Source organism: Diadema antillarum, unplaced genomic scaffold, assembly GCF_040938485.1.
Source record: "Diadema antillarum isolate AM-2024a unplaced genomic scaffold, OU_Dant_1.0 seq00001838_RagTag, whole genome shotgun sequence".
NCBI lineage: Eukaryota > Metazoa > Echinodermata > Echinoidea > Diadematoida > Diadematidae > Diadema > Diadema antillarum.
In genome coordinates, this window is record NW_027272511.1 from 7,601 (window position 1) to 76,357 (window position 68,757).

At 36.7% G+C, this 68,757-nt stretch overlaps 1 long non-coding RNA gene across 4 annotated transcripts; it reads right to left on the minus strand.

The window, feature by feature from the left end:
- Positions 1–21,042: 21,042 nt before the first annotated feature.
- LOC139712664 (uncharacterized) lies at positions 21,043–42,484 on the minus strand. Of its 4 annotated transcripts, none has more exons than XR_011709583.1 (7): positions 42,336–42,484; positions 40,987–41,031; positions 38,915–39,025; positions 38,113–38,246; positions 37,000–37,072; positions 25,104–25,127; positions 21,043–24,375 (listed from the first exon to the last, which is right to left on the minus strand). It is a non-coding gene; the product is annotated as an uncharacterized lncRNA (long non-coding RNA). The 4 variants fall into 4 exon arrangements; XR_011709580.1 differs by having other exon boundaries at positions 21,043–24,372; positions 37,008–37,072; positions 42,336–42,483; XR_011709581.1 differs by having other exon boundaries at positions 37,008–37,072; positions 42,336–42,483.
- Positions 42,485–68,757: the final 26,273 nt, after the last annotated feature.

A 68,757-nucleotide genomic window follows, 5' to 3' on the forward strand; every position in this document is an offset into this window, starting at 1 on the left:
ATTACAATGTTTTGATTGGATAACGGTATCACCTCGTAAAAATGGATTAAAAGTGATCTTGTCAAATTTGACCAGTTTACGTGTTATCTCTATGGGAGTGCAGTTTTTCTGGAAATGAAAATTGACATGACTATCTTTATCGAGCACTAGCTCACTTAAGCTTCGGTAAATTTCTCCCAGATTTTAATATGTTGTAGCTGAGACTTTACGCTGCCGTAAGTGTGCCCTTTGTTTTTTCATACGATGTCAGAATCACGTCAAAAAATTGGGTTGAAATTCAGGCTTATCTTCGATGTATTGAGATATTTCTTTCTTTCTGCAACTTTCTTTGCAATAACTCAAGAAAAACGGCCTCTACCACTTCTATATTTTGCACATGTTTAGTTCATGTCACGTGAATTATTTCATAAAATAACAACTACTTGATCGGACACCATCTTGGGTATGTAAATTAGGGTCAAAGGTCATAAGTGTTTCACCCTGTATCTTAGTGAATACATGTCCTATCTTTCCCATATTTTGCATACGCAAAGACCATGTTACAAGGATCATTTCACAAAATAACTACTTTTTACTCAGATGCCATCTTGTCTGTACAAATTGAGGTCAAAGGTCATATGTACTTCTTTTTGTATCTTCGTTATGACGTGTTATCTCTATGGGAGGGAATTTTCTTTAATGTGAAAATTGACATGATTGTCTTTATCGAGCACTAGCTCACTTACCCTTCGGTGAATTTCTCCCAGATTTTAATATGTTGTAGCTGAGACTTTGCGCTATCGTTTTGTTTCCTTTGTTTTTTCATACGATGTCGGAATGACGATAAAAAATTGGTTGAAATTAAAGCTTATCTTCTATGTATTGAGATATTTCTTTCTTTCTGCAACTTTCTTTGCAATAACTCAAGAAAAACACGCCCTATCACCCCCATATTTCGCACATGTTTAGTTCATGTCTCGTACATTATTTCATAAAATAACAACTACTAGATCGGACAACATCTTGGGTATGTAAATTAGGGTCAAAGGTCATAAATGTTTCATCTTGTATCTTAGTGAATACCTGTTCTATCTTTCCCATATTTTTCACACGTATAGACGATGTCGCGAGAATCATTTCACAAAATAACCACTATTTCATCAGATGCAATCTTGGGAGTGCAAAGGTGGGTCAAAGGTCATATGTATTCATTGCTGTATCTTCGTTATTCAGTGTATACAGAATTTGGTACCAAAGATGGCAGATATGACTCCCTTTTCTAAATGAGAATGCAAACATCACACGGCCAATGTCTCTAAACAGAGATGAAACTTGTATGTTCATGCCTATTGCGATCAGGACTCGAATCATTGATAACTAGAGATTGTAATTTGTCATCACTGACAAATTAAGGTGATCCGATTTTTTTTTTCAATGATTCGAGTCCTGATCGCAATAGGCATGACCATACAGGTTTCGTCTGTTGTTAAAAACGTTGGCCGTGTGATGTTTGAATTCTCGTTTAGAAAAGGGAGTCATATCTGCCATCTTTGGTACCAAATTCTGTATAGACTGAATAACGAAGATACAGCAACGAATACATATGACCTTTGACCCACCTTTACACTCCCAAGATGGCATCTGAGGAAAAAGTGGTTATTTTGTGAAATGATTCTTGCGACATCGCCTATATACGTGTGCAAAATATGGCAAAGATAGGACATGTATTCACCAAGATACAAAATGCAACATTTATGACCTTTGACCCTTATTTACATACCCACGATATTGTCCAATCAAGTAGTTGTTATTTCATGAAATAATGTTCGTGACATGAACTAAACATGTGCAAAATATGGTGGTGATAGGGTATGTTTTTCTTGAGTTATCGCACATAAAGTTGCAAAAAGAAAGAAATATTTCAATACATCGAAGATAAACTTTAATTTCAACCAAGTTTTTTTTTACGTGATCCCGATATCGTATGAAAAAACGAAGGGCACACTTACGATAGCCAAAAGACTCAGTTACAACCTGTTAACATCTGGGAGAAATTCACCGAAGGGTAAGTGAGCTAGTGCTCGATAAAGACTATCATGTCAATTTTCACATTTAAAAAATTCCGTCCCATAGAGATAACACGTCATAACGAAGATACAGAAAGAAGTACATATGACATTTGACCCCAATTTGCACAGACAAGATGGCATCTGAGCAAAAAGTGGTTATTTTGTGAAATGATCCTTGTAACATGGCTTTTACGTGTGCAAAATATGGGAAAGATAGGACATGTATTCACCAAGATACAGGATGAAACATCTATGACCTTTGACCCTAATTTACATACCCAAGATGACGTCTGATCAAGTAGTTGTTATTTTATGAAATAATGTACGTGACATGAACTACACATGTGCAAAATGTGGGATCAATAGCCATTGTTGTTGTACATCTATCGCACAGAAAGTAGTAAAAAGAAAGAAAAATAAAGAAAAAAATATGTTATTTTATAGAAATTTGAAGGAGAAGCATAAAAAAATCAGAAAAAGATAAAGTTATGAAGGGAGATTAAGACTAACTAAAGAAAAAGAAGAAAAAAAAGTATTTAAAAAATTAAAAAATATATTGGCAGGGGTGAGCCTCGAACCAGGGACCTTAGGATTACGAGTCGGATGCGCTATGCAATGACCTATTTCATGCTCCATAGGCCCTGTGTATTAAGCAAAATGACGCTGCATCGAAGCCACGTGCCATTTTTCAACCAAGTTTATCGACGTGATGACGACGTCGTATGAAAAAATGGAGGGCACACTTACGATAGCCCGAAGTCTCAGCTACAACATACTAAAATCTGGGGAAAATTCACCAAAGCATAAGTGAGCTAGTACTCGACAAAGATAGTCATGTCAATTTTCACTGCCAGAAAAACTGCTCTCCCATAAAGATAACACGTAAACTGGTCAAATTTGACAAGGTTACTTTCAATCCATTTGTACGAGGTGATGCCGTCATCCAACCAAAATTATGTTTTTATATTTATGAAAGAACATTTTATAAGCTACAATATATTGAAATTTGGGTGAAAATTGGCAAAGGATAAGTGAGATACGCTCGAGTAAACTTGAAATTTGATGACGTCATTTTGAAAATTTACTTTTTTTACTTTATTAAGAAATTTGATATCTTTTAATCATTTTGTCAACATCGCCAACCCATGACATGACATGTACAACTCATCAGCTTTCAGAATATGTCAAAAAAATGGGAGGTCACCGTCCATCCTGACGAGTAAAATCCGATTTAAAATTGGCGGTTTTTTGGCATAGTTGCACAGTGTATCCCCATTGACGCACGCGCGGAATTTTGAATTTGACGGGCCCGTATGATGTCATATTGAGTCGGATCGACTTGAAACTTGATAGAAATATTCCTTGACATTGTGGACATCCGATCCGTGTGAAAAAACTGAAAATTTCTATTGCATATGAGCTGTGCGTGCGTATATGCGCGCGCGCGTACGCGTCCGTCCGATTTTTTCAATTTTTCAAAAAATGCTCCAAATGGTCTGAAACGTGTGCAAAAAAAATTTGAGCTCGATTTGAGCATACAAATATTTCAACGCGCGCGTACGCGCGCGTTTTGAGATAAAAATGAATTTTGAGAATATGAATAGAATCCACTTAACTTGAAATATATGTGACGTAAATTTCATTGAAAAACTTCATTCCATTAATGAGATATGATTGAGAATGTGTTTTCATATAATGACGTCATAGTGACGTCACGGTCGACTGATCACTTTGATTTTAGTTCGATTGCCGTCTTTGGGACACGATACATACATGGTGTAAGTTTGAACTTGATAGGCATAGTACTTTCTGAGCTAACCTCTGCACAACTTTTGGGGAGAAATAAAGAAAGAAAGAAGAAGAAAGAATCCGTACAGATACAATAGGTGATCCGAGAGGATACTCGGATCACCTAAAAAAAATCGGATCACCTTAATTTGTCAGTGATGACAAATTACAATCTCTAGTTAGGTGATCCGAGTATCCTTCGGATCACCTTCTGTATCTGTACGGATTCTTTCTTCTTCTTTCTTTCTTTATTTCTCCGCAAAAGTTGTGCAGAGGTTAGCTCAGAAAGTCCGCTGCCTATCAATTTCAAAATTATACCATGTATGCATCATGTCCCAAAGACGACAAATCTAATGTATCATTGTGATCAGTGGACCGTGACGTCACTATGACGTCATTATATGAAAACACATTCTCAATCATATCTCATTAATGGAATGAAATTTTTCAATGAAATTTACGTCACATATATTTCAAATTATGCGCATTCTACTCATGTTCTCAAAATTCATATTTTCTCTTAAAACGTGCGCGTACGCGCGCGTTGAAATATTTGTATGCTCCAATCGAGCTCAAAATTTTTTTGCACACGTTTCAGACCATTTGGAGCATTTTTTGAAAAATTGAAAAAATCGGACGGACGCGTACGCGCGCGCGCATATACGCACGCACAGCTCATGTGCAATTGAAATTTCCAGTTTTTTCACTTTGATCGGATGTCTGAAATGTTAAGGAATATTTATACCAAGTTTCAAATCAATCCGACTCAATATGACGTCATACGGGCCCGTCAAAGTTGAAATTCCGCGCGCGCGTCAATGGCGATATACAGTGCAACTATGCCAAAAAACTGCCAATTTTAAATCCGATTTTACTCGTCAGGATGGACGGTGACCCCCCATTTTCTGTACATATTTTGAAAGCTGATGAGTTGTACATGTCATTTCATGGGGTGGCAATGCTGACAAAATGATTAAAAGATATCAAATTTCTTAATAAAGTAAAAAAAGTAAATTTTCAAAATGACGTCATCAAATTTCAAGTTCATTCGAGCATATCTCACTAGTCCTTAGTCAATTTTCACCCAGATTTCAGTATGATGTAGCTTATTTAATGTTCTTTCAAACATAGAATTACAATATTTTGATTGGATAACGGTATCACCTCGTAAAAATGGATTAAAAGTAATCTTGTCAAATTTGACCAGTTTACGTGTTATCTCTATGGGAGTGCAGTTTTTCTGGAAATGAAAATTGACATGACTATCTTTATCGAGCACTAGCTCACTTAAGCTTCGGTAAATTTCTCCCAGATTTTAATATGTTGTAGCTGAGACTTTACGCTACCGTAAGTGTGCCCTTCGTTTTTTCATACGATGTCAAAATCACGTCAAAAAATTGGGTTGAAATTCAGGCTTATCTTCGATGTATTGAGATATTTCTTTCTTTCTGCAACTTTCTTTGCAATAACTCAAGAAAAACGGCCTCTATCACTTCTATATTTTGCACATGTTTAGTTCATGTCACGTGAATTATTTCATAAAATAACAGCTACTTGATCGGACACCATCTTGGGTATGTAAATTAGGGTCAAAGGTCATAGGTGTTTCACCCTGTATCTTAGTGAATACATGTTTTATCTTTCCCATATTTTGCACACGCAAAGACCATGTTACAAGGATCATTTCACAAAATAATCACTTTTTACTCAGATGCCATCTTGTCTGTGCAAATTGAGGTCAAAGGTCATATGTACTTCTTTTTGTATCTTCGTTATGACGTGTTATCTCTATGGGAGGGAATTTTCTTTAATGTGAAAATTGACATGATTGTCTTTATCGAGCACTAGCTCACTTACCCTTCGGTGAATTTCTCCCAGATTTTAATATATTGTAGCTGAGACTTTGCGCTATCGTTTCATTTCCTTCGTTTTTTCATACGATGTCGGAATTACGATAAAAAATTGGTTGAAATTAAAGCTTATCTTCTATGTATTGAGATATTTCTTTCTTTCTGCAACTTTCTTTGCAATAACTCAAGAAAAACATGCCCTATCACCCCCATATTTTGCACATGTTTAGTTCATGTCTCGTACATTATTTCATAAAATAACAACTACTAGATCGGACAACATCTTGGGTATGTAAATTAGGGTCAAAGGTCATAAATGTTTCATCTTGTATCTTAGTGAATACCTGTCCTATCTTTCCCATATTTTCCACACGTATAGACGATGTCGCGAGAATCATTTCACAAAATAACCACTATTTCATCAGATGCAATCTTGGGAGTGCAAAGGTGGGTCAAAGGTCATATGTATTCATTGCTGTATCTTCGTTATTCAGTGTATACAGAATTTGGTACCAAAGATGGCAGATATGACTCCCTTTTCTAAATGAGAATGCAAACATCACACGGCCAATGTCTCTAAACACAGATGAAACTTGTATGGTCATGCCTATTGCGATCAGGACTCGAATCATTGATAAAAAAAAATCGGATCACCTTAATTTGTCAGTGATGACAAATTACAATCTCTAGTGTTAAACTTCCCGTTGTCACAAAAAAGTTCTTTCTCCTCAAATGTTGTGTAGAGGTTAGCTCAGAAAGTCCTCATCCTATCAATGTCAAAATTATACCATATATGTATCATGTCCCAAAGACGACAGATCTAATAAAATCATAGTGATCAGTCGAAAGTGACGTCACTATGACGTCATTATATGAAAACACATTCTCATTCATATCTCATTAATGGAATGGAATTTTTCTATGAAATTTACCTCACATATAGTTCGAATCAAGTTGATTCTACTCATGTTCTCAAAATTCATCTGTACTCTTCAAACGTGCGCGTACGCGCGCGTTCAAATATTTGTATGCTCCAATCGAGCTCAAAATTTTTTTGGACACGTTTCAGACCATTTGGAGCATTTTTTGAAAAATTGAAAAAATCGGACGGACGCGTACGCGTGCGCGCATATACGCACGCACAGCTAATATGCAATAGAAATTTCCCGTTTTTTCACTCAGATCGGATATCTGAAATGTCAAGGAATATTTCTACCAAGTTTCAAATCAATCCAACTCAATATGACGTCATGCGGGCCCGTCAAAGTTGAAATTCCGCGCGCGCGTCAATGGCGATATACAGTGCAACTATGCCAAAAAACCGCCAATTTTAAATCGGATTTTACTCGTCAGGATGGACGGTGATCCCCCATTTTCTTTACATATTCTGAAAGCTGATTAGTTGTACATGTCATTTCATGGGCTGGCAAAGCTAACAAAATGATTAAAAGATATCAAATTTCTTAATAAAGTAAAAAAAGTAAATTTTCAAAATGACGTCATCAAATTTCAAGTTTACTCGAGCGTATCTCACTTATCCTTTCCCAATTTTCACCCAAATTTCAATATGTTGTAGGTTATGGAATGCTCTTTCATTTATGTGATTACACAATTTTGATTCGATAACGACATTACCTCGAAAAAATGGATTGAAGGTAACCTTGTCAAATTTGACCAGTTTACGTGTAATCTCTATGGGAGTGCAATTTTTATGCAAATGAAAATTGACATGACTATCTTCATCGAGCACTAGCTCACTTATGCTTCGGTGAATTTCTCTAAGATTTTAATATGTTGTACCTGAGACGTAGGGCTATCGTAAGTGTGCCCTCTGTTTTTTCATACATTGTCGGGATCATGTGAAAAAACTTGGTTGAAATTAAAGTTTATCTTCGATGTATTGAAATATTTCTTTCTTTTTGCAACTTTATGTGCAATTAATCAAGAAAAACATACCCTATCACCACCATATTTTGAATATGTTTAGTTCATGTCACGAACATTATTTCATAAAATAACAAGTACTTGATCAGTCGCCATCTTGGGTATGTAAATTAGGGTCAAAGGTCATAGATGTTTCATCCTGTATCTTGGTGAATACAGGTCCTATCTTTCCCATATTTTGCACACGTAAAGACCATGTTACAGGGATTATTTCATAAAATAACCACTTTTTGCTCAGATGCCATCTTGTCTGTGCAAAGTGGGGTCAAAGGTCATATGTACTTCTTTTTCTATGTTCGCTATGACGTGTTATCTCTAAGGGAGGGAATTTTTTAGATGTGAAAATTGACATGACTCTCTTTATCGAGCACTATCTTACTTATGCTTCAGTGAATTTCTCTCAGATTTTAGTATGTTGTAGCTGAGACTTTGCAGTATCAGGACTCGAATCATTGACTAAAAAAAATCGGATCACCTTAATTTGTCAGTGATGACAAATTACAATCTCTAGTTTTCTTTATTTCTCCCCAAAAGTTGTGCAGAGGTTAGCTCAGAAAGTGCTATGCCTATCAAGTTCAAACTTATACCATGTATGTATCATGTCCCAAAGACGAGAAATCTAGTAAAATCATAGTGATCAGTCGACCGTGACGTCACTATGACGTCATTATATGAAAACACATTCTCAATCATATCTCATTAATGGAATGGAATTTTTCAATGAAATTCACGTCACATATATTTCAAGTCAAGTGCATTCTACTCATATTCTCAAAATTCATTTATATCGTAAAACGTGCGCGCACGCGCGCGTTGAAATATTTGTATGCTCCAATGGAGTTCAAAATTTTTTTGCACACGTTTCAGACCATTTGGAGCATTTTTTGAAAAATTGAAAAAAATGGACGGACGCGTACGCGCGCGCGCATATACGCACGCATAACTCATGTGCAATTGAAATTTCCAGTTTTTTCACTTTGATCGGATGTCTGAAATGTTAAGGAATATTTATACCAAGTTTCAAATCAATGCGACTCAATATGACGTCATGCGGGCCCGTCAAAGTTGAAATTCCGCGCGCGCGTCAATGGCGATATACAGTGCAACTATGCCAAAAAACTGCTAATTTTAAATTCGATTTTACTCGTCAGGATGGACGGTGACCCCCCATTTTCTGTACATATTTTGAAAGCTGATGAGTTGTACATGTCATTTCATGGGGTGGCAATGCTGACAAAATGATTAAAAGATAGCAAATTTCTTACTAAAGTAAAAAAAGTAAATTTTCAAAATGACGTCATCAAATTTCAAGTTCATTCGAGCGTATCTCACTAGTCCTTTGTCAATTTTCACCCAGATTTCAGTATGTTGTAGCTTTTTTAATGTTCTTTCAAACATAAAATTACAAAATTTTGATTGGATAATGGTATAACCTCGTAAAAATGGATTGAAAGTAACCTTGTCAAATTTGACCAGTTTACGTGTTATCTCTATGTGAGTGCAGTTTTTCTGGAAATGAAAATTGACATGACTATCTTTATCGAGCACTAGCTCACTTACCCTTCGGTAAATTTCTCCCAGATTTTGATATGTTGTAGCTGAGACTTTACGCTACCGTAAGTGTGCCCTTCGTTTTTTCATACGATATCGGGATCACGTCAAAAATTTTGGTTGAAATTCAGGCTTATCTTCGATGTATTGAGATATTTCTTTCTTTCTGCAACTTTCTTTGCAATAACTCAAGAAAAACACGCCCTATTACTTCCATGTTTTGCACATGTTTAGTTCATGTCACGTACATTATTTCATAAAATAACAACTACTTGATCGGACACCATCTTGGGTATGTAAATTAGGGTCAAAGGTCATAAGTGTTTCATCCTGTATCTTAGTGAATACATGTCCTATCTTTCCCACATTTTGCAAACGCAAAGACCATGTTACAAGGATCATTTCACAAAATAACCACTTTTTACTCAGATGCCATCTTGTCTGTGCAAATTGAGGTCAAATGTCATATGTACTTCTTTTTGTATCCTCGTTATGACGTGTTATCTCTATGGGAGGGAATTTTTTTTAAATGTGAAAATTGACATGATTGTCTTTATCGAGCACTAGCTCACTTACCCTTCGGTGAATTTCTCCCAGATTTTAATATGTTGTAGCTGAGACTTTGCGCTATCGTTAAATTTGATTTTGTTTTTTCATACGATGTCGGGATCACGATAAAAAACTTGGTTGAAATTAAAGCTTATCTTCTATGTATTGAGATATTTCTTTCTTTCTGCAACTTTCTTTGCAATAACTCAAGAAAAACACGCCCTATCACCTCCATATTCTGCACATGTTTAGTTCATGTCACGTACATTATTTCATAAAACTACAAAACTACTTGATCGGACAACATCTTTGGTATGTAAATTAGGGTCAAAGGTCATAAATGTTTCATCTTGTATCTTGGCGAATACCTGTCCTATCTTTCCCATATTTTGCACACGTATAGACGATGTCGCAAGAATCATTTCACAAAATAACCACTTTTTCCTCAGATGCCATCTTGGGAGTGTAAAGGTGGGTCAAAGGTCATATGTATTTGTTGTTGTATCTTCGTTATCTAGTGTATACGGAATTTGGTACCAAAGATGGCAGATATGACTCCCTTTTCTAAACGAGAATTCAAACATCACACGGCCAACGTGTTTAACAACAGACGAAACCTGTATGGTCATGCCTATTGCGATCAGGACTCGAATCATTGATGAAAAAAAAAATCGGATCACCTTAATTTGTCAGTAATGACAAATTACAATCTCTAGTTTCTCTCAGATTTTGATATGTTGTAGCTGAGACTTTGCAGTATCAGGACTCGAATCATTGATAAAAAAAATCGGATCACCTTAATTTGTCAGTGATGACAAATTACAATCTCTAGTTAGGTGATCCGAGTATCCTCTCGGATCACCTTCTGTATCTGTACTGATTCTTTATTAGGTGATCCGAGTATCCTCTCGGATCACCTATTGTTTCTGTACGGATTCTTTCTTTATTTCTATCTCCTCAAAAGTTGTGCAGAGGTTAGCTCAGAAAGTGCATTGCCTCTCAATGTCAGACTTATACCATATATGTATCATGTCGCAAAGACGACAGCGCAAGTAAAATCATAGTGATCAGTCGACCGTGACGTCACTATGACGTCATTATATGAAAACACATTTTCATGCATATCTCATTAATGGAATGGAATATTTCAATGAAATTTACGTCACATATATTTCAAGTCAAGCGCATTCTACTCATATTCTCAAAATTCATTTTTATCTCAAAACGCGCGCGTACGCGCGCGTTGAAATATTTGTATGCTCAAATCCAGCTCAAATTTTTTTTGCACACGTTTCAGACCATTTGGAGCATTTTTTGAAAAATTGTAAAAATTGGACGGACGCGTACGCGCGCGCACATATACGCACGCACAGCTAATATGAAATAGAAATTTTCAATTTTTTCACACGGATCGGATGTCCGAAATTTCAAGGAATATTTCTACCAAGTTTCAAGTCGATCCGATTCAATATGACGTCATACGGGCCCGTCAAATTCAAAATTCCGCGCGTGCGTCAATGGGGATACACAGTGCAACTATGCCAAAAAACCGCCAATTTTAAATCGGATTTTACTCGTCAGGATGGACGGTGACCCCCCATTTTCTTTACATATTCTGAAAGGTGATGAGTTGTACATGTCATTTCATGGGCTGGCTATGCTGATAAAATGATTAAAAGATATCAAATTTCTTAATAAAGTAAAAAAAGTAGATTTTCAAAATGACGTCATCAAATTTCAAGTTTACTCGAGCGTATCTCACTAATCCTTTGCCAATTTTCACCCAAATTTCAATATGTTGTAGCTTATGAAATGTTCTTTCATAAATGTAATTAAACAATTTTGATTTGATGACGACATCACCTCGAAAAAATGGATTGAAGGTAACCTTGTCAAATTTGACCAGTTTACGTGTAATCTCTATGGGAGTGCAATTTTTATGGAAATGAAAATTGACATGACTATCTTTATCGAGCACTAGCTCACTTATGCTTCGGTGAATTTCTCTAAGATTTTAATATGTTGTAGCTGAGATGTAGGGCTATCGTAAGTGTGCCCTTCGTTTTTTCATACGTTGTCGGGATCACGTGAAAAAACTTGGTTGAAATTAAAATTTATCTTCGATGTATTGAAATATTTCTTTCTTTTTGCAACTTTCTTTGCAATAACTCAAGAAAAACAGCCCCTATCACCTTCATATTTTGCACATGTTTAGTTCATGTCACGAAAATTATTTCATAAAATTACAACTACTTGATCAGACGCCATCTTGGGTATGTAAATTAGGGTCAAAGGTCATAGATGTTTCATCCTGTATCTTGGTGAATACATGTCCTATCTTTCCCATATTTTGCACACGTAAAGACCATGTTACAGGGATCATTTCATAAAATAACCACTTTTTGCTCAGATGCCATCTTGTCTGTGCAAAGTGGGGTCAAAGGTCATATGTACTTCTTTTTCTATCTTTGCTATGACGTGTTATCTCTATAGGAGGGAATTTTTTAGATGTGAAAATTGACATGACTCTCTTTATCGAGCACTATCTTACTTATGCTTCGGTGAATTTCTCTCAGATTTTAATATGTTGTAGCTGAGACTTTGCAGTATCAGGACTCGAATCATTGATTAAAATAAAGATCGGATCACCTTAATTTGTCAGTGATGACAAATTACAATCTCTAGTTAGGTGATCCGAGTATCCTTCGGATCACCTTCTGTATCTGTACGGATTCTTTCTTCTTCTTTCTTTCTTTATTTCTCCGCAAAAGTTGTGCAGAGGTTAGCTCAGAAAGTCCGCTGCCTATCAATTTCAAAATCATACCATGTATGCATCATGTCCCAAAGACGACAAATCTAATGTATCAATGTGATCAGTTGACCGTGACGTCACTATGACGTCATTATATGAAAACACATTCTCAATCATATCTCATTAATGGAATAAAAATTTTCAATGAAATTTACGTCACATATATTTGAAGTTATGCGCATTTTACTCATGTTCTCAAAATTCATATTTTCTCTTAAAACGTGCGCGTACGCGCGCGTTAAAATATTTGTATGCTCCAATCGAGCTCAAATTTTTTTTGCACACGTTTCAGACCATTTGGAGCATTTTTTGAAAAATTGAAAAAATCGGACGGACGCGTACGCGCGCGCGCATATACGCACGCACAGCTCATATGCAATTGAAATTTCCCGTTTTTTTCACTTTGATCGGATTCTGAAATGTCAAGGAATATTTCTACCAAGTTTCAACTCAATCCAACTCAATATGACGTCATACGGGCCCGTCAAAGTTGAAATTCCGCGCGCACGTCAATGGCGATGTACAGTGCAACTATGCCAAAAAACCACCAATTTTAAATCCGATTTTACTCGTCAGGATGGACGGTGACCCCCCATTTTCTTTACATATTTTGAAAGCTGATGAGTTGTACGTGTCATTTCATAGGGTGGCAATGTTGACAAAATGATTAAAAGATATCAAATTTCTTAATAAAGTAAAAAAAGTAAATTTTCAAAATGACGTCATCAAATTTCAAGTTTATTCGAGCGTATCTCACTAGTCCTTTGTCAATTTTCACCCATATTTCAGTATGTTGTAGCTTATTTAATGTTCTTTCAAACATAAAATTACAAAATTTTGACTGGATAACGGTATCACCTCGTAAAAATGGGTTGAAAGTAATCTTGTCAAATTTGACCAGTTTACGTGTTATCTCTATGGGAGTGCAGTTTTTTTGGAAATGAAAATTGACATGACTATCTTTATCGAGCACTAGCTCACTTACCCTTCGGTAAATTTCTCCCAGATTTAAATATGTTGTAGCTGAGACTTTACGCTACCGTAAGTGTGCCCTTCGTTTTTTCATACGTTGTCGGGATCACGTCAACAATTTTGGTTGAAATTCAGGCTTATCTTCTATGTATTGAGATATTTCTTTCTTTCTGCAACTTTCTTTGCAATAACTCAAGAAAAACGGCCTCTATCACTTCCATATTTTGCACATGTTTAGTTCATGTCACGTAAATTATTTCATAAAATAACGACTACTTGATCGGACACCATTTTGGGTATGTAAATGAGGGTCAAAGGTCATAAGTGTTTCATCCTGTATCTTAGTGAATGCATGTCCTATCTTTGCCATATTTTGCACACGCAAAGACCATGTTACAAGGATCATTTCACAAAATAACTACTTTTTACTCAGATGCCATCTTGTCTGTGCAAATTTTGGTCAAAGGTCATATGTACTTCTTTTTGTGTCTTGGTTATGACGTGTTATCTCTATGGGAGGGATTTTTTTTAATGTGAAAATTGACATGGTTGTCTTTATCCAGCACTAGCTCACTTACCCTTCGGTGAATTTCTCCCAGATTTTAATATGTTGTAGCTGAGACTTTGCGTTATCGTCAAGTTGCCCTTCGTTTTTTCATACGATGTCGGAATCACGATGAAAAAACTTGGTTGAAATTAAAGCTTATCTTCTATGTATTGAGATATTTCTTTTTTCTGCAACTTTCTTTGCAATAACTCAAGAAAAACACGCCCTATCACCCCCATATTTTGCACATGTTTAGTTCATGTCACGTACATTATTTCATAAAATAACAACTACTAGATCGGACAACATCTTGGGCATGCAAATTAGGGTCAAAGGTCATTTATGTTTCATCCTGTATCTTGGTGAATACATGTCCTATCTTTCTCATATTTTGCACACGTAAAGACCATGTTACAAGGATCACTTCATAAAATAATCACTTTTTGCTCAGATGCCATCTTGTCTGTGCAAAGTGGGGTCAAAGGTCATATGTACTTGTTTCTGTATCTTCGTTATGACGTGTTATCTCTATGGGAGAGAATTTTTCTAGATGTGAAAATTGACATGATTGTCTTTATCGAACACTAGCTCACTTACCCTTCAGTGAATTTCCCCCAGATTTGAATATGTTGTAGCTGAGACTTTGGGCTATCGATAATGTTCGCTCTGTTTTTTCATACGACGTCGTCATCACGTCAAAAAACTTGGTTGAAATTAATGCTTATCTTCGATGTATTGAGATATTTCTTTCTTTCTGCAACTTTCTTTGCAATAACTCAAGAAAAACAGCCCCAGGTGTCAAAGGTCACATGTACTTCTTTGTGTGTCTTCGTTATGACGTGTTATCTCATGGGGGGGAATATTTCTAGATGTGAAAATTGACATGATTGTCTTTATCGAGCACTAGCTCACTTATGCTTCCGTGAATTTCTCCCAGATTTTAATATGTTATAGCTGAGACTTTGGGCTATCGTAATGTGCCCTTTGTTTTTTTATGCGATGTCAGGATCACGTCAAAATACTTGGTTGAAAATAAAGCTTATCTTAGACGTTTTGAGATATTTCTTTTTTTCTGCAACTTTCTTTGCAATAACTCAAGAAAAACAGCTCCTATCATCCCCATATTTTGCACATATTTAGTTCATGTCACGTACATTATTTCATAAAATAACAACTACTTGATCAGACACCATCTTGGGCATGTAAATTGGGTCAAAGGTCATCAATGTTTCATCCTGTGTCTTGGTGAATACTAGACAGAAAGATCCGTCTGTCCGGAGGACTCTTTTATGTTTTGCCATTAACGCTGTCGGAGGGGATCCGTGAAGCCAGACGCAGTCTCCGCGGAACATTCCCCGACGGACAGATACAGACCGATCTTTCGGTCAAGGTGAATACATGTCCTACCTCTTCCATATTTTGCACACGCAAAGACCATGTTACAGGGATCACTTCACAAAATAATCACTTTTTGCTTAGATGCCATCTTGTCTGTGCGAAGTGGGGTCAAAGGTCATATGTACTTCTTTGTGTATCTTCGTTGTGCCGTGTTATTTCTGTGGGAGGGAATTTTTCTAGATGTGAAAATTGACATGATTGTCTTAAATATCGAGCACTAGCTCACTTACCATTCGGAGATTTTCTCCTTGATTTTAATATGTTGTAATCGTATGTGTTCCCTTTGGTTTGTCATACGATGTCGGGATCACGTTAAAAAATTTGGCTGAAATTAAAGCTTATCTTCGATGTTTTGAGTTATTTCTTTCTTTCTGCAACTTTCTTTGCAATGACTCAAAACACCCTCATATTTTGCACATGTTTAATTCATGTCACGTACATCATTTCATAAAATAACAGCTATTTGATCGGACATCATCTTGGATATGCAAATTAGGGTCAAAGGTCATAAATGTTTCATCCTGTATCTTGGTGAATACCGGTCCTATCTTTCCCATATTTTGCACACGTATAGACGATGTCGCAAGAATCATTTCACAAAACAACCACTTTTTGCTCAGATGCCATCTAGGGAGTATGAAGGTGGGTCAAAGGTCATATGTGCTTGTTGCTGTATCTTCGTTATAGTGTATGCAGAATTTGGCACCAAAGATGACAGATATGACTCCATTTTTCTAAATGAGAATCCAAACATCACACGGCCAATGTCTCTAAACACAGATGAAGTCTGTATGGTCATGCCTATTACGATCAAGACTCGAATCACTGATTTGTATTTAAAAAAAAAAAATGTTTTAATACTGTAGAAGAATTTTGCTCCACAAGCTAAGGTTCTGGACAATTGTGATTACCAAAGCAACATCTTTTGTGACAAACACACATACACACAGACACAGACACACACACAGACACACACACACACAGACACACACGTTTGAAAAAACCCAAAAGCAACTTGCCTTGCATATCTACGCCTCTGAATAGCTTAGGAAGAAAGTAGATTCTTATCATATTTTGATTGTTGTGATATGTTTCTTTATTGCATTCTTAAAAGATTCACCAAGGGTCAGCTACTCTGGTTACTCTCATGGTCATGGTCATGGTTAATTCCATCTGCGTACACATAGGTGAACAACAGAAATATTCATATTCCATAAATAATGTTGCTTTCGTGTTACACAGTTTCTGTTGTGTGCATATTCTTTTAACACTTGCCTGTTAAACAATGTATAGCTCATACAACTGTACTTTGCTATTGCATATACAGTGTATTCCTTTTTATCCACCCACATACCTGTAGTTAGCACAATCACCATTGTGTGCTTAATGCATGCTCTTATGAATGATATTGAACCGGCTACTCTTATCATCTGAAAATTATCTTACTATTCCTATTTGATACACCAGATATTTGTTGTCACATGAAAAAAGCATAGTTTACTTTGTAACCACACATTCAACCTCTTATGTGCATACGTGTGTAAGCTTTTTTGCTCTTACTCTTGATGAATGCATGCTCTGACTCATTAAAATGATTGTGCAATAAAGTTTTATTCGAGACCTAATTTCAGGCTTTCTAACATTTTTTTTTTGGTAAGATAATGAGAAACCTTTTATGAAATATGAAAGAACATGTAAATCCATGAAAAATTCAAGTTTCAGTCATTCCAAACCTGATTTTCTTCAATTAAACTTTGAATTCCTCTTCAAATGGTATGCTACATACTACTTCATAAGTTACTAGGTATCCTGCGAAAAGTTAAAAGCACGATCCTCATCTCCACCAATACTGTGCCATCCCTTTACACTGTCACATACAATGGTTGGGGATTAACAGCCAATGCACTTTTTGTATGTATTGCTGTATCTCTACGTCAAAGTGGCACATGTACAGGTATATTTTACTCCGCTGTTATATCACTACCTGCCTTGCATGCAATGAACAAAATGAACTAATCAAGTATTTGATCTCAAGACTTAAAATATTGGTTACAGCTCGTTATTGTGTAGGTTCGTTATTTCGAAGGCTCTTTAGTCAAAAGATTTGGTATTTCGAAGGTTCATTGTTCCGAATTTCATTTCGGATTAATGAATCTTTGGAATAACAAACCTTAGGAATAACGCCACAAATGTTCGGATAATGAACCCTTTTTCATTTTCGGATTAACGAACCTTTCGGTGCAGGAAATTTCTGTGTTTCGGATTAACGACCCTTCAGAATAGCGAACCTTGGGAATAATTTTAACAAACAAGCACCCAAAATATCAACACTAAATACATAATTTATGCACTGTGTCTGTTCTCAAATCATGAAACTAATCCAATTTTTATTGAAATAAGGCTGCAAGTACACAATTACACTGTACGGTAGCTGCAACTTTTGCATACATGTGCCGGTATTAATAATTTTACCACATTCTGAAGTGCATGTCAGCTTCAAACTGATTCATAGTTTGTGTGTTACAGTTCCGTTGACATAACACCTTCAGTCTTGCTCCAAGGGAAATATCTATCCATAATTTTCACCACTGTATGAATAAGCGTAGAACTCTGAAATCTGAACTAAACTGACACAATACAGCTGCATCAACTACAACAGAGCTTTAAATTGATTTCTGCAATTATTCTCAACTCTCATCAACTCATTCATTATTTATGGCTGCATCACAGGAAGTCTCATTTTTTCCATTTCCATGTCTACAAAACATGCAATGTTCATGCCCTAATTTCTGTGCCATGTGACTTAACTTTCTTTCATGTCAGTTGCAAACTTGGTCAATTTGCTTCAACCCAACTTTGACATTTATGTTTACATGTGCAATTTCCAGCAATTATGGGTTTATACATGAGTCTTTATACCCTGTATGTAACATGAAATTGTACTTTAAATTGCAATTGCATGGCCAAATAAATAAATGAATAAATAAATAAGTAAATGAATGAAACAAATAAATATAACAAAAATAGTAACAATAACAATAATAATACCTGTGCAATTACAGTCTAAGCACATTCACTGACAGACATTTTTAGAATGGCATGTTTTGCTCACACAACATTCCATTGTTGCATACCTCATAATTCGCATCTGTGCAATTCTACATGTAACATTTACATACCAATATCAAACAAAAGACCCTTGATTTATCACTTCCATTTGCATATTTGGGGGATTTCCTTCTGTGACATGAACTTTCAACTGACACACATCCATCATACTCATCTGTTGAGAATGAGAAGGGCATTAAGTTGTCTTGAACATTATAGATTCAGTGGCACCTTAAAGCCCTTATCATTCTCAACTGACAATATGTGGCAGATTCCTGTAAAAAAAGGCTGAAAAAAAAAAATCAGCTTTCCCAGACAACAACACTCGATGTTTTCCAATGAGGTATACAATTTTGCCCAATTAACATTAACCTCTGTTGTATCTTTCAATATAAAGTGAAAAACACAGCAAATAGTAACAAGAAAATTATGACACCCTTCCAGTTTTGCTCAGCCAAGAAGCCTCAATTTCATGATGTATCCCTATTTCCATAAAGATTGCTTCAAAACTGTAAGAATTCTCTACGCAACATTTGCAACAGACAGTCCAACTGGTCACACACTGATTTCTACTGTATAATACCCTGTTAATACACTTCATGTGATCTTCTCATTACCAAAATAACTGTACGTGAAAATACTAGCTTAAATACGGATGTAGAGCTAGGCAAATTTGACTTTGACAAAAATGGTGACCATTATGAAAATGGCTATATATCTTTATTAGCAAGTTTTTGATATTAGAGATTAAATACATTGTTGGGTGCAAATGTTTTCCTGTGGTATTTTCAGTCAAACATCAGTAATTTTACTGTGTGCATAACATCTCAGATTTGACCTGTGACAAAAATAGCTACCTTTCAAGATGCTTGCCAGCACCCTTTTTTTTTTTGTGGGTTTGAAACTCAGGCCAATTCCCCCTGCACAAAAAAAAAAAAAAAAAAAAAATCAAAACAAAACAAAACAAAACAAAACAAACAACAAAACACAACAACAACAACAACAACAACAAATAAGGAGCTGCACACTGCAAAGTCACATTCTGGCATTGTCAACTTTAACACTCTGCATCTATTCTTTTCTTTCAGCGACACTCCAACAAACTACAAATTGCTCCATTGAGCTGCATCTACTCCTCAATAGTATGTAAGTCTGCATAGCATAGAAGGCGCTGAATACGGTTGTGATTTGTTCATAGGTAGTCCAGGTACCCACGCAATCTTTCTGCCTTGTTACAAAAACAAGACGCTAAGCCACAGCCACTAAAAACATGAAACATTGGCATGGCAACACATCAGCCAAGTTTTGGTGATCCCATAAAGAAGCTATGAACCTGAAGTTCTTCCCAGCTCCAAAGGCAATCCACTGTTCATGGATATTCCGGTGATGGCTGCTGCTAGGACAAGCTCAAAGGGTGCAACACTTGTATGAACAGTGCATATTGGCACGTTGCTAATCTGCGAATGTACGGCATCCTATAGGTGCACAAGTATATGATGTACCAGTGTCTGCCTCCTCACACGTGCACGGTGCTATCATCTGACATGTCCGGACAATCGCAGCAAAGAATGTCACTACCTTGTGTGGTGATGAGATCTTTGTTGGTGCTAATGTCTCTTCCATTAGAGACCAAGAAGTACAGCAGAGTCGTCTGGTTTTAATTATGTTATGCAAAAAATGTTGCCATTTTAGTAACCACAGTTGATAGCTCAAATTGTCTCCTGCTCAGTTTGCTCTCATGCTGCAAGAATCTGTCTGCAACCTATCTGCTTCTTCTTCTTCTTCTTCTCGAGTCACCACACAAGTCCTGCCCAGTGCAGAGTGCAGGATCCGGCTTTGGTGTTGAAAGTCTCCAGATCATTGACAGTGCATGGCTCTGGTAGGAGGGGGCAGACCAAAAGATGTTGCATTGTCTGATCCTGCCCACAGTTGCAAGCAGTTTCTCCATCCCTATTGTAGTCCCATTTCTGCATGAGGACTTTGCATCGTCCTGTTCTTGTCCGTAGGCGATTCAGGCATGACCAGGTGGGCCATGCCTCACTTGAACCCGGAGGGAGTGATTCACTTGGTCCATAGGAGAGCTTATTCGTCACAGACTGGAGGTGGTTGGACCATAGGGTAATCCTTCGACCGTGGGCGGTGCCATCAAGGGATTCGGTTGAATGGAGAAAACTGCGTCTGGATTTGAGTCTCTTTTTAGCAAGTTCGCGATTGTAGAGTGGGTGGCGAGGGTTAACTTCTTGCTTGGTTTTCTCCATCTGTGCTGAGACCTCTCGCCTGATGTGTGGTGGGGCAATACCACACAGTTAATAAAGGTCATCTACTCTTGTTGGTCGCAGACATCCAGAGATAGCTCTGCAAACTGCATTCAGGACTGGGTTGATCCTATCTGCTGCAATGTGTGTTTAGATCTGACACAATGTGATATGAGTCAGGATATCCTCAAAACGCATCGTCAACCAAAAAATCACTATGGAATAATCCCTGGAATATAACTTCTAGGGCTGCTCCATTGGACCCCCTTTGCCATAGTGTAGAGTGCTTGATTACATGTAAGGACTGGAATCTGACCGGGGTTCAGGACATCAACTACAGTCTTCATGATGTCCATTACTTGGCGCATCATGGCTTTAAAAATTGACTTGTCACAATATTGACTCAATTATTTGCCACTTTAACTAAAACATGGACAATGAAATTCCTGATTTATACACACACACACACACACACACACACACACTCACACATACAAATAGTTCCAATCCTTAAATTGATTTGACAATGTCAAAGAATTTCAAATAAACAATGGCAATCATTATGACAATGGCAGCCTTTTTTGACACTAACCAATGCTCAGCTGAATATAAAAACAGTAGAAACTGCTGATCTGTGATTTATAATACAAAAGAGAAACATTTCTTCCCTTCAACTTTAAACCTTTATAAACAATATCAAAAAACATCAATTAACAATGGCAGCTTTCTTGAAGAAAGCAAGCAGCTACAAAAATGGCACCACTTTTGTCACAGGTCATATCTGATATGTAGGCAATAAATATCTATTAAAACATATAACTAAAACATCAATACTGCTGGAATTGATTACACTTACAATGAAACAAAATATTGAATAAGCAATGAGAGCTACTTTCAACATGGCCATCATTTTCTTTCAAGTCACATTGACAATATGTTATATGGACACTAAATTTCCTAATGCACAATTTATAACACAAAAGATTTTTCCATCATTTGATTCAATTCAAATGACAATATTCAACAATTCTAAATATGACAAAGCAACCTCTTCAAATATATTTTTCCCCAGAAAAATGCAGCATCTAGAATTACCACTGAAACATATTCTACACACAAATTCCATTCTTGTTTCATGAAAACCCTCAAATGGTTTAAAATTTTACTTTATCTGCACTTGGTGAATGTAAGGTATTATGGGTCAATTTTTGTTTTTCGCATGATGCATCAGAAATAACTGAGTGTCTTGCAGAAATTTGTGTCATGCCATTGCAATTAATCCTCTGGAAAAATTCGAGGTAGCTACATGTAGTGCTTACTTGCTACTCCCACACAGAGAAGCAGTGTAAGTTTTGAAACTCTCTTTAAAAAACATGTTTTTGTTTTTTGTTTTGTTTTTTACTATCCAACATAAATCAAATGGACTTCTTTTTTTTAGTTTCATATCTCAGAAGTATTTAAAAGTATGAAGTGATTACACGCATTATATTTAGTAAAATGTGCTAGACTTTATGGCATAAATTTATGAAGATGGTAAAATTGAAATCATGGACTATTTGAATAGAGCCTTAAATATTGCATGGCCTATTTCATTACAAAATCAGTCACTTTGTAATGTTTCAAAATGTTGAATGAAATGAACATTTTTTAAAGAAATGGTCATTACGTTGACAAATGACTAATTTCCTAACAAAATAGGCCACACCACGCCTAGTGCTCCATACAAATTGTCCATGGTCTCAACTATGTTTTCAATTGTACCATGGACATGAATGCAGGTCTTTAGGGCAAGTTGAGCCATAGCTCAATTTGCCACATAGACCCTGTTTACGATGCGAGGCTTGGCCGCAGTTCAACGATAGCCCAGCCAACCTCCATTTCAGTGTAAACGTGCAAAAGGCCAAATGCAAGGCCAAAGTTGGCCTTGCATTTGGCCTCGCTCTGGAGGTGGCTAAGCCGCGGCTGAGCCTGGCCTTTTTCTCTGTGTAAACGCAAATGGGGCCAAATGCGCTGCCAATTTTATTCTGGTTTCCAAACCCCGTACTTGTACTATTTCACTATTCAGGATATTAACCCCCTCAACATCGAAAACTAGCATAGTTTAATGTGATCTTGTCCTGCAAAGGATCTTTCCCTTCAGAAAAGGCCTTTGCCCGAACGGTGATTTCGTTGCCATGAAATTCAGTTGGCAAAGGGTCTGAAAACCAGACAACACCGAATTGTGTTTGTTTACAAGTAGAGCGCCACTATGACAAAATATTAAAAGGTTTGAAATAAAAGCGCGGCCGAGCCCAGTAGTGTAAAGGAACAAAATTGCGGGGCTTGGCCTCGCAATTGAGGTTATGCTCAACCACGGCTTGGCCGCAGCATGGTGCAGCCCCACACTGTAAACAGGGTCATAGAGTCTTCCTCAACTAACCCCACACCTAGAGCATTACTGAAGGTTTACATATATGTGCATACACAAAATATATGCATCAATTACAGACCAAGTCTCTCATTATGGTGAGACTCATGCATTTAGGGTCTGTCTCACGATTTCACACATAGTACCCATTTTTCTCAGACATCAAGTGAAATTGCAACTTGAACCAAAAATGAGGAGTGTAGCTAAAAGGATTGAAGTGATGCTTGCAATTGAAGGTGTATTTCCCTTCATCATGCCAAATTAGCAAACAATAGTCACTTAATTATGCACCAGATCCTTTATTAACAGCTACAAATTTAAAAAAGGCTCCTTACTGTGGGAGGGGGAATACCCTTCTCGTTTGCGCGAGCGCAAAGACACTAAGTCATGAAAATCTTGTTGTTAATTTTTTTTAAACTTTGCATCTTTGCAATTATTCAAAGGATAAAACAGAAAAAAAGACCCACACTTGCTTCTCACAATCATCATCTAATATCTAAGTCATAGCTTTGATCCATAATGGAAAAATGTGAAAATACTGCACATTTGCATTTCACATACTTCTACTTTTATGGTCTACATTTTGGTTTTGCCCTTAATCAAAGACGTTTCTGTGTCAATCACGAAAACAATATGGTGGTGTAAATGATTATGCTATGGGTCATTAACACGTTACCACTTGAGTGTCTCCAGGGACGGTGGCTTAACATGCCACTATGGCTAACTTACCGTACCTTCCAATACTACACATGATCTGATTACCACCACATAAACATAAAATTAATAATTATTGAGGTATTTTATGTTGCGTAAATCATTCCACAATACTTCAATTACATTTATACCCTTTGCTTTTGCATTTATCATGCATACTGTTCACTGTGCTTAGAATTATTGTAGATGGAAGAGAGTGGAAGTCCTGAGAAACTATTACGTTGCTCATCTGTTATCATCTGATATGAAGTGCTTGCATGTCAACCAAGTTTGATCCAAGATTGACAGCTGTCCACACAGTTGAAATAGATGCGATCCACACCTGGTCCAATTGACTGGTTTTGAGCCTTTAACCAGTAGAGTTCTACTCCCTGTGCTACACCAACGCTGCAAAGCAAAGCTGGTGTGTTCTCTCTGTTGGTCAAGACCCTGCTTTAAAATACATAAACAACATACTGTTACAAATGAAGTACACTGCTTATCTTTTAACATCGATAAAATGAAAGAACTGAAATATGTGTTGTTAGAATGGGAGAACATAAATATCATTATCACAAATGTTACGAAGAAAGTTACATTATGTTTTACATATTTTAGACAGATACAACCAATTTCTTGTAGTCATAACTTGCGAACACAACTGTACTGAAACATTCACAACTTCACATAACATCACATCACCTTTTATGTTAACCTTTCTTTTCATGAATACATACACCTATTTCTCTTACAGGAGTACAGCATATACATCATAGTTCTCTGGATGTATATCATGTTTAGCTACGATGTAAATTGGACAGAACAAAACTACACTTGTACAGTCACATTTATAAGAATAAGGAATATGTGAATAACATTTCATAAATGTAATATGGAATTAACAAACTGTTTCAGATCACAGACTTTAGATGATAGAACATATATTACAAACATTTCAGGGGAAAAAAAAATAATTCTGAAGAAACACCTGTGTATGCATAATTCTACAGGTTATGCTAATACAGCTTAAAAACACACCTGGAGAGATTATTGTGAGAATTTAATTTGAACACTGAGTATGATTGAGCCTGATTTTGTCAAAAAGTTGTGTGAAAAGTTAAATGCATACAAATCTGACAAAAAGTAGGGGGAAAAAAAAGCAAAAAAGAAATAAAACTCACCGGTGGAAACACTTGGGTACAAGGCTGGACATGATTGCGGCACAAGCACAGACCAGTTCATCATTCACCAGGCAAATGTAAAGACATAAAGATGTTAGCCATAAACACCTAGATGAAATACACCTAATTGATGCTTTTTTCATTTTGGCCAGTGCTTTATTCTCACTACCATGGGTGCTAAAGAGAAACAATGACATCAATCAATGAAAGCAAATGTTTGAGAAACAGGGGTTTGAAAACTCAAAACATTTTTCATAAATTTGCATGAAATCAATCAAAACTTGTGCTATGTAGCTCATAATGTTTACGTAATAAATACAATTCTTGCACCACATACATGATCACTCATGGATTTCACTCTATCTTCTCTGGTGAAATATTCATTTCTATCAATTACAACATATGCCTATTGATCAGGTTTTGCACATATAAATGCAACTCCTACTTTTTCCATTTATTTCAAAGCACTTTCATCAGCATTTACAATTTGATTTTCCTCAGCTCTAAACGCTCATCAAATAGTAACACAAACTTATCATTATCAGCATTTAATTCTCTGAAAAAAAATATTTTTCAAAATGATTATTATGCCAAAATCTACCTTTCTGCACTGTCATTTTCTGGGCTATGTTTTATTTCTGTTGTGCCTGTTCTATTTTTATTCTTTGTCTATTCTATTTCAATTCCATTTTCTGTCTTTTGTTTTATTTCTGTTCCATACTGAACTTGTATCTTCCTTTTATAGTTACATTTCCAACAATGATATTTAGAGAAGAGCAACTACCAGCTCAGCTACTGCTTTGTGAAAAGGGTTGATAATTCTCACCTAGATTCAGCATTACCACTTCATAAATTTTTAATATCACCACTATTGCTGACATACATGTAACATTATAATTACAGTCCTTTAAATCATTTTTGCAATTACACAATTTATGTGTTTTTCCTTCTTCTTGACATGCAAGCCCACATTTCTTTCAACAAGCAATCAAAGATCATTGTTTCTGTTGCATGCTCTTGTCGTTGTCTATTTATTTTTTCTTTATAATGTCAATGTGTTATGTAGTACTTTTATTGTTGCCCAAGTTTTGTTTCCTGTGCACAATCAAGGTCGCTTCAGTGGATCTCTCCACCCTTTGCACACTTTGCTCATGGCACACTGTTTTCCTCACTTCAATCACTTCAGTATTCATTACAATTTAATATTATCATAAGGTTTCACTACTGTTGAACATTCTGTTCATTTCATTCATCATATTTCATCTATTCTCCATAACATCATAAAAATATGTATGATGAAAGATGAAAATATATTTCATTTGATTTCAGCATTGTGAAAAAAACCTTGAATAAACATCTAATGTTATTAGTAAAAACAAGTTCAGTGAAACAGTATTCAAATAGCTTCATGGTAACTGTAGTAAAGGCGAATAACTTCAATGGTGAGATCATTAATACCTATACTACATACATGACCGATAAATGTGCCACCTTCTGTTGTAGCATCAACTTCATGTTGTTGATATTCATAAGAACACATCAAATTATGCCAAGCAAATCACTTGAACCTTGTCTGAGAATTTCATTAAATTCACCAATAACTATGCTTTTTGTGCTTATTTGGTGCAATTCAACAACTAATTTCCATAATTTCTCACATTATTTTTGGGTCATATTTAGGAAGTCTATAATCACTGAATTGTCACTTTCTGTCTCATAATGTCGCTGTTTTCTGTAGTACTAGTAGTCATACTTTTGTTGAAGTCTTGTTTCATATTCACAAGCATAATCTTCCCAGTGGAACCCTCCATACTTCACATGTTTTACTCATTGCAATTTTTTTTTTTAACTTCAAACACCTCAGTATTGATCATAAGTATCACTTCTACTCATTTGTTTTTGAATTGCTGTATGCTCTGTCCTATTCACACTTTTTTATTTTCCTCATTCTGTATTACAAAAGGAAATATGATGACAAAAGAAAATAAATATCAATTGATTTGAATATATGTGCCACATTACTTTGCGTAAACTCAAGACATCACTCATCAGAACTGTATTCTGATAGCCTCATGGTAACTGTAGTAAAGTGGAATAACTTCAACATGAAGTGAGTCTATACCTGTGCTATATACATGATCAATCAATGTATTACCTTCTGTTGTAGCATCAAGTACATGTTGTTGATATCCGTAAGAATACATCAATTTATGCACACATGAATCACTTGAACCTTGTCTGAGATTTTCATTGAAGTCACCAATAACTATGCGTTTCGTACTTCTCTGCTGCAATTCTACGAGTAGTCTCTTCAGTTTCTCACAAAATTGTTTCTTATCATATCTGGGAGGTCTATATATCACAGAAATGAGACATGAAGGACAAGTTACTGCAAATGTAATATATTCTAGATTATTGACATGTAAATCCAGCCTACTAATAGATTTGATTTTACTGTACACTGCAACTCCACCATGTGCTTGATTTTTCAGTGCCGAAAATAAGGGACTTTCATCTGAATAAGATTTTGACCGAGGTTGATTGTACATTTTAAAATGATCTAAATTCACATCAAAAATGTCATCATTAAGCCAAGTTTCAGTTAAACAAATAATATCAGAATTTCTACATAGGAGGTTTGATTGGATATCTTTGAAATGTGCTTTAAGACCTTGAATGTTATGTAGCATTATATTCAGAGTCGCAACAGAAACATCATTATCAAAGCTCTTTTCATCAACAAATGTTGGCATGTTTTCTAAGGGCAAGTCCAAGATAAGGTCCCCTCAGAAGGCAAAATTTCATCTTTGCTCAATATTGACATGTTTGGTATCATTTTGAAGCTTATGAGTTGAAGTTTTGATTTCCATGGAGGAAAAAATTATATTACGTAAATTTATGCAAATTTCAAGGGCTTCATTTGCATAAATGTGAAACACAGCGTTACGTATGGGACATTTATAAAAATTCATATTAATTCAAAGGAAAGCAAATGATATTTGATTAATATGTGGACATAAGAAGTTCATCAAATAGTTTAACTTGGTATGAAAATTTAGGGATTATACAAATGATTATGCAAATTAGCTCGTGTCCTATCATGAGATGTCCCATACGTAACAAATTGAGGTCATTTTTTTAGGTTTTTTCTGAAATTGCTAAGGTTATATTAATGCCCTTTTGGAAAGTTCTAATTTATTGTTTAGAGAAATTAGATACCATAGAAAAAAGAAAAAACAGTAAAAGGAATATTTTTTATTAGGCATTGAAATAATGTTACGTATGGGACAAATGCGTTACGTATGGGACATCCTCATACATAATGCATGTGAATGCATGTAGCTAGCTGGGAAGGTCTCTCAGTACACAAATGGTCAATCATCCTGAAGAAAGCATCCCAACATTGTAGCTACTTTTTGAGTTATAGACACTTTAAACAATACATGTACTTGACTGAACGATTTTCAGAAAGGGGGAGGGGAAAATGGCAAAATACACAATGAAAAATCAGCATTAAAGGGATGGTATAGTTTTTTGCAGAAATGGGGATTCAGTTTTCAACATTTGATGAGATGATTGGAAACCAATTATATGAATTACTAAAGAGCATACAATCCTAAGACTAGAGGAATTCAAAGTTTAGTGATGGAGATCCACTTTGAAATGGTTGTGATATAAATATTTTAAAACAATATAAAGTAAAATGATTTTTTTTTTTTATTGCAAGTGATACACAAATTGTCCTTATTCAGGTTTCAATAATAGCCACGACAAAATTCATGGGTATACATACTGAGGTGTGACTCGAATCAATGACCTGACTGCTAGACAGACATCATATATCTACTCGATCACTGGGGTTCCACGCAGCAGGTATTGCTTATTTATAAAAATTAATATTTCTTGTGTCAAGTTGTTTTTTATTGAAACGAAATGGCAAACTGCCCTTCATCAATGGAAGTAAACACTTTAAACTATTCAATTTTTCAGTAGTAACTATCCTGATAAAAATAGGGCATACATACTCAGGTTGGTCATAAAATATAGAATATGATTAAATATGATTATGATGGTAAATATTTGAGGAATATTGTTCCCTTGTCAATCTGGATCAGTATTTGAGTAGTTTCAACTGATTCAATTTCAATAATTATGCAAAAATTTGTTTATGGGTATTTTGCAAAATTACTTTGCAAAATACCCATAAACATGTCTCTCCACACACTATACGAATGGGGGACAAAGGGCATGCATACTCAGGTTGGTCATAAAAATATAAAAATATGATTGAATATGATTAGGATGGTGAATATTTGGGGAATATTGTTTCCTTGACAATCTGGATCAGTATTTGAGTAGTTTCAACTGATTTTACTTCAATAATTATGCAAAATACCCATAAACATGGTTCTTCACACACTAAATGAATGGGGGACAAACTGTCCCATACGTAACTGTCCCATACGTAACACGTCATGTCTGTCTTTAATTAGAACCTGTAATTAGAGCTTTTTGCCTAATGACATGAAACTTACCTGTGATAATCTTGAGTGTTGTGACTTTCATCACAGTGAGTTACAAGTTGTAGAATGAAATACTTTCAGAGAGTTTTGAGGTTGAAAAAAATGTTCAAAAAAACAAAATTTTTCTGGTCCCATACGTAACGGCACATGTTTTCTCTTCTAGAATATAATTGTGAAGGTCATTTTTCTCCATTTTTTGCATGATTATACTTCTCCTAGATATCAATCACCATGATAAAGTTCAATATGATCAAAAGCCATTAACACTATTTTTCAGGTCATAAAAGTCTCTGAATGTCCCATACGTAACGCGCGTGTTATCTTGGACTTGCCCCTAAACTTTCTTTAACAGTTGGATTGCAATATATAACTTTGGGATCAAAATCTTCAATAGTTAGTCCACGTATTGATGTGACACGGCTCAGAGCAACATATGCTTGTCCGGGCAAAAATATATTTTTCAGAGAAACAACAGCTTTTTCCATTGTCATGCCCTGTACTTTATGTATTGTGCATGCATATGCTAATTTCAAGGGAAATTGTTTCCTCGTATATTTTTTCCCAATTGATTCCTGTTGCATTTCTATTGACTGTGTTCCTACTTTTTCATTGTCAAATTTCACAAGCACACTTGAGGGTCTGGCATTTTCATTTACTCTTACTAAGTCAGTTACAGTGCCAATGCAGCCATTTGATAAACCTTTGGTCACATTCACATTTTTGATCAGCATCACTCTAGAATTTTCAGCAACCCAAAGATATGCTGGCAAAGAAGCTTTAGTACATCTCCGTGGCTTGTCACATGCTTTGTTTTTACCCTTATCGCCAAGTTCAAAATCTTCTGCATCAAGACAGATGATATTTGTGCATTTCTTGTGAAGCATTATTTTATTCCAGTCATTTACTTGTTTGTTTGAAGAATATATATGCAGTGCATCCTCACATTGCTCTCCAGTTTGGCATGATTGAAGAACTGCAAAATCATCACTTGATAATTCATCTTTCTTTTCTTTTACCCTTAATTTGTTCAAAAGAACAGCAAAGTCTGCATCATCCTTTTGTCTCATTATTTCATCCAAGTTAATCATAGAGAAGTTGTCTGTCCATAAAGAACTTTGCAATGTATCTTTATACAAAGGAGTACCTTTTACTGGGGGTAACTGATAAAAATCTCCAACTGCAATAACTGAAACCTTTCCAAATGGAGCATCATCACGCGTCTGCTTTATTTGCCTTAAACGTCCATGTACATACCACAGTAGCTTCTGATCAACCATGGATATTTCATCAATTATTAGTATCTGTAATTGGCCCAGCTGAGTACGTAAATGACTTATCTTTTCTTCTCCAAGGGGTTGATAAGGTAATGAAGCAGAAATGGGTATGGACAGTGCATTATGAATAGTACTACCATCAATATTGTAGGCTGCAATTCCAGTTGGAGCTACTTTCATAATTGAAAGATCATCTGGATTATGCATCATTTTACCTAGAATTCTTGTCCCTTCATTACATATGCATTTCACCAGATGACTTTTTCCTGTTCCAGCACCACCTGTCACAAATATCTGAAACGGTGTGGCTTCTTTTCCATTAACTCTGTCAAGACACCATTGTCGTATTTTGTAGAACACTTTTTGCTGCTTGCTGTTTAAAGTTCTTAATAAGACATTACTGTCTTCTCTCGAAATGCTACATGATCGAAATTCTATGCCATATGACTCTTTCTCCTGAGATTTAGATTCAAGATCTGGGATTCTAAACTCATTGTCAGCATCTTCAACTTCTACATGGATTTTAGCTGTTTCATGTCTTTCAACTTCTGTTTCTGGACAGAGTAATCCCCATGCATCTTCTTGTGCACCAAATTTCTCAAGATATTCTTGTGCCTGATCAATTGTATCAGCGTTTTTTTCATACTGCCTGAGATTTTCATTGGCAATACTTTTGACACTTTCCAAATTCTTATTAAACATTCGAACAGATCCATTTTGATAAAATTCCTCATATGTCAAAAATTGGTCAGGTTTTAACTGTTTATCAGTACGATATGGCAAAAATAGTTGCAATATACTCTGATAATATTTTTCTGGGGTTACAGTCGGTGAAAAACGAGGGTATCTCACTACAGCATCATTGGTTCTTGTTCTTTTTTGTATATAGCCCAGCTGATCTCTCAATTTAAACACACTCTGTTTCTGTTTCTTACCCTTTATATCAGATTCACTGAGTAGTCTATACTTTGAACAAAATGTGGCTAAACACATATTTTCAAATTCAAAACCATCAGGTCGGGCTTTATATTTATCAATTCTGCTTGGCATCCATGGGCTCCTATCATCATCGTCTCGTCTGCTTTGAATAACACTCAGTGGTAGACTCATTCTCACAGGGTTTGGTCCAACAGGTATAAACTCTACTTTTCTTGAGCACTCTTTCAATCTCAGGCCACAAACACGATACACACTTTCTTGTGCTGAAACTTCACGGTTTTGCATATACACATGTCCTATTTCTTTCATACTCTTTCGAGCATCTTCATTGCCCTCTCTCATTTCACTTTCAGCATTTTTCAAGAGCAAACTCATTTCTCTTTCTGCTTTTGACATGTATGACACAACATAAACAATGCAGGCATACTCATTTGTTATATACTGCAAATCCATATTGGCATTCCAAGCTCTGAGTAAGAATGAATTATATTGATTAACCCATATATCTTTTGGATCTCTTTTCATGACTACATCTTCTTTTGTAGCTACAGCATTATAGGCATCTTCAAATTCCTTTTGAGACATCCCAAGAGCTTCAAAGAGCTGCCTAGCATTATCATATTTGCCTTCCACACATGATGAATTCTTTACTGCAGACAGAACATCTTGAGCCTCATCTGTAACTTCTGGATTATCATCAGGCTTCACAACAAATGTTTTCTCAGAAGGTGGTCTTGGAAAATTAAATCTACAGGAGGTTCCCTTTTTCTTGCATGATTTTGAATGTTTCTTTGAGTGAAGCTGAACATTCTTCACTATTTCATACAGTTCTTCATCTTCATCCTCACATGGAATGTTGCATGAAATATACTTATCAATAAAATCTATGACAGTTTCATCTTTCTCGACACCCAAATTAGGTGCATTTTCAACCCAGAATAAACAGTGTGTATGTGGAGATCCTCTCTGTTGAAATTCAATCCTGTAAAAATAGTCAATTATCTTGCCAATAGGTTCTGCCTCAGAAAGAATCACTCTGTTCAAAAATGCATGAAAGCGTTTATCAAACATACGAGCTACTGTCACTGGATTTGATTTTAATAAATTACACTTATCTGTCCAATCCAGATCACTTGCTTTTCTCCCATCACCTTGTTGATTTAGCAATGTGTTAATAACTTCAGGCCATCTCATTTCAGCTGATGAAAATGATGCAAACCATGTAGGCTTTCCAAGTTGTCTAACCATTGCTAATACATCTTTCTGTGTAGATTGCCAGTATGGAGGTGTTCCTCGTATTTGTTTCAGAAATTTATATCCTTTATTCGAATCCAGTATCTCATGAAGTTTTCTTGCATCCTTTAGATCTGAACATCGCATCAATGTGGAATTATCTATTTTCTCTGAGCTTTTTCTGACAGCTATAGAAACACTAGAAAGTATTTGTTGCAGTTCATAAATACACTGAGCATAGAAAATATATTCTGTATTTTTTGCAAATCTGTTGTCTACATGCATCAAACGATTATGCAAATAACGACCAAGTGTTACTTTAATGTACCTGGTATCATGAAATGTTGGCTGGCCTGTTGGAAACAGAGCAGGAAAACATTTTGCCTCATTACTCTCATCCATCAATAGTGACACAGGACTATTCTTTTCACAAGGAGCACAGCATATAATATCATCAAAAAACTGATCAAGCACTTCTTGTCTCATATCGACCTTCTGCAAACATGTGCCCAACTGAATGCCTTGTAATCGTCCATCTTGATCATCCTCTATATCATCATCATCATCATTAGTTTCACTTAAATCAAATAGTTTACCACAAGCTGTTTTACTATTTTTGTCTGATAAATCAGAGTCCCATTCGCTATCAATAGCAATATCAGAATACCACTTATTATTCTTTTTCAAATATTCCAATGCAGCTAGGACATTGTTTTTCTTGACAAACTGATATTCATAATGTCCTTTATATGACAGTTTCCTCTTTAGCTTTACGCGAATTAATTGATCATCAGTCTCCGGTCGAGGTAATATCTTTACAGTTTCATTTGTGCGTGAAGGTACACAAACTGTTGGGCCATGCACTCCATATTGTCCTCCTTTAGGCAAATTCAAAACTTTCATAAATGGAATGTTTAGTGCAATCAAATGTGTTTCCAACTGATTCAGATTTCCAAGTTCCGCAGGAATAGCACGTAATTCTAAATTATTTCTGCTAGCTTCAGCAGGCATATTACCAGCTAATAATTTCCTGTGGCAAGTGTAACAAACCCATAAAAAATTTCTTGATGACTTTACTATTTGACAGTCAATATCACAGTCATCGCTGCATGTATGTAAATACTCCTCCTTTAAGCACCTCAAATCGTTATATTTTGCTTTTGTACACTTCAATACTTGATTCTTGAATAATAATTTCAAACATACGCAACATACATATTCAGGGCCGTGTGAAACAATTCCCCTAAATTTTTTCAAAACATGGTCACAATTTCTCATATTCATTTTTTCTTGTTTTTTTCGTTTCATGTTTCTCATTGCAACCTGCTGTCTGTACAAAAAATTTGTCTTGTACTTAATGTTTGAAACTTTCCTCATAATTTTCTTACGCCTCTCTCTGAATAAAGCATTGTTTTGATATCTAGCTTTCCTCATTTTCTTAAGCCTTTCTCTATGTAGAACATTGCACCCATAGTTTACTTTCCTCATTGTCTTCAGCCTTTTTCTGAATGAAGCACTGTTTTGATATTTGGCTTTCATCTTTGTTCTCATCCTTTTCTTAATTTTTTCTCGAAATGAAGCATCATTTTGGTATCTAGCTTTCATCTTTGTCCTCATCATTTTCTTGATTTTTTCTCTTAATAAAGCATTGCGTTGATATCTAGCTCTCATCTTTCTGCTCATTGCTCTCTTGACATTTTCTCTGTAAGTAGGATCGAACAAGTACCTGTTTCTTTGTCTCTCCTTAATTTCTCTTCTCTTTTCGAACCGGTAAGGTTCATCTGTTTGATATTTTACTTTCTTTGCAGCTGCATTTTTTAGTTTGCGGAATAGAAAAGGCTGAACATCTGATAAACATTCTATTTCTAACTGTCTTTGCTCATTTTTTTTCTTTTCTCTCTGTGCTCTCATTCGATCTCTATTTTTTCGTCTGGTAATATTTGCATTACTTTTTTTTCTTTGTTTTTTCCTTTTTGTAGTTTGCCTTGTAGTTTCAACTTCTTCAGATTCTTCAGTATCCCTACTCATTTTAACAGCACGTTCAATGTCATCCTCTAAAACTTCATTGTTCAATACATTTATTTGACAATCACCGACTTGTTTCGTAACTTTTCTCTCAGTTGTGAGTCTTCTCTTTCTTGTCACAGGCGTTTCCATAGCGGTAATGTTTTGTGGTCTTGACAAGTTTTGGCATGAACTTAATGTTTGGATCCTTGGACATACAGACTCTACAACATCGTAATGATTGCCATTTGTGTGTTGCAAGTAAACACCTCTTTGTGATGTAACAATTCCAAACTGAAGTTTGCTTGCACCAAATAATTTCCATTTTGAACAGTTTTCTTCATATGTATAAATATCAGTATCTAGTAGATTTGATAACGCCATTATTTCCAATTCTGTAGCCCATGTGCCATTGTTGAATACTCTTTCCTTTGCAATGTATTTTACAACATCTGTGTATCCTGATTTTAAAAGGCTTACATAATCTTGCTTGTTTTGTAAAATATGCATAACTGTTGCTTTTCGAACATCACGGTGTGAATCTTCCTTGCCACATGTGACATATGACATAGCTCTGTAAAAGCAATTTCCATCACCACTAATTTTATAGATAGTTAATGGTTGTGACAGGACAGTAATATTACCATTTTCCACCATATCTTTTGGCACATCATTACTGCTACATTTGTCATTAACCTTTATGCCTAATTTGCAACAAAACTTCTCTCTGTCAAATTTATTCACAGGTGTGTACATGAGATTAATCTTTTTAATTTCTCCCACTTGCTTCACCTCGGATGCATCAACATCGACTACTGTCTGTTGACATGTGTTTTGTAATGGAATTTGTGTCTCTTGCAAGTTTGACACCATTATTTGTTTGGACATCATTTTCTTCACTCTAACACTGCCTTTCTTCAATGTCAAGTTTTCGGTAGCCTTAGATGATTCATGATGACTTTCTTTTTTACTTTCCACATTTGCATCTGAATTCACATGAAACACACTTAATTTTTCATCCAAAGTACTAGACTGAACAGCAGTTACACTTTCAACTACATCAAAATGATTGCTTCCAGTGAACACAATATATATGCCTCTTTCAGTTGTTACCTTGTTATAGTACCCCGGTTTCCTTGCAGACAAAATTTGCCAATTTTTTGTACGATCATCATACACATATATATCACAATCTAGCATATGTGCCATTGAACTAATATCAGTGTGACCAGCCCATGTTCCTAAATCCATCAATTTCTCTTGAAGTACAAAGTCCCTGACATTCTGATATTTCACTGTGTTAATTAAATTTTTAAATAAATCACCCGTTTCCAGTAAATGTGCCACATTGGATTTCCTGAGCATGAAATGGTTTCCTTCACTGCCAGTAACTACATGAGAAATACTTCTGTAAAAGCAGTTGCCATCACCCATAACTCTCTTGATATTTACAGGTTTCCTCATACACAAATTTTCATTTGTATCTTCCACTGGTTCACTGGCTGCGCCACAGTAATTGACATTTAATCTATTGCACAAACACTGCTTGTCTACATATGTAATTGGTGCAAATTTGAAATTTCTATCTCTTCTTTGTGTTGTCTTTTCAAGTGAAACAAATTCAACTTCATTCTCACTTCCATAGTCATCACTGCTTACATTAACTCTGGTTTCCTTTATTGTTACATTTTGAGTCTCATCACTATAACTCAGATTTCTTTCAATATGATGACAATGTTGCGAATAGTCGCTGTTTTGATCATTTATATTCCCACACGCAGTATTTAGGGTCTTTGATCTCTTAGAGCCACTAGTTGTCAATACATTTTTCTTAGAATTGAATTCTACTGCCAGACCGGTTAATTCAAACTGAGTAGTACGTAAATCACATGCCATAGATTTTGCCAAATTCAAACAGTGCACCTGTATACCTTGCCATGATGAAATGCTAAGCAAGACACTGCATCCATCTTGTACCAAGTATCCATCATGACTTCTGGAATGAGAATCAAACACATAATAACCACTGTGATGCCTAATGATTGCAAATGTACTCTCAGCAAAATTCATAAGACATGCATCATATCGGCACAGTTCTTGTTCTAATGCTTGACTCAATGGCAAAGCACCAAAATTTGACAAATTGTTTTGATCTCCTTCCAACACTCCATATTTCGATTCACCATAGGTTATTTGAAATTTTTCATCCAGAATATGAAGTTCCTTCGGTAATTCATCTATCATTACAAGCTCTTCATTCAGTTGTGAATCCTTCTTTATGTAATAATACAACTCATTCCCAAGTGTCAGAATCTGATCAAGATCACGAGGTCTCATTTCGATTCCATTCTTTGTTTGAATGTAGAGAACTGCCACAATAGAATTACATGCACATTGTTTGCCAGCAGTATAACCAAATCGTTGATCACCTTGATTAAAATTTCCTTGTGCGATTGTTTTAGTCAGAGGATATGATTGCCTTCTATCATATTCTGAATCTGAAAGAGAAACAGGCTTACAGACACGTTCTTCAGTCTCTAAATCATTTGCAGCTGGTTCACCATCTAATATAAGTACAGACGATTCTTGAACATCATATGAATTATGGTGGTCAACACTATTTGCAGAACCAGCATTTATTACTATGCAATCAGATGGATTAATAGTTTTTTCACGTTCAGGCAGGAATATTGATTCATTACAAACTTGAACACACATGTTTTGCATACCTGAAACAGGTTTGTGACACGGAGAGTGAACATTTACATTTGTAGTAGAATTCACAGAGAACAATTCATTCACTGATATTTGACTGTCACCTTCAACATCTTTTGTTTCGCTGTAACATGGGTTTAGTTCATGCATATCGTGGATTCTGTCACACTTCACTTTGGACATATCATTCGAGCCTGTGTTGTCTCTATTTGTGGAATTACTGTCCTCACGGTCAGATATTTCATTCTTACACAACTTTTCATTCTTTGCTGCATGTTCTCCTTCAAAAATGTCATGTTTCACCTTTTCATTGTTACGCACCTGTGAGTCAGCATTTTTAACCACTGGCACACTTTGTTTGTTGCGGATCTTCGTGAAACGACCTTTCTTTCTTGGTTGCCGTGCATTTCCACCTCCATAGAGCCTGTTTACATTCCAAACTTCTTTTTCAATGTCTGTGGAAAGGACAGAGACACATGTAGCCTGATCACCACTCAGTACGAAACATCCATTAGTCATATTCGGAGTGCTTTTAGCCACATCAGCCCAACTTCTCTGTGTTTTTGCATAGATTTGCTCAGAGTATTTTGCCATAACATGAGGTGACTGAACACACTTTGAATATACATTCAATACAGATTCAGTATACACCTGCAGACTATCATTTCGTTCTGTGTCCAAGTTTCGATTCATATTTCGCTTCACGAGTTCACCATGTTCTTCTTGCCTTGTTTCTACTTTTGATTTTTTGCCTTTGCTGGTCTTGGCTCTTCTCTGTTTTTCAAGATAGTAGCCTTTCATTGCTTTGCCAATGTAGGTCACGCCAGGTTGGAGAATCACACCATTTACTGATCTCACTGTGCTCTTGTTATTGGTCTTGGTCTTAGGATTGTTAGTCATTGTTTGGGATGTTGTCAGTTTGGCCTTCTCAATCACTTTTGTCTTCCTTGATTTCACAGTTGTCCAACCATCATCAACTGCAGTTTCTAATGGTTCAAATTGCCTCCTAGTGAGATTTGAGATGAATGTCGGATCTGATTCATCTCTGTCACAATTTGCTCTTTCCTCCACACACACATTTGTCATTTCTAGAACACCACGTTTGTTCTTTCTTCTCACATACCTCTTTTTCAGTCTCATCTTCGTTGGTTTCTTTCTCTGGTTGCTCTTGCGTGATGTAAGTGAAACATCAACATGAAAATCTTCATCACCAAGGTCTTCGAGAAGTTCGTATCTATTGAAATGACAAGGAATGCCAATTTTGTCAAAGATGCGATGGGCAATATTATTGCTTCCACATGCTGAACATATCCAAATCAACCTTGCATCACACATTCTAGCCTCATGAGAAATAGTTCCTGTACACATCACATGAAACTGCTTGCCACAATCCTCACATGGTACTCTGCTTTCATTTTCATTGATCACACTGCAACATGCATCACATTCACTGACCTCTACATTTCTCATCAAGTCACAACTATGGAGGATATCTAGGATATCACCAATAACAATCTTGAATTCACTTGCTTCCATTGTCAAACTACAGGGCTTTCGAATCTTTGAAAGTATAATGGTACCTATTACTAAATAAATGTATATCAATCAACTGTCAATCAACACAGTTATATTCCTTGAATCACTATACTTTTATGAATCACACCTACTCCACTAGTACTGCGATTGGTAACAAAATTGTCGGATTGAATAGCTTTGAAAGTTGCACTAATACATGTGTACAGTACATGTACTATATTTCACTGCAATACAAATTCCAGCAGTAAGCTGCAACACCGATCCATATAATGTTTCTACCAACAGGTGGGGATATTTCTACAATGTTTGCTTGTTTCTAGCAACAGGTGGCACTCTTTGTCTGTTACGTGCTTCAATTCCCACTTTATAGAAAAGCTATGCCAATTTCCTTTTACGATATCTGCCAACAGAAATTTCAGCTTCAATTCTCTAACATTTGATTTGACTAAATTATGCCTTTATCTCGAGATTATGCTCTTTGTAAAAAAGGTTACAATTTTACCAATTATGCTTTTGCCTTAACTGCACAATAATCGGTCTCCCTTATATGTTTTTCTCTTAGGGTAGGGTCTTTCGCAACAAAAATTTCAATTTCACCAATTATTCTTTGTCTTCACTGACAATTAAAGAAACAGTAATGTTTCTGTTTTGAGATGACTCCTTTTGCAATAAAGGTATGTCTTTTACTAATTGTGCTTTTGTTTTCACAGCCCAATATTTATAAATAGCCCTTTAAGGTGCAATATTAACGTCTCTCCCTTCATTTACTATGACTAAAATGCTTTTATCTGAAGATGGCGCTCTTCAATTATTCTTTTATCCTATTAACAATTAACGAAAATTCAAGACTCAAGATACCAAAAAATATTTTTACATAAAATTTTTAGTATACTTCTCGTCTCACCTCATAAATTGTTTCTCACACTTTTAACAATTCCTTCAAAATTTCAACTCCTAGCTATTAGCTCTTGCCAACTGTAGTTGATTTATTTGCAGCAACTTTCAATGCAGAATATATCAAATATCAAATAATCCTTGAAGGTGCAAATTTTGTCTACCCCAATTAGTTTACAACACTATAATGCTCGTCTTATGACGGCACTCTTTAATAATCTTTCAGTGTAATCTGGACTCTTAAACACCTTTTCTCAAATTAACTGTTTCTATTTTCAAGTTTCCAGCAAACTTCTCGCCTTCTCTAGGACAATTCTCTTTCCAGTTTTTAACTATCCTTTTAAAGAATGCACTCTTTCATTCAAACACTCTTTAAAACTCTGTTATTCTGCTTAATTTTTACTCCTTTTTCGTCAACTCTCACTCTTCCTCTCTTTGATTTCACTCTTTTTCTCTTTGACTCTAACCCTTTCTGCCTCTGATTCTGAAACTTTCTCTCCTTCTGATACTGTCTTATTCTCATGCACTCAGAAGTTCTCTGTTCTCAGCTTTCTTCAAGTTCAAGTTAAGGTATTTCAGGTAAAGTTCAGGTATTTCAGGTATATTTCAGATATTTCAGGGATGAGTTCGTGAATTCCAGGATGAATTTCCAGATGTAATCTCAGTGAATATTCACTGAATATTCAAGGATGAAGGTGAAATGGTATGAGATGAAATGTAGGATGAAGATGATTCAACAAATAACAAACACAAACACAAACGTACTTTCAACAAAGACCAACATAAATCTCCTTCCAAAGCAACCAGTACCTGCAGAAAGAAAAGAAAGGAAAAATACAAACGTTACAACAATACCTGTATAGGCTATACAGTGAACTCTCTACAATTATCACTGATACGACGAAGTTCACTATAACAAGGTAATTTTTTTGTGGTCCTAGATTGTAATTTCAATTTGTATTGTATTATTTTTGTAACCCTGATATAACAAGGTTTCATTATAACAAGCACATTTTTCTGGTCCTGAGGACCTTGTGTTAAGGACAGACCACTAATAATGTGAGGTACACACATTCTGAAAATACATACCGGTACTTGAGAGGAATATGAGGCACAACACCCAAATTTTTTATACAAATCTTTGTAAAATTATTTTACTGTTCCTGCAATCTAAACAATTCTTATAACAAAGGAAAACCATCTTTTAAACTTATAATCTTGCTTAAAAACACATTTTTCACTGTGCACACATCTGCACAGGGAAACCCTATTGTTATAACACGGTCAGCATAACTCAGTGAAATTAGGTCAAAGTCAAGCTTGTGATGTGTAATTGTGGGACTACATATTGGAAAATAAATGACTTCTCTTCAGTTACATTTCATGATTAAACAGGAATGATACTTCTGTATGACAAAACAAGGTCCAGGCTAAGTAACGTTATATTTCTTCCCCTGCATGCCCCCTATAAAAAAAGGTGAAATGAAAGGGTTGTTGTTGTTGGTGGTGCTTAAAGGCGCATCATTCAATATTGAATATTTACGGGACAGGAAAGGGGGACAGGGAATATTTACGGGACAGGAAAGGGGGACAGGAATCACCGCTATATAGCACTGTAAAATACGCCCTCTACTGGTCGTGGTGTTAGCTACGCATTAAAGTATGGCGCCCGCATCTCGCCCAGATTTGGCAGAAGCAAATCACCAGAGTAACGCTAAGCCCTCTTAGTCAACGTCAACTCTTAAAGTAGGTTCTTTGGAACTTAGCCTTCCTAGTAATTACATAGCAAATCATGATATGGCTCACACCTTGTCCATTCAGGAAACGCGGTCTAACGTTAAAAACTTCGCAACTTCCTTCCTGATACTCCTGACATTTAAACGTACGGTCTACGCACTACAACAGCTTCGTACACGTATAGGGCCTGAGCTGTGGTGATACGATGGGCATGTCCCCAGACACTACTGAACACATAAGAGTGATACTACTGATAGACCCTAACGTTTATTATAGTCACTAACACTAACAGCACCACGACTACACACATGAAATTTTGTTCTAAAAACCCAAACATCTGTGTTTAGGCATGCCTGCGTTTACAGACTAATACCCACCTGGTACTCGAACTCCAAACTAATCAAACCGTCAGTCTCACGCAAAGGTCTTCAGAAGTCGTATTTGTGAGCCTGTCGCTGCGCTGCCACGCCAATGCAGTAGGTTACGAATTGACAAACACGTACACCACCTCCGTATTGTATATGTGGGTAAGGTACTACGCATAAAGCATGGAGCTACTAACAGAGTAGAGCCATGGTATAAGCGTACGAGCACGCGTGCGCTTCTATACTCTTTGGTACGTACGTACACTCCACGCAGGCATGCACTGTGTGGATCACGGAGGGAGCACTGCGAGAGACGCGATACTACCATGGAAAGCCCGTCGCACACGCCCGAGAATTCATGGGTGTTTCATAAAGCTGTTCGTAAAGTCACCAACAACTTTCGACCGACTGGTGATCAGTTCTTGTGCTGAATTATTGAAATTCTAATAACAATAGCAATCGAAAAGTGATCACCAGTCGCTCGTAAGTTGTTCGTAACTTGATATACGAACAGCTTTATGAAACAATTTACGCACAACTTTGTCTTCACATACTAGCAGGGGCGTCACCAGCTTTTTTTCAAGGGGGGTGCGTTTTGACACTAAATGTTTACGAGATTTTTTGGACAGACATTTGGAATATAGGAAGCTCTCAATCCCTAGACTTTTACTGTTTTTTGAGGGAAACCAAGCGGGGAAAGGGTTAGGGTATACCCCCTATAAATGGATTATGGAATGACGGTGTGAAACGACAAATTACTGGCAGCGATATCAGGAGAATGGCATGACGACTACATGCGAGCGAGGGGAGCGAGCGAGCTTGAAAATTTTGACATTTTACAGTCCAAAAACTGCCGTTTGTAGCCATATTTTTTTGCTTTGTAAATTAAGGGGGGCGCACCGGGCGCAACTGCTGGCAATTACTGGCAGCAACATCAGGTAAACTGCATAGTAATTAAATGCGAGCGAGCAAAGAGAGCGAGTTTGGAAATTTTGACATTTTACAGTCCCAAAACTGCCATTTGGAGCCATATTTTTTCGCTTTGGAAGTAAAGGAGGCGTGGGGGGGGGGGGCGCAACGGGTGCAACTGCCGGTAATTACTGGTAGCAACATCAGGAGAATTGCATAACAATTAAATGCGACCGAGGGGAGCGAGCGAGCTTGAAAATTTTGACATTACAGTCCAAAAACTGCCGTTTGTAGCCATATCTATTTGCTTTGGAAATTAAGGGGGGCGCACCGGGCGCAACTGCTGGCAATTACTGGCAGCAACATCAGGTGAATGGCATAGCAATTAAATGCGAGCGAGCGAAGAGAGCGAGCTTGAAAATTTTTGACATTTTACAGTCCAAAAACTGCCGTTTGGAGCCATATTTCTTCGCTTTGGAAATAAAGGAGGGGTGGGGGCGCAACGGGGCGCAACTGTCGGTAATTACTGGCAGCAACATCAGGAGAATTGCATAACAATTAAATGCGAGCGAGCGAGCGAGCGAGCTTGAAAATTTTGACATTTTACAGTCCAAAAACTGCCATTTGTAGCCATATTTTTTTTTTGCTTTGGAAATTAAGGGGGGGGGGGGCGCACCGGGCGCAACTGCTGGCAATTTTACTGGCAGACAACATCAGGTGAATGGCATAGACAATTAAATGCGAGCGAGCGAAGAGAGCGAGCTTGAAAATTTTGACATTTTACAATCTAAAAACTGCCTTTTGGAGCCATATTTTTTCGCTTTGGAAATAAAGGAGGGGGGGGGGGGCGCACCGGGCGCAACTGCCGGCAATTGCTGGCAGCAACATCAGGAGAATTGCGTAACAATTAAATGCGAGCGAGCGAGCGAGCGAGCTTGAAATTGTTGACATTTTTACAGTAAAAAACAAACAAACTGCCGTTTGTAGCTATATTTCTTCGCTTTAGAATTTAAGGGGGCGCATCGGGCGCAATTGCTGGCAAATACTGGCAGCAATATCAAGAGAGCATAATGATTACATTCGAGCGAGCGGAATGAGCGAGCTTGAAAATTTTGCATTTTACAGTCCAAAAACTGCCGTTCTTAGCCATATTTTTCGCTTTGGAAATTAAGGGGGGAGGCGCAACGGGCGCAACTGCAGGCAAGTACTGGCAGCAACATCAGAAGAATGGCATAAAGATTAAATGCGAGCGAGCGAAGAGAGCGAGCTTGAAAATTTTACATTTTACAGTCTAAAAACTGCCGTTCTTAGCCATATTTTTTCGCTTTGGAAATTAAGGGGGGCGCACCGGGCGCAACTGCAGGCAATTACTGGCAGCAACATCAGAAGAATGGCATAAAGATTAAATGCGAGCGAACGGAGCGAGCGAGCTTGAAAATTTTGACATTTTACATTCCCCAAACTGCCGTTTGTAGCTATATTTTTTCGCTTTGGAAATTAAGGGGGGGCGCACCAGGCGCAACTGCCGGCAATTACTGGCAGCAACATCAGAAGAATGGCATAAAGATTGAATGCGAGTGAGTGAAGAGAGCGAGCTTGAAAATTTTACATTTTACAGTCTAAAAACTGCCGTTCTTAGCCATATTTTTTCGCTTTGGAAATTAAGGGGGGGGGGGGCGCACCGGGCGCAACTGCAGGCAATTACTGGCAGCAACATCAGAAGAATGGCATACAGATTAAATGCGAGCGAACGGAGCGAGCGAGCTTGAAAATTTTGACATTTTACAGTCCCCAAACTGCCGTTTGTAGCTTCAAGTATATTTTTTCGCTTTGGAAATTAAGGGGGGCGCACCAGGCGCAACTGCCGGCAATTACTGGCAGCAACTCCAGGAGAATGGCATTACGACTAAATGCAAGCGAGAGGAGCGAGCAAGCTTGAAAATTTGACATTATTTACTGTCCACAAACTGCCGTTTGCAGCTATTTTTTTTTTCGCTTTGAAAATTAAAGGGGAGGGGGGACGCCCGGTGCGCCCCACCCCCTGGATCCGCCACTGGTAGTCAAGGGTGTGGGTTTATGTTCATGACTGGGGGAGGTATGACCAGCGAGGTGGCGTCGAAGTGACCAAGCGTTGAAAGGACGTCCAAAATCTGCACTTTAGAGCATCCCCTAAACTAATTGTGCGTGTTTGTTTGTGTGTGTGTATATTATATACATGGAAAAGTTAGGAATTAACCCAGGTCAAGTCTTTTTATTGGCAATGCAAGACATTTATATATATATATATATATATATATATATACTATATATATATATATATATATAGACTAGTATGTAAAGCAACACTGCAAAATCAATGATCTAGCTTTGATATAACGAAGCGTAACGTACAAAGGTGTACATTCTACATCACATTGCGCAACATTGTAGCAGGGAGGTGGAAGCCCCTGATTGTAGCGACTCTTCGTTCGGATGTACTGAGTACACTGCGCACATCCTGCTTATATGCAGAATGCCAACCAGGAATCACAATCTTTTGTCGGGTCCGGGCTTTTTGAACAATGTTTCACACTATATACCTATTTAATTATGGTTAAAAGAAATCATAGAAAGATATCTTATTTCTGGATCACCCTTTCATTCAAAAGCAGTTTACTAACACTTGAACTACTATTTCGGGAAATCCTTTTTTTTTTAACCAGCGCATTGGGAGGGGCCGCACCCCCCCCCCTCTCCGTAGTTACGCCATTGCTTTTGGGTGAAATAATTGGACAGATTTCTTGAATTCTAACAAAAAAGCAAGAAAATCTTTTCATCGCGGGAATTATGATTATGTGGGGTGGGGCAAATGGTGCGCTTGCCTTCCAATATTTTCATGGGGGCAACATTTTTGTTTTCTTTCAAAAGCAAGAAAATCTTCTCATTTCGGGAATTATTGATTACGGGGGGGGGGCAATTAATATGCTTGCCCCTCCATTTCTTTTTATTTTTTTTTATGAGGCTAAGGCTCGCTCTTGGGCTGGCAATATGGATTGGTCAGAAATAACGTACATAGACCCTACATACTTGTAAGTAGCACACGTACATGCAAACGTGTATAAGTGCTCCGTATCGTACGGATGTACAGTATGGTCGATAAATAGTAAATACTGTAGAATACTAATAGATAAGTATAAAATCAGTGCTGCCAGAACCAGGGGTGCGAATTGTTTTGTGTGTGTGTGTGTGTGTGTGTGTGTGTGTGTGTGTGTGTGTGTGTCCCTGGTGCAAAATATAAAAAAAAGTAGAAAAGAATAATTATTTAGCGTCCGGCGTTGAGGTCGCTCGCAGACTAATTTTTTTTTTATTTTTTTTTTTTTAAAGGATCTGAAGGGGGGTGCGTTCGCACCCAACGCACCCCCCCTGGTGACGCCCATGTACTAGTAATATTCTCAAAGCTGCGGCGATGAATGGTACATTTCCCCCTTTCATGGGTAGCCGTTGGCCGAAAAATCGGTCTGCATAATTATTTCTTTCTGCAAATTTCTTTGCAGAAACGCATGAAAAACAGCCCCATCACCCCAATATTTTGCATATGTTTAGTTCATGTCACGCACATTATTTCACAAAATAACTACAACTACTTGATCGGACACCATCTTGGGTATGTAAATTAGGGACAAAGGTCACAATTTTCTCATCCTGTATCTTGGTGAATACATGTCCTATCTCTCCCATATTTCGCACACGCAAAAACCATTTCACAAGAATCATCTCACAAAATAACTGCTTTTTGCACAGATGCCATCTAGCCTGTGCAAAGTGGAGTCAAAGTTCGACATACGTACTACACCAGGTACTTCTTTCTGTATCTTCATGATCGTACGTGTTATCTCTATGGGAAGGAATTTTTCCAGATATGAAAACTGACATGATTGTCTTTATCGAGTACTAGCTCACTTACCCTTAACTGAATTTCTCCCACATTTTAATATGTTGTAGCTGACACTTTGAGATGTAGTGTGAGCGTCCTCCGTGTTTTCACCCGATGTCGGGATTAGAAGTGAAAATTGACATGATCCCCTTTATCAAGCACTTGCTCATTCACCCTTCAGTGAATTTCTCCCAGATTTTAATATGTTGTAGCTGACACTTTGCGCTATCGCATGTGTGCCCTTCGTTTTTTCAAGCAATGTTGTGATCACGTTAGAAAACCTGGTTGAAATTAAAGCCTATCTTCGATGTACTGAGATATTTCTTTCTTTCTGCAACTTTCTTTGCAATAACTATTAAAAAACGGCCCCTACCACAACCATATTTTGAACATGTTTACTTCATATCATATACATTGTTTATAACGTAACAACTTCTTGATCGGACACATCTTGGGTATGTAAAGTATAGACACAAAGGTCATAAATGTTTCACCCTGCATCTTGGTGAACACCTGTCCTATCTTTCACATATTTTGCACACGTATAGACAATGCCCAAGAATCGTTTCACAAAACCATAGAGATTGTAATTTGTCATGACTGACAAATTAAGGTGTTCCGATTTTTTTTTTATCAATGATTCGTTTCCTGATCGCAAAAGGATGACCATACAGGTTTCAAATGTGTCTAGAGACATTGGCCGTGTGATGTTTGCATTCTCATGTAGAAAAAGGAGTCATATCTGCCATTTTTCGGTATGTATAAATTAGGGTCAAAGGTGATAGATGTTTCATCCTCTATTTTGGTGAATACATGACCTACCTTTCTCATATTTTACACACGCAAAGACCATGTTACAAGAATCATTTCATAAAACAACCACTTTTTGCTTAGATGGCATCTTGTCTGTGCAAAGTGCGTTCAAAGGTGGTGTACTTCTTTCTACAGGTATCTTCGTTATGACGTACATACGGGAGGGAATTTTTCTGGATGTGAAAATTGACATGATTGTCTTTATCGAGCACTGCCTAACTTCAACACCCTCGGTGAATTTCTCTCAGATATTGATATGTTGTAGCTGAGGCTTTGCGCTATCGTATGAGTCTCCTTCGTTTTTTCACACGATGTCGGAATCGCGTTAAAAACTTGGTTAAACTGAAGGTTAACTTCGATGTATTGAGATACTCTTTCTGCAACTTTCTTTGCAGTAACTCAAGAAAAACAGCCCTTAACATCCCCATATTTTGCACATGTTTAGTTCATGTCACGTACTTTATTTTATAAAACACCACTACTTGATCGGACACCATCTTGGGTATGTAAATTAGGGTCAAAAGTCATAAATGTTTCATCTTGTATCTTGGTGAACACCTGTCCTATTTTCCCCATATTTTGCACACGTATAGACGATGTAGGAAGAATCATTTCACAAAATAACGACTTCTTCCTCAGATGCCAACTTAGGAGTGTAAAGTCGAGTCAAAGGTCATATGTATTTGTTGTTGTATCTTCGTTATTTAGTGTATACAGAATTTGGCACCAAAGATGGCAGATGTGACTCCCTTTTCTAAATGAGAACCCAAACATCACACGGCCAATGTCTCTAAACACATATGAAACCTGTATGGTCATGCGTATTGCGACCAGGACTCGAATCATTGATAAAAAAAAATCGGATCACCTTAATTTGTCAGTGATGACAAATTACAATCTCTAGTTAGGTGATCCGAGTATCCTCTCGGATCACCTATTGTATCTGTACGGATTCTTTCTTCTTCTTTCTTTCTTTATTTCTCCCCAAAAGTTGTGCAGAGGTTAGCTCAGAAAGTACTCTGCCTATCAAGTTCAAACTTATACCATGTATGTATCGTGTCCCAAAGACGGCAATCGAACTAAAATCAAAGTGATCAGTCGACCGTGACGTCACTATGACGTCATTATATGAAAACACATTTTCAGTCATATCTCATTAATGGAATGAAGTTTTTCAATGAAATTTACGTCACATATATTTCAAGTTATGCGCATTCTACTCATATTCTCAAAATTCACATTTTCTCTTGGTACGTGCGCGTACGCGCGCGTTGAAATATTTGTATGCTCAAATCGAGCTCAATTTTTTTTTGCACACGTTTCAGACCATTTGGAGCATTTTTTGAAAAGTTGAAAAAATCGGACGGACGCGTACGCGCGCGCGCATATACGCACGCACAGCTTATATGCAATAGAAATTTCCCGTTTTTTCACACGTATCGGCTGCCTGAAATGTCAAGGAATATTTCTACCAAGTTTCAAGTCAATCCGACTCAATATGACGTCATACGGGCCCGTCAAAGTTGAAATTCCGCGCGCGCGTCAATGGCGATATACAGTACAACTATGCCAAAAAACTGCCAATTTTAAATCCGATTTTACTCGTCAGGATGGACGGTGACCCCCTATTTTCTATACATATTTTGAAAACTGATGAGTTGTACATGTCATTTCATGGGTTGGCAACGCTGACAAAATGATTAAAAGATATCAAATTTCTTAATAAAGTTAAAAAAGTAAATTTTCAAAATGACGTCATCAAATTTCAAGTTCATTCGAGCGTATCTCACTAGTCCTTTGTCAATTTTCACCCAGATTTCAGTATGATGTAGCTTATTTAATGTTCTTTCAAACATAAAATTACAGTGTTCTGATTGGATAACGGTATTACCTCGTAAAAATGGATTGAAAGTATCCTTGTAAAATTTGACCAGTTTACGTGTTATCTCTATGGGAGAGCAGTTTTTCTGGCAGTGAAAATTGACATGACTATCTTTTTCGAGCACTAGCTCACTTATGCTTCGGTGAATTTCTCCCAGATTTTAGTATGTTGTAGCTGAGACTTTGGGCTATCGTAAGTGTGCCCTCCATTTTTTCATACGACGTCGGCATCACGTCGAAAAATTTGGTTGAAAATTGCATGTGGCTTCGATGCAGCGTCATTTTGCTTAATACACAGGGCCTATGGAGCATGAAATAGGTCATTGCATAGCGCATCCGACTCGTAATCCTAAGGTCCCTGGTTCGATGCTCACCCCTGCCAGTTGTTTTTAAATTTTTTAAACACTATTTTTTCTTCTTTTTCTTTAGTTAGTCTTAATCTCCTTTCCTAACTTTATCTTTTTCTGATTTTTTTCATGCTTCTCCTTCAAATTTCTATAAAAATAACATAATTTTTTCTTTTTTTTTCTTTCTTTCTACTGCTTTCTGTGCAATAGATGAACAACAACAATGGCTATTAATCCCATATTTTGCACATGTTTTGTTCATGTCACGTACATTATTTCATAAAATAACAATTACTTGATCGGACACCATCTTGGGTATGTAAATTAGGGTGAAAGGTCATAAATGTTTCATCCTGTATCTTGGTGAATACATGTCCTATCTCTCCCATATTTTGCACACGCAAAGACCATGTTACAAGAATCATTTCACAAAATAACCACTTTTTGCTCAGATGCCATCATGTCTGTGAAAAGTGCGGTCAAAGGTCATATATTCTTCTTTCTGTATCTTCATTATTGATTTTGAAATGCAGTATTGCAGTATTGATTTTGAAATGCAGAAATAAAAACTGAACTGAACTGAACTGAATTATGACGTGTTATCTCTATGGGAGTGCAGTTTTTCTGCAAATGAAATTTGACATGACTATCTTTTTCGAGCAATAGCTCACTTATGCTTCGGTGAATTTCTCCCAGATCTTAATATGTTGTAGCTGAGACTTTGGGCTATCGTATTTTACCCTTCGTCTTTTTCATACGATGTCGGGATCACGTTAAAAAACGTGGTTGAATTTAAAGCTTATCTTCAATGTATTGAGATGTTTCTTTTCTTTCTGCAACTTTCTTTGCAATAACTCAAGAAAAACAGCGTCTATCACCCTCAAATTTTGCACATGTTTAGTTCATGTCACGTACATTATTTCATAAAATAACAACTTCTTGATCAGACACCATCTTGGGTATGTAAATGAGGGTCAAAGGTCATAAATGTTTCATTCTGTATCTTAGTGAATACATGTCCTATCTCTTCTATATTTTGCACACGCAAAGACCATGTTACAAGAATCATTTTACGAAATAACCACTTTTTGCTTAGATGCCATCCTGGCTGTGCAAAGTGGGGTCAATGGTCAAATATACTTCATTCTGTATCTTCGTTACAGTGTATACGGAATTTGGTACCCAAGATGGCAGGTCTGACTCGCTTTTCTAAATGAGATTCCAAATATCACACGGCGAATGTCCCTAAACACAGATGAAACCTGTATGGTCATGCCTAAATTATGTATTTGTTGCTGTATCTTCGTTATCTAGTGTATACAGAATTTGGTACCAAAGATGACAGATATGACTCCCTTTTCTAAATGAGAATCCAAACATCACACGGCCAATGTCTCTAAACACAGATGAAACCTGTATGGTCATGCCTATTGCGATCAGACCTCGAATCATTGATTAAAAAAAAATCGGATCACCTTAATTTGTCAGTAATGACAAATTACAATCTCTAGTGTTAAACTTCCCGTTGTCACAAAAAAAGTTCTTTCTCCTCAAATGTTGTGTAGAGGTTAGCTCAGAAAGTCCTCATCCTATTAATGTCAAAATTATACCATATATGTATCATGTCCCAAAGACGACAGATCTAATAAAATCATAGTGATCATTCGAAAGTGACGTCAGTATGACGTCATTATATGAAAACACATTCTCATTCATATCTCATTAATGGAATGGAATTTTTCTATGAAATTTACCTCACATATAGTTCGAATCAAGTTGATTCTACTCATGTTCTCAAAATTCATCTGTACTCTTCAAACGTGCGCGTACGCGCGCGTTCAAATATTTGTATGCTCCAATCGAGCTCAAAATTTTTTTGGACACGTTTCAGACCATTTGGAGCATTTTTTGAAAAATTGAAAAAATCGGACGGACGCGTACGCGTGCGCGCATATACGCACGCACAGCTAATATGCAATAGAAATTTCCCGTTTTTTCACACAGATCGGATATCTGAAATGTCAAGGAATATTTCTACCAAGTTTCAAATCAATCCAACTCAATATGACGTCATGCGGGCCCGTCAAAGTTGAAATTCCGCGCGCGCGTCAATGGCGATATACAGTGCAACTATGCCAAAAAAACCGCCAATTTTAAACCCGATTTTACTCGTCAGGATGGACGGTGACCCCCTATTTTCTTTAAATATTTCGAAAGCTGATGAGATGTACATGTCATTTCATGGGGTGGCAATGCTAAAAAAATGATTAAAAGATATCAAATTTCTTAATGAAATAAAAAGAGTAAATTTTCAAAATGACGTCATCAAATTTCAAGGTCACTCGAGCGTATCTCACTTATCCTTTGCCGATTTTGGTCCAGATTTCAGTATGTTGTAGCTTATTAAATGGTCTTTCATTAACGTAATAACACAGTTTAGCTTGGATGACATTATCACCTCTTAAAAATGGATTGAACGTAACCTTGTCAAATTTGGCCAGTTTACGTGTTATCTCTATGGGAGTGCAGTTTTTCTGGAAATGAAAATTGACATGACTATCTTTATCAATCACTAGCTCACTTATGCTTCGGTGAATTTCTCCTTGATTTTAATTTGTTGTAGCTGAGACTTTGGGCTATCGGCAGTGTCTCCTTCGTTTTTTCATACGATGTCGGGATCACGTCAAAAAACTTGGTTGAAATTAAAGCTTATCTTCGATGTATTAAAATATTTCTTTCTTTCTGCAACTTTCTTTGCAATAACTCAAGAAAGACATACCCTATTACCCCCATATTTTGCACATGTTTAGTTCATGTCACGTACATTATTTCATAAAATAACAACTACTTGATCAGACGCCATCTTGGGAATGTCAATTAGGGTCAAAGGTCATAAATGTTTCATCCTGTATCTTGGTGAATACATGTCCTATCTTTCCCATATTTTGTACACGTAAAGACCATGTTACAAGAATCATTTCACAAGATAACCACTTTTTGCTCAGACGCCATCTTGTCTGCGCAAAGTGAGGTCAAAAGTCATATGTACTTTTTTCTCTATCTTCGTTATGACGTGTTAACTCTATGGGAGGGAATTTGTTTAGATGTGAAAATTGACATGATTGTCTTTATCGAGCACTATCTCACTTACCTTTCGGTGAATTTCTCCCAGATTTTAATAAGTATTAGCTGAGACTTTGCGGTATCGTTACTTTGCCCATTCTTTTTCATACGACATCGAAATCACGTCGAAAAACTTCGCTAAAATTAAAGCTTAGCTTCGATGTATTTTCATATTTCTTTCTTTCTGCAACTTTCTTTGCAATAACTCAAGAAAAACGGCCTCTATCACTTTCATATTTTGCACATGTTTAGTTCATGTCACGTAAATTATTTCATAAAATAACAACTACTTGATCAGACGCCATCTTGGGTATGTAAATTAGGGTCAAAGGCCATTAATGTTTCATCTTGTATCTTACGTCCTACTCTTCCCATATTTTGCACACGAAAAGACCATGTTACAAGGATCTTGGGTATGTAAATTAGGGTCAAAGGTCATAGATGTTTCATCCTGTATCTTGGTGAATACATGTCCTATCTTTCCCATATTTTGCACACGTAAAGACCATGTTACAGGGATCATTTCATAAAATAACCACTTTTTGCTCAGATGCCATCTTGTCTGTGCAAAGTGGGGTCAAAGGTCATATGTACTTCTTTTTCTATCTTTGCTATGACGTGTTATCTCTATGGGAGGGAATTTTTTAGATGTGAAAATTGACATGACTCTCTTTATCGAGCACTATCTTACTTATGCTTCGGTGAATTTCTCTCAGATTTTGATATGTTGTAGCTGAGACTTTGCAGTATCAGGACTCGAATCATTGATTAAAAAAAAAGATCGGATCACCTTAATTTGTCAGTGATGACAAATTACAATCTCTAGTTAGGTGATCCGAGTATCCTCTCGGATCACCTTCTGTATCTGTACGGATTCTTTGTTGGTTCTTCTTCTTCTTTATTTCTGGACAAAAGTTGTGTATCTACTTACTCAGAAAGTACTCAGAGTATCAATTTCAAACTCATACCATATATGTATCATGTCCCAAAGACGACAAATCTAATGTATCATTGTGATCAGTCGACCGTGACGTCACTATGACGTCATTATATGAAAACACATTCTCAATCATATCTCATTAATGGAATGGAATTTTTCAATGAAATTTACGTCACATATATTTCAAGTTATGCCCATTCCACGCATTTTCTCAAAATTCATATTTTCTCTTGAAACGAGCGCGTACGTGCGCGTTGAAATATTTGTATGCTCAAATCGAGCTCATTTTTTTTTTGCACACGTTTCAGACCATTTGGAGCATTTTTTGAAAATTTGAAAAAATTAGACGGACGCGTACGCGCGCGCACATATACGCACGTACAGCTCATATGTAATATAAATTTCCCGTTTTTTTACATTTATCGGATGCGTTAAATGTCAAGGAATATTTCTACCACGTTTCAAGTCAATCCGACTCAATATGACGTCATACGGGCCCGTCAAAGTTGAAATTCCGCGCGCGCGTCAATGGCGATATACAGTGCAACAATGCCAAAAAACCGCAAATTTTAAATCCGAATCTACTCGTCAGGATGGACGGTGACCCCCCATTTTCTTTACATATTCTAAAAGCTGATGATTTGTACATGTTATTTCATAGGTTGGCGATGCTGGAAAAATGATGAAAAGATATCAAATTTCTTAATAAAGTAAAAAAAGCAAATTTTCAAAATGACGTCATCAAATTTTAAGTTCACTCAAGCATATCTCAGTTATTCTTTGTTGATTTTCGTCCAAATTTCAATATGTTGTAGCTTATTTAATGGTCTTTCAGTCATATTATAACATAATTTTGACTGGATGACGGCATCACCTCGTAAAAATGGATTGAAAGTAATATTGTCAAATTTGACCAGTTTACGTGTTATCTCTATGGGAGTGCAGTTTTTCTGGAAATGAAAATTGACATGACTGTCTTTTTCGAGCACTAGCTCACTTATGCTTCGGTGAATTTCTCCCAAATTTTAATATGTTGTAGCTGAGACTTTGGACTATCGTAAATGTGCCATTTATTTTTTCATACGATGTCGGGATCACATCAAAAAACTTGGTTGAAATTAAAGCTTATCTTCGATGTATTTTCATATTTCTTTCTTTTTGCAACTTTATTTGCAATAACTCAAGAAAGACATTCCCTATTACCCCTATATTTTGCACATGTTTAGCTCATGTCACGTACATTATTTCATAAAATAACAACTACTTCATCGGACACCATCTTGGGTATGTAAATTAGGGTCAAAGGTCATAAATGTTTTATCCTGTATCTTGGTGAATACATGTGTTATCTTTTCCATATTTTGCCCACGCAAAGACCATGTTACAAGAATCATTTCACAAAATAATCACTTTTTGCTCAGATGCCACCTTGTCTGTGCAAAGTGGGGTCAAAGGTCATATGTACTTTTTTTCTGTATCTTCGTTATGACGTGCTATCTCTATGGGAGGGAGTTTTTCTAGATGTGTATTGACATGATTGTCTGTATCGAGCACTAGCTCACTCACCCTTCCGTGAATTTGTCCTTGGTTTTAATATGTTGTAGCTGAGACCTTGTTTTTTCGCTATATGTCCTCCGTTTTTTCATACGACATCGAAATCATGTCGAATAACTTCGCTAAAATTAAAGCTTAGCTTCTATGTATTTCATATATCTTTCTTTATGCAACTTTATTTGCAATAACTCAAGAAAGACATTTCCTATTACTTTCATATTTTGCACATGTTTAGCTCATGTCACGTACATTATTTTATAAAATAACAATTTCTTGATCGGACACCGTCTTGGGTATGTAAATTAGGGTCTAAAGGTCATAAATGTTTGATACTGTATCTTGGTGAATACATGTCCTATCTTTCCATATTTTGCACACGCAAAGACCATGTTACAAGAATCATTTAACAAAATAACCACCTTTTTGCTCAGATGCCATCAAAGGTCATATGTACTTCTTTTTCTATCTTTGCTATGACGTGTTATCTCTATGGGAGGGAATTTTTTAGATGTGAAAATTGACATGACTCTCTTTATCGAGCACTATCTTACTTATGCTTCGGTGAATTTCTCTCAGATTTTGATATGTTGTAGCTGAGACTTTGCAGTATCAGGACTCGAATCATTGATTAAAAAAAAAGATCGGATCACCTTAATTTGTCAGTGATGACAAATTACAATCTCTAGTTCTTCTTTCTTTGTTTCTTTCTTTATTTCTCCTCAAAAGTTGTGCAGAGGTTAGCTCAGAAAGTGCTATGCCTATCAAGTTCAAACTTATACCATGTATGTATCGTGTCCCAAAGACGACAGATCAAGTAAAATCATTGTGATCAGTTGACCGTGACGTCACTATGACGTCATTATATGAAAACACATTCTCAATCATATCTCATTAATGGGATGGAATTTTTAAATGAAATTTACGTCACATATATTTCAAGTCAAGCGAATTCTATTCATATTGTCAAAATTTATATTTTCTCTTAAAACGTGCGCGTACGCGCGCGTTGAAATATTTGTATGCTCCAATCAAGCCCAAAATTTTTTTGCACACGTTTCAGACCATTTAGAGCATTTTTTGAAAAAATGAAAAAATCGGACGGACGCGTACGCGCGCGCGCATATACGCACGCACAGCTCATATGCAATCGAAATTTCCCATTTTTTTCACTGTGATCAGATGTCTGAAATGTGAAGGAATATTTCTACCAAGTTTCAAGTCAATCCGACTCAATATGACGTCATACGGGCCCGTCAAAGTTGAAATTCCGCGCGCGCGTCAATGGCGATAGACAGTGCAACTATGCCAAAAAACCGCAAATCTTAAATCCGATTTTACTCGTCAGGATGGACGGTGACCCCCCATTTCCTTTACATATTCTGAAAGCTGATGAGTTGTATATGTCATTTCATGGGTTGGCGATGCTGAAAAAATGATTAAAAGATATCAAATTTCTTAATAAAGTAAAAAAAGTAAATTTTCAAAATGACGTCATCAAATTTCAAGTTTACTCGAGCGTATCTCACTTATCCTTTGCCAATTTTCACCCAAATTTCAATATGTTGTAGCTTATGAAATGCTCTTTCATAAATTAAATACACAATTTTCATTAGATGACGACATCACCTCGAAAAAATGGATTGAAGGTAACCTTGTCAAATTTGACCAGTTTACGTGTAATCTCTATGGGAGTGCAATTTTTATGGAAATGAAAATTGACATGACTATCTTTATCGAGCACTAGCTCACTTATGCTTTAGTGAATTTCTCTAAGGTTTTAATATGTTGTAGCTGAGACGTAGGGCTATCGTGAGTGTGCCCTTTGTTTTTTCATACGTTGTCGGGATCACGTGAAAAAACTTGGTTGAAATTAAAGTTTATCTTCGATGTATTGAGATATTCCTTTCTTTTTGCAACTTTATGTGCAATAACTCAAGAAAAACATACCCTATCACCACCATATTTTGCACATGTTTAGTTCATGTCACGAACATTATTTCATAAAATAACAACTACTTGATCAGACGCCATCTTGGGTATGTAAATTAGGGTCAAAGGTCATAAATGTTTCATCCTGTATCTTGGTGAATACATGACCTATCTTTCCCATATTTTGCACACGTAAAATCCATGTTACAGGGATCATTTCATAAAATAACCACTTTTTGCTCAGATGCCATCTTGTCTGTGCAAAGTGGGGTCAAAGGTCATATGTACTTCTTTTTCTATGTTCGCTATGACGTGTTATCTCTATGGGAGGGAATTTTTAGGTGATCCGAGTATCCTTCGGATCACCTTCTGTATCTGTACGGATTCTTTCTTCTTCTTTCTTTCTTTATTTCTCCGCAAAAGTTGTGCAGAGGTTAGCTCAGAAAGTCCGCTGCCTATCAATTTCAAAATCATACCATGTATGCATCATGTCCCAAAGACGACAAATCTAATGTATCAATGTGATCAGTTGACCGTGACGTCACTATGACGTCATTATATGAAAACACATTCTCAATCATATCTCATTAATGGAATAAAAATTTTCAATGAAATTTACGTCACATATATTTGAAGTTATGCGCATTTTACTCATGTTCTCAAAATTCATATTTTCTCTTAAAACGTGCGCGTACGCGCGCGTTAAAATATTTGTATGCTCCAATCGAGCTCAAATTTTTTTTGCACACGTTTCAGACCATTTGGAGCATTTTTTGAAAAATTGAAAAAATCGGACGGACGCGTACGCGCGCGCGCATATACGCACGCACAGCTCATATGCAATTGAAATTTCCCGTTTTTTTCACTTTGATCGGATGTCTGAAATGTCAAGGAATATTTCTACCAAGTTTCAACTCAATCCAACTCAATATGACGTCATACGGGCCCGTCAAAGTTGAAATTCCGCGCGCACGTCAATGGCGATGTACAGTGCAACTATGCCAAAAAACCACCAATTTTAAATCCGATTTTACTCGTCAGGATGGACGGTGACCCCCCATTTTCTTTACATATTTTGAAAGCTGATGAGTTGTACGTGTCATTTCATAGGGTGGCAATGTTGACAAAATGATTAAAAGATATCAAATTTCTTAATAAAGTAAAAAAAGTAAATTTTCAAAATGACGTCATCAAATTTCAAGTTTATTCGAGCGTATCTCACTAGTCCTTTGTCAATTTTCACCCATATTTCAGTATGTTGTAGCTTATTTAATGTTCTTTCAAACATAAAATTACAAAATTTTGACTGGATAACGGTATCACCTCGTAAAAATGGGTTGAAAGTAATCTTGTCAAATTTGACCAGTTTACGTGTTATCTCTATGGGAGTGCAGTTTTTTTGGAAATGAAAATTGACATGACTATCTTTATCGAGCACTAGCTCACTTACCCTTCGGTAAATTTCTCCCAGATTTAAATATGTTGTAGCTGAGACTTTACGCTACCGTAAGTGTGCCCTTCGTTTTTTCATACGTTGTCGGGATCACGTCAACAATGTTGGTTGAAATTCAGGCTTATCTTCTATGTATTGAGATATTTCTTTCTTTCTGCAACTTTCTTTGCAATAACTCAAGAAAAACGGCCTCTATCACTTCCATATTTTGCACATGTTTAGTTCATGTCACGTAAATTATTTCATAAAATAACGACTACTTGATCGGACACCATTTTGGGTATGTAAATGAGGGTCAAAGGTCATAAGTGTTTCATCCTGTATCTTAGTGAATGCATGTCCTATCTTTGCCATATTTTGCACACGCAAAGACCATGTTACAAGGATCATTTCACAAAATAACTACTTTTTGCTCAGATGCCATCTTGTCTGTGCAAATTTTGGTCAAAGGTCATATGTACTTCTTTTTGTGTCTTGGTTATGACGTGTTATCTCTATGGGAGGGATTTTTTTTAATGTGAAAATTGACATGGTTGTCTTTATCCAGCACTAGCTCACTTACCCTTCGGTGAATTTCTCCCAGATTTTAATATGTTGTAGCTGAGACTTTGCGTTATCGTCAAGTTGCCCTTCGTTTTTTCATACGATGTCGGAATCACGATGAAAAAACTTGGTTGAAATTAAAGCTTATCTTCTATGTATTGAGATATTTCTTTTTTCTGCAACTTTCTTTGCAATAACTCAAGAAAAACACGCCCTATCACCCCCATATTTTGCACATGTTTAGTTCATGTCACGTACATTATTTCATAAAATAACAACTACTAGATCGGACAACATCTTGGGTATGCAAATTAGGGTCAAAGGTCATTTATGTTTCATCCTGTATCTTGGTGAATACATGTCCTATCTTTCTCATATTTTGCACACGTAAAGACCATGTTACAAGGATCACTTCATAAAATAATCACTTTTTGCTCAGATGCCATCTTGTCTGTGCAAAGTGGGGTCAAAGGTCATATGTACTTGTTTCTGTATCTTCGTTATGACGTGTTATCTCTATGGGAGAGAATTTTTCTAGATGTGAAAATTGACATGATTGTCTTTATCGAACACTAGCTCACTTACCCTTCAGTGAATTTCCCCCAGATTTGAATATGTTGTAGCTGAGACTTTGGGCTATCGATAATGCTCGCTCTGTTTTTTCATACGACGTCGTCATCACGTCAAAAAACTTGGTTGAAATTAATGCTTATCTTCGATGTATTGAGATATTTCTTTCTTTCTGCAACTTTCTTTGCAATAACTCAAGAAAAACAGCCCCAGGTGTCAAAGGTCACATGTACTTCTTTGTGTGTCTTCGTTATGACGTGTTATCTCATGGGAGGGAATATTTCTAGATGTGAAAATTGACATGATTGTCTTTATCGAGCACTAGCTCACTTATGCTTCCGTGAATTTCTCCCAGATTTTAATATGTTATAGCTGAGACTTTGGGCTATCGTAATGTGCCCTTTGTTTTTTTATGCGATGTCAGGATCACGTCAAAATACTTGGTTGAAAATAAAGCTTATCTTAGACGTTTTGAGATATTTCTTTTTTTCTGCAACTTTCTTTGCAATAACTCAAGAAAAACAGCTCCTATCATCCCCATATTTTGCACATATTTAGTTCATGTCACGTACATTATTTCATAAAATAACAACTACTTGATCAGACACCATCTTGGGCATGTAAATTGGGTCAAAGGTCATCAATGTTTCATCCTGTGTCTTGGTGAATACTAGACAGAAAGATCCGTCTGTCCGGAGGACTCTTTTATGTTTTGCCATTAACGCTGTCGGAGGGGATCCGTGAAGCCAGACGCAGTCTCCGCGGAACATTCCCCGACGGACAGATACAGACCGATCTTTCGGTCAAGGTGAATACATGTCCTACCTCTTCCATATTTTGCACACGCAAAGACCATGTTACAGGGATCACTTCACAAAATAATCACTTTTTGCTTAGATGCCATCTTGTCTGTGCGAAGTGGGGTCAAAGGTCATATGTACTTCTTTGTGTATCTTCGTTGTGCCGTGTTATTTCTGTGGGAGGGAATTTTTCTAGATGTGAAAATTGACATGATTGTCTTAAATATCGAGCACTAGCTCACTTACCATTCGGAGATTTTCTCCTTGATTTTAATATGTTGTAATCGTATGTGTTCCCTTTGGTTTGTCATACGATGTCGGGATCACGTTAAAAAATTTGGCTGAAATTAAAGCTTATCTTCGATGTTTTGAGTTATTTCTTTCTTTCTGCAACTTTCTTTGCAATGACTCAAAACACCCTCATATTTTGCACATGTTTAATTCATGTCACGTACATCATTTCATAAAATAACAGCTATTTGATCGGACATCATCTTGGATATGCAAATTAGGGTCAAAGGTCATAAATGTTTCATCCTGTATCTTGGTGAATACCGGTCCTATCTTTCCCATATTTTGCACACGTATAGACGATGTCGCAAGAATCATTTCACAAAACAACCACTTTTTGCTCAGATGCCATCTAGGGAGTATGAAGGTGGGTCAAAGGTCATATGTGCTTGTTGCTGTATCTTCGTTATAGTGTATGCAGAATTTGGCACCAAAGATGACAGATATGACTCCATTTTTCTAAATGAGAATCCAAACATCACACGGCCAATGTCTCTAAACACAGATGAAGTCTGTATGGTCATGCCTATTACGATCAAGACTCGAATCACTGATTTGTATTTAAAAAAAAAAATGTTTTAATACTGTAGAAGAATTTTGCTCCACAAGCTAAGGTTCTGGACAATTGTGATTACCAAAGCAACATCTTTTGTGACAAACACACATACACACAGACACAGACACACACACAGACACACACACACACAGACACACACGTTTGAAAAAACCCCAAAAGCAACTTGCCTTGCATATCTACGCCTCTGAATAGCTTAGGAAGAAAGTAGATTCTTATCATATTTTGATTGTTGTGATATGTTTCTTTATTGCATTCTTAAAAGATTCACCAAGGGTCAGCTACTCTGGTTACTCTCATGGTCATGGTCATGGTTAATTCCATCTGCGTACACATAGGTGAACAACAGAAATATTCATATTCCATAAATAATGTTGCTTTCGTGTTACACAGTTTCTGTTGTGTGCATATTCTTTTAACACTTGCCTGTTAAACAATGTATAGCTCATACAACTGTACTTTGCTATTGCATATACAGTGTATTCCTTTTTATCCACCCACATACCTGTAGTTAGCACAATCACCATTGTGTGCTTAATGCATGCTCTTATGAATGATATTGAACCGGCTACTCTTATCATCTGAAAATTATCTTACTATTCCTATTTGATACACCAGATATTTGTTGTCACATGAAAAAAGCATAGTTTACTTTGTAACCACACATTCAACCTCTTATGTGCATACGTGTGTAAGCTTTTTTGCTCTTACTCTTGATGAATGCATGCTCTGACTCATTAAAATGATTGTGCAATAAAGTTTTATTCGAGACCTAATTTCAGGCTTTCTAACATTTTTTTTTTGGTAAGATAATGAGAAACCTTTTATGAAATATGAAAGAACATGTAAATCCATGAAAAATTCAAGTTTCAGTCATTCCAAACCTGATTTTCTTCAATTAAACTTTGAATTCCTCTTCAAATGGTATGCTACATACTACTTCATAAGTTACTAGGTATCCTGCGAAAAGTTAAAAGCACGATCCTCATCTCCACCAATACTGTGCCATCCCTTTACACTGTCACATACAATGGTTGGGGATTAACAGCCAATGCACTTTTTGTATGTATTGCTGTATCTCTACGTCAAAGTGGCACATGTACAGGTATATTTTACTCCGCTGTTATATCACTACCTGCCTTGCATGCAATGAACAAAATGAACTAATCAAGTATTTGATCTCAAGACTTAAAATATTGGTTACAGCTCGTTATTGTGTAGGTTCGTTATTTCGAAGGCTCTTTAGTCAAAAGATTTGGTATTTCGAAGGTTCATTGTTCCGAATTTCATTTCGGATTAATGAATCTTTGGAATAACAAACCTTAGGAATAACGCCACAAATGTTCGGATAATGAACCCTTTTTCATTTTCGGATTAACGAACCTTTCGGTGCAGGAAATTTCTGTGTTTCGGATTAACGACCCTTCAGAATAGCGAACCTTGGGAATAATTTTAACAAACAAGCACCCAAAATATCAACACTAAATACATAATTTATGCACTGTGTCTGTTCTCAAATCATGAAACTAATCCAATTTTTATTGAAATAAGGCTGCAAGTACACAATTACACTGTACGGTAGCTGCAACTTTTGCATACATGTGCCGGTATTAATAATTTTACCACATTCTGAAGTGCATGTCAGCTTCAAACTGATTCATAGTTTGTGTGTTACAGTTCCGTTGACATAACACCTTCAGTCTTGCTCCAAGGGAAATATCTATCCATAATTTTCACCACTGTATGAATAAGCGTAGAACTCTGAAATCTGAACTAAACTGACACAATACAGCTGCATCAACTACAACAGAGCTTTAAATTGATTTCTGCAATTATTCTCAACTCTCATCAACTCATTCATTATTTATGGCTGCATCACAGGAAGTCTCATTTTTTCCATTTCCATGTCTACAAAACATGCAATGTTCATGCCCTAATTTCTGTGCCATGTGACTTAACTTTCTTTCATGTCAGTTGCAAACTTGGTCAATTTGCTTCAACCCAACTTTGACATTTATGTTTACATGTGCAATTTCCAGCAATTATGGGTTTATACATGAGTCTTTATACCCTGTATGTAACATGAAATTGTACTTTAAATTGCAATTGCATGGCCAAATAAATAAATGAATAAATAAATAAGTAAATGAATGAAACAAATAAATATAACAAAAATAGTAACAATAACAATAATAATACCTGTGCAATTACAGTCTAAGCACATTCACTGACAGACATTTTTAGAATGGCATGTTTTGCTCACACAACATTCCATTGTTGCATACCTCATAATTCGCATCTGTGCAATTCTACATGTAACATTTACATACCAATATCAAACAAAAGACCCTTGATTTATCACTTCCATTTGCATATTTGGGGGATTTCCTTCTGTGACATGAACTTTCAACTGACACACATCCATCATACTCATCTGTTGAGAATGAGAAGGGCATTAAGTTGTCTTGAACATTATAGATTCAGTGGCACCTTAAAGCCCTTATCATTCTCAACTGACAATATGTGGCAGATTCCTGTAAAAAAAGGCTGAAAAAAAAAAATCAGCTTTCCCAGACAACAACACTCGATGTTTTCCAATGAGGTATACAATTTTGCCCAATTAACATTAACCTCTGTTGTATCTTTCAATATAAAGTGAAAAACACAGCAAATAGTAACAAGAAAATTATGACACCCTTCCAGTTTTGCTCAGCCAAGAAGCCTCAATTTCATGATGTATCCCTATTTCCATAAAGATTGCTTCAAAACTGTAAGAATTCTCTACGCAACATTTGCAACAGACAGTCCAACTGGTCACACACTGATTTCTACTGTATAATACCCTGTTAATACACTTCATGTGATCTTCTCATTACCAAAATAACTGTACGTGAAAATACTAGCTTAAATACGGATGTAGAGCTAGGCAAATTTGACTTTGACAAAAATGGTGACCATTATGAAAATGGCTATATATCTTTATTAGCAAGTTTTTGATATTAGAGATTAAATACATTGTTGGGTGCAAATGTTTTCCTGTGGTATTTTCAGTCAAACATCAGTAATTTTACTGTGTGCATAACATCTCAGATTTGACCTGTGACAAAAATAGCTACCTTTCAAGATGCTTGCCAGCACCCTTTTTTTTTTTGTGGGTTTGAAACTCAGGCCAATTCCCCCTGCACAAAAAAAAAAAAAAAAAAAAATCAAAACAAAACAAAACAAAACAAAACAAACAACAAAACACAACAACAACAACAACAACAACAAATAAGGAGCTGCACACTGCAAAGTCACATTCTGGCATTGTCAACTTTAACACTCTGCATCTATTCTTTTCTTTCAGCGACACTCCAACAAACTACAAATTGCTCCATTGAGCTGCATCTACTCCTCAATAGTATGTAAGTCTGCATAGCATAGAAGGCGCTGAATACGGTTGTGATTTGTTCATAGGTAGTCCAGGTACCCACGCAATCTTTCTGCCTTGTTACAAAAACAAGACGCTAAGCCACAGCCACTAAAAACATGAAACATTGGCATGGCAACACATCAGCCAAGTTTTGGTGATCCCATAAAGAAGCTATGAACCTGAAGTTCTTCCCAGCTCCAAAGGCAATCCACTGTTCATGGATATTCCGGTGATGGCTGCTGCTAGGACAAGCTCAAAGGGTGCAACACTTGTATGAACAGTGCATATTGGCACGTTGCTAATCTGCGAATGTACGGCATCCTATAGGTGCACAAGTATATGATGTACCAGTGTCTGCCTCCTCACACGTGCACGGTGCTATCATCTGACATGTCCGGACAATCGCAGCAAAGAATGTCACTACCTTGTGTGGTGATGAGATCTTTGTTGGTGCTAATGTCTCTTCCATTAGAGACCAAGAAGTACAGCAGAGTCGTCTGGTTTTAATTATGTTATGCAAAAAATGTTGCCATTTTAGTAACCACAGTTGATAGCTCAAATTGTCTCCTGCTCAGTTTGCTCTCATGCTGCAAGAATCTGTCTGCAACCTATCTGCTTCTTCTTCTTCTTCTTCTCGAGTCACCACACAAGTCCTGCCCAGTGCAGAGTGCAGGATCCGGCTTTGGTGTTGAAAGTCTCCAGATCATTGACAGTGCATGGCTCTGGTAGGAGGGGGCAGACCAAAAGATGTTGCATTGTCTGATCCTGCCCACAGTTGCAAGCAGTTTCTCCATCCCTATTGTAGTCCCATTTCTGCATGAGGACTTTGCATCGTCCTGTTCTTGTCCGTAGGCGATTCAGGCATGACCAGGTGGGCCATGCCTCACTTGAACCCGGAGGGAGTGATTCACTTGGTCCATAGGAGAGCTTATTCGTCACAGACTGGAGGTGGTTGGACCATAGGGTAATCCTTCGACCGTGGGCGGTGCCATCAAGGGATTCGGTTGAATGGAGAAAACTGCGTCTGGATTTGAGTCTCTTTTTAGCAAGTTCGCGATTGTAGAGTGGGTGGCGAGGGTTAACTTCTTGCTTGGTTTTCTCCATCTGTGCTGAGACCTCTCGCCTGATGTGTGGTGGGGCAATACCACACAGTTAATAAAGGTCATCTACTCTTGTTGGTCGCAGACATCCAGAGATAGCTCTGCAAACTGCATTCAGGACTGGGTTGATCCTATCTGCTGCAATGTGTGTTTAGATCTGACACAATGTGATATGAGTCAGGATATCCTCAAAACGCATCGTCAACCAAAAATCACTATGGAATAATCCCTGGAATATAACTTCTAGGGCTGCTCCATTGGACCCCCTTTGCCATAGTGTAGAGTGCTTGATTACATGTAAGGACTGGAATCTGACCGGGGTTCAGGACATCAACTACAGTCTTCATGATGTCCATTACTTGGCGCATCATGGCTTTAAAAATTGACTTGTCACAATATTGACTCAATTATTTGCCACTTTAACTAAAACATGGACAATGAAATTCCTGATTTATACACACACACACACACACACACACACACACACTCACACATACAAATAGTTCCAATCCTTAAATTGATTTGACAATGTCAAAGAATTTCAAATAAACAATGGCAATCATTATGACAATGGCAGCCTTTTTTGACACTAACCAATGCTCAGCTGAATATAAAAACAGTAGAAACTGCTGATCTGTGATTTATAATACAAAAGAGAAACATTTCTTCCCTTCAACTTTAAACCTTTATAAACAATATCAAAAAACATCAATTAACAATGGCAGCTTTCTTGAAGAAAGCAAGCAGCTACAAAAATGGCACCACTTTTGTCACAGGTCATATCTGATATGTAGGCAATAAATATCTATTAAAACATATAACTAAAACATCAATACTGCTGGAATTGATTACACTTACAATGAAACAAAATATTGAATAAGCAATGAGAGCTACTTTCAACATGGCCATCATTTTCTTTCAAGTCACATTGACAATATGTTATATGGACACTAAATTTCCTAATGCACAATTTATAACACAAAAGATTTTTCCATCATTTGATTCAATTCAAATGACAATATTCAACAATTCTAAATATGACAAAGCAACCTCTTCAAATATATTTTTCCCCAGAAAAATGCAGCATCTAGAATTACCACTGAAACATATTCTACACACAAATTCCATTCTTGTTTCATGAAAACCCTCAAATGGTTTAAAATTTTACTTTATCTGCACTTGGTGAATGTAAGGTATTATGGGTCAATTTTTGTTTTTCGCATGATGCATCAGAAATAACTGAGTGTCTTGCAGAAATTTGTGTCATGCCATTGCAATTAATCCTCTGGAAAAATTCGAGGTAGCTACATGTAGTGCTTACTTGCTACTCCCACACAGAGAAGCAGTGTAAGTTTTGAAACTCTCTTTAAAAAACATGTTTTTGTTTTTTGTTTTGTTTTTTACTATCCAACATAAATCAAATGGACTTCTTTTTTTTAGTTTCATATCTCAGAAGTATTTAAAAGTATGAAGTGATTACACGCATTATATTTAGTAAAATGTGCTAGACTTTATGGCATAAATTTATGAAGATGGTAAAATTGAAATCATGGACTATTTGAATAGAGCCTTAAATATTGCATGGCCTATTTCATTACAAAATCAGTCACTTTGTAATGTTTCAAAATGTTGAATGAAATGAACATTTTTTAAAGAAATGGTCATTACGTTGACAAATGACTAATTTCCTAACAAAATAGGCCACACCACGCCTAGTGCTCCATACAAATTGTCCATGGTCTCAACTATGTTTTCAATTGTACCATGGACATGAATGCAGGTCTTTAGGGCAAGTTGAGCCATAGCTCAATTTGCCACATAGACCCTGTTTACGATGCGAGGCTTGGCCGCAGTTCAACGATAGCCCAGCCAACCTCCATTTCAGTGTAAACGTGCAAAAGGCCAAATGCAAGGCCAAAGTTGGCCTTGCATTTGGCCTCGCTCTGGAGGTGGCTAAGCCGCGGCTGAGCCTGGCCTTTTTCTCTGTGTAAACGCAAATGGGGCCAAATGCGCTGCCAATTTTATTCTGGTTTCCAAACCCCGTACTTGTACTATTTCACTATTCAGGATATTAACCCCCTCAACATCGAAAACTAGCATAGTTTAATGTGATCTTGTCCTGCAAAGGATCTTTCCCTTCAGAAAAGGCCTTTGCCCGAACGGTGATTTCGTTGCCATGAAATTCAGTTGGCAAAGGGTCTGAAAACCAGACAACACCGAATTGTGTTTGTTTACAAGTAGAGCGCCACTATGACAAAATATTAAAAGGTTTGAAATAAAAG